Raw genomic sequence first — 64,237 nt, forward strand, 5'->3', positions numbered from 1 at the left:
AGCTTCCACTATTTTTAGACTCTTAAACTCCACTCCTTCTCGGACCCTAACTGAATGCTCCTCTCATCCCACTCAAAGGTTGACTGGTAGAGATCCCTTAAAGGGCTAAGTTCGCCTTTGTACATATATCTCAGTTTGTCGATTGTTTTTTTTGTACAATAAAGAGTTTACATACATACAATTGTCGGCGGTTTTTCAACATCCATACTGATATTATAAATGCGAAAGTGTGTGTATCTGTTTGTTTGTCTGTCTGTCTGACGTGATTTTTGGCATAGCGATAGTTTATGGGCCAGAGAGTGACATAGGCTACTTTTTATCCCGGAAAAATGCACATTTCCGAGGGAACAGCGCGCGATAACCAAAGCCGGATTAAGCCAGCGCGGGGCCTGTAGCAAATTTTATCATGGGGCCCTTGATTCGCTTCAACTTTATACCTAGTATTAAATAAAACACTATAGTCGCTCATTTTGATACCATCTGTTTCTTTGACGGCGGTTTCGTGTTGGTTTTGTGGTGACAGTATTGTACACATTGATTAAAAAAAAAACATATCGAAAATACAAACTGAAATATAGATGCACAGAAAAAACAGAAAAATAAGATTGCCAATCTTAATTTGATTGCTTAGAAACGATATCTCTTGTCCGGGTGAGCGGTTAGTTCCAAAGGAATGCCGAAAAAGTTTGAGGGCTTACGGCATAGATGTCGCTAGCGTCGCTGCTTAAGTGACTAAGTAAGAAACACAAGCTGAGATATGAGGTGCATAGGGAAATTCGTGTCGGTAACGTTGACCACATGTGGTGTAGCGGTATACCAACGCGGTACGGATTACCGAGGACCTGGGTTCGATTCCCAGTGATGGTCTTATTTTTCTGTTTTTTCTGTGCATCTATATTTCAGTTTGTATTTTCAATATTGAGATGATATTGAATCTTAGAGCACCTAAAGGGATTTATAAGCGGACTTGGCAACTAGCGCAGCAAACACTCAAATTGCAGCCCCACTTGCATTCCAACCAGTCAGTTTTCGGTTCATTGCGTATTACAAAACGCTATATATGCTTAGCTCTTTCGTAACGTCATACAGTGTGTACGAGTTTGTGCAGTGATATAGTGATAATGCGGGTAGGTGGAAATTTGCTAATATAGGGCAATTTCGGTGGAGTGATCAGGACCCTAAGTTATTTCAAAATACCTTAATGAGGGCTATCGTTTTTGTCTCACTAGATGGCGCACTGTTGCGTGAGGTTTTTAAGTATGGCTTTCAAAGTCTGTTATTACGGGCGAGAAAGCAAAGTTAGATTAAAAATCATATTAATTACACCTTAAGGCACCTGTCTCACCGCCAGCGAGGAAACGATTGGCTATCGACTATTTTTCTCGCTCAAGAAACGAACAAAAGATATAAGATCTTGTGTGAGTAAAAGAGACACATATATTAATAGTTGATCGCTGGCAGTTCACACTGTCGGCGAGAAACTCGCTCTTACATCTTTTGTCGCAGCGACAAGAGCTATAAACTCGCTGAGCTATAGATACTCGCTCAGCGATGTCAGCTTGGCGGCCGCCCCGCACGAGCGAGTCGAGTGGAGCGAGTAATCGCCCGTCGCACGCGAACACACAGCCGAGCGACAAAAACTACACTCGCTTCTCGCTGCTCGCCCACTCGTTTCTAGTTACTCGCTCTACTCGCTTCTCGTCATCGTCGGCGGTGGGACAAGTGCCTAAAACCGTACCATAAAAACATCGAGCATGCCAGTGTTGCATAGTCCCGTTTTGTTCGGAAAAAAGGGAGGACAAAGGTTTCCGAAAGACAAAACTGTCTCAAAACACAGACATTCATTTCCCCGGAACGCATATTTACCATAATTAATTTATATATATTTATGAGATTTGACATTTCGGAGACCTCACGCTACACTAGCGCCTCTAGCGGCGAATTCATACGCGATAGCTCTCATTCTGAAAGTAGGCCGCAAAGGGCTCTTTTACATGTTACTTTTTAGGGTTCCGTAGTCAACTAGGAACCCTTATAGTTTCGCGATGTCTGTCCGTCTGTCTGTCTGTCTGTCTGTCCGTCCGCGGCTAAGCTAGTGCTAGAAAGCTGTAATTTGTCATGAATATACATATCAGTCACTAAGACAAAGTGGTAAAATAAAAAAAGCACTTCTCATGCCTTTAAAATATGTATTTCCGGTTGTCCTTGAAACTTGAAATTTGGTATGAAGGTAGCTCAATTTTTACAATTCTGTCATTCTGTCAAATTGTGCTTGTTTCAAGATATTGTTGCTCGACAGTTAATATGCTTCTGGTGTCTGTGCGCGGCGATAGCGGCGCGCGCGCATGACGACGGGTTCTACGCGCCGCAGACCTTCAAACAGCACGTGAGTGATCCCCACAGACCTATTAATATTATAAACTAGCTGTTGTCCGCGGCTTCACTCCCGTTCCAGTCTTTTTTAGGGTTCCGGAGCCAAAATGGCAAAAACGGAACCCTTATAGTTTCGCCATGTCTGTCTGTCTGTCTGTCTGTCCGTCCGCGGCTTTGCTCAGGGACTATCAATGCTAGAAAGCTGGAATTTTGCACGATATATATGTAAACTATGCGACAGAACGGTACAATAAAAAACTAAAAAAAAAAAAAAAAAATAGTGTACCTCCCATAGACGTAAAGTGGGGGTGATTTTTTATCTCATCCAACTCTATAGTGTGGGGCATCGTTGGATAGGTCTTTTAAAACCATTTGCTATGGATAGCAACCATTTGGGTTGCTAAGACAATTTTTTCGATTCAGTGATTTGTTTGCGAAATATTCAACTTTAAAGTGCAAATTTTCATTAAAATCGAGCGTCCCCCCCTCTAAAATCTAAAGCGGTGGGTGGAAAAATTTGAAAAAATTCAGGATGGTAGTAAGTATATCAAACTTTCAAGGAAAACTATAACGGCTAAGTTTGCTTGAGAATTATTAGTAATTTATGAGTAACTAGCAGCCTAAGGTATAAAATATACCTAAACTTGGAAGATTCCGTATAAAATACGAAATCCTTAGAAAAATATTACTTAATTTTTTCGTAATGGCTACAGAACCCTATTTTGGGCGTGTCCGACACGCTCTTGACCGGTTTTTTTACGTATTCTCGCACAGCACCGCTCTAGTGGAAACAGCTGAGCGGAGCCAGGGTAGGTAAACGAAGCGTTCTATTGGTCCATGAAACACTCGTTCCTCGCAACACATTCAAGCACATCTCTGGTGAAAACGTAGCTTAAAAACTGACTTTAGTTGCTATAGTAAGTATGTATGTATGTGACAGGTGGGAGGTTCGTTGTTCCAACCCTTGGCCCGTCCCTGGAAGGCACCCCCTGAAATGGATAGGGTAAGAACAATCTAGAACTAGTACCTATTTGTGTGACCGTCTAGAATCTATCAGTCGTGGTACCCTTCTGAACCGACACGCTCCGGACTCGCTGCCGTCCTGCAGGGCTACTACGAAACCTGAAACTCGAAGTTCGTATCGTACCGTCCCTCTCGCTCTCGTATTAAATAGTATAAGTGTCAGAGGGACGGCACGACACGAACTTCGACTTTCGAGTTTCGTAGCAGCCCTGCTGTGTGTATTTTGCGATCAAGTGGGGGCGTTTTCACTTTGAATGATGGTTTTTTGCGATTTAGGTAAGTATAATTCTGGGTTCTTCTTACTCAGAATAGGAATAGCGAAGCGAGCACTATTAATGATGACGAAGAACAAAAATTCCATAAAAATTTAATATGCCCATTTCGTAACGAAAGAATATGAAGGGTCCACGGAAAGAACGTCATCTAAGCAACTTTTTGAGTTATAGCGGTTTGAACGTTAGTCATAACGAACAATTACTATGGTTACCATTTATTTAAAAGATAAAAAATAGATTTTATATTGTTTTCAGATTATTTAATTCAATCGTAAGTCATAGTGATACTTTGTGAGCTCTACATTTTGAGATTAAAATCTAAATTAAAAAAAAGGTGACTAGGCATGTTCTTTCCGTGGACCCTTCATATAAGGCCAATTGAATTTACCAGTACTTAATCAATCAATCAATCAAAAATATGTTTGGTATTTAATTTATTGAAAAGTGTGTTTTTAGACAAGGAATGTTATAACGAATTATATATTTATTAGTATTTTCGTTTCATCCATAAAATTCAGGTGGCCCTTATTTTCTTTTGAGCAGTATACTTAAACCATGAAAAAAAAACTATGTAAAAAAAGTTTATCTATATGTGTGAAAGTGAAAGTCCGATAAATTACTATGTGTGTTGTCTGTTTGTTCGTTGACAGGTGGAGTCTTACCAGAAGGGCATGTTCACCCCGGCGAGGAACGACGTGGACCCCCAGGCCAGCCAGGTGTGGCGCCCGGCGCCCGTGCATGAGAACTGGAGGGGTACGTACAGTTATGATTGGTTTTTTGGAGTCTTTTTGTATTTTTTATTTCAACTCCAAATTTATACTTTTACGGGTATCCCGTGAAACCATATCGAAAATACAAACTGAGACATGGATGCACAGAAAAACCAGAAAAAGAGACCAGCGCTGGGAATCGAACCCAGGTCCTCAGCAATCCGTGCTGCGTGCTATAACCCCTACACCACCGCTGGATAGGAATCTAGACACGATTTTTTTTTTTTTTAATTCTACTGGAAGGAAAACGAGCAAGTGGGTCTCCTGATGGTAAGAGATCACCACCGCCCATACACATCTGCAACACCAGGGGTATTGAAGACGCGTTGCCAACCTAGAGGCCTAAGATGGGATACCTCTCTTTTCTTATGCATACATATCTCAGGTTGCTTATTTCTACTACGCTACTTAAGCTGCATTGTCGCAGGCTCCCCCCTGGCCCCGTCGGCGCCGCTGCAGCCGATCCAAGAGCCGTGGCGCGCCCCCTATAGCATCAGCAAGGAACAGCAAGCTGCCATCCTGCACCACAAGCAAGCTCTCACCTCTAGTGAGTATACACTACTTAGCAGCGCTCGAGGCATCGAGCATTTACGGTCTCTTATAGGTAGTGCCACCAGAGATGAGGTCACGGATTTTGACATTCACTCATACATTTCATTCATTCTCCTTTTGTGCACTCGGTTCTTGATGTAGCTGTGTGTGTAATCATTCATTTCAACTCTCGTCGCACTACCTACACCTGGTATCCCTTGACTTGTCTAATTTTTTGCCTAATTTCACTTTGCCAAACAACTTTTACTATATGAATAGTTTGTCTAAATTCAATTAGGCGAAACAAAATTATGTAAAGTAAGTTGTATACAAAATGACTTTCACCAAAATGTAAATTAGGTAAAATGAAACATTAGGTTAAGTAATATTAGTTTATCTAACATTAGGCAAACTGAAAATATGGGAAAACATGTTAGGCAAAACAAGGTACAACCCGTACACACCTACGGTACGCTTACGGTTTATAAAAGTAAAATTACCGGTGACTCCTAAGTGGTGAACTAAAGTTATAGTTTCTAACGCAGCACTATTAGTTAAGTTTTAGTTGTAGTAGTTGTAGTGTTTCGGCATATATGTCTGTCTATCTGTCCGTCCATGGCTTTGCTCAGAAACTATCAGCGTAAGCTTTATAAGTAGCATTAAATTTAACACGGATCCGCCTCTCAACCATACCAGGGGTTAATAGCACCTTACTTAAACACTTCTCCCTACAGACGGTGCCTTCCGCTTTGAATACGCCTCCGACAACGGCCTGGCTGCGGGCGAGCAGATCGAGCCCGATGGCTCCAGGGTTGGCGCGTACCAGTACAAGGACCCGAGCGGGCAGCTGGTCAAGCTGAAGTACAGAGCTGGCAAGGACGGCTTCCAGGTGAGAACAAGTGACCACCAAATAATGAGGACTATCGTTTTTTGTCTCACTAGATGGCGCACTGTTGCGTGAGGTTTTTAAGTATGGCTTTCAAAGTCTGTTATTACGGGCGTGAAAACAAAGTTCAGATTAAAATCATATTTAATACACCTTAAAACCGTACCATAAAAATATCGAGCATGCCACAGTGTTGCATAGTCCCCGTTTTGTTCGGAAAAAAGCGAGGACAAAGGTTTCCGAAAGACAAAACTGTATCAAAGCACAGACATTCATTGCCCCGGAACGCATATTTGCCATAATTAATTTCAGATATTGCAAAATATTCACAAAATTATTCTAATTATAAATAAACCCGCGTAGCTCACCAAAAAACTATGAGATTTGACATTTCGGAGACCTCACGCTACACTAGCGCCTCTAGCGGCGAATTCATACGCGATAGCCCTCATTGACACGCTTCATTAAAGACCGAGCGGGCAGCTAGTCAAGCTTAAGTTCCTACAGAGCTGGCAAGGACGGCTTTCAAGTAAGAAGAAGTCGAAGTCAAAGTCAAAATATCTTTATCCAATTTCGGCAACAACCATGAATGTCAAAAAATCTACCACCGGTTCGGAAAAACGCCACAGGGATAATGTTCGTTTTAAAGTGACTTTGACATCTCCAATTCCTACCATGTACATTTGAGGGCATAAATACAGTTATAGCATCAAATATATGTAGACATCGACCTTATGGTTAGTAGCATAAAGGTGTATAGATATTTATGCCCTGTACAGTAAAAAAGTGGAATGAAAACGTGGGTAGTTGTGCGCCAATATTAGTTTCGTTGGGTGGTCGCGCGAGCAGAGCGGTGGCGCGCAGTGCGCGTGTTGCAGCAGCCGCCGAGTTGCGTTGCTCTTAGGGGCTCGGAAGGGCTAAGAATGAGCTCGAAGCATGTCGACCTAAACTCGATTTAAGACAAATTCAAATCATTTATTCAGTAAGTAGGCCACCATGGGCTCTTTTACACGTTATTTTTTTAAACTATCAGCGCTTTCGGAAATACCATCGTTGCCAAGAAGAATGCGCCGCAAGAAACTTGGCAGAAAGTAATTTTTTCAAAATAAAATTAAATCTTATAAACTACAGTATAAAATTAAAGAATAAATAACATGAAAAAAAGACTTGAGTAATCCAGGTTTATTTCATTAAACATGAGTGTCTCACTGTAGTTTTATGTTCAAAACGTATTAGTTTTTTACAAATACTTATTTGTTTTAGATCCTCGAAGGCAGTCACCTGCCCAAGAGTCCTGAGCCCGTAGCGCCGCCCACTCCTGGTACGTATTAAACGAAGTACATCCTAATATCACATAATTGCAGGTAGTAGGACCTTGTGCAAGGTCCGCCCGGATTGCTACCATCACCTTGCTCGCTAATCCTGCCGTGAAACAGCTGTGCTTGCACTATTGTGTTTCGGCGTGGAGAGTAAGACAGCCGGTGAAATTACTGGCACTTGAGGTATCCCATCTTAGGCCTCTTGGTTGGCAACGCATCTGCAATACCCCTGGTGTTGCAGATGTTTATGGGCGGTGGTGATCTCTTACCATCAGAGACCCACTTGCTCGTTTCATCCAGTCAAATAAAAAAAAATAATATTTTACTATTACATACTACCATAATACATAGCTTAGCTGGAATAACACATAACAATTATTATACAAGGTGTTAATTAAATAACTGGAAACCAGAAAGTAGTTTGCTCAGAATCGAGAGTAGAATCGATTACTTACCTACACTATGTTTTAAATTAGGTTGTATTTATGTTCTTAAATTCCTTTTTTATTGTGCCCAGTCTAAAAGTTACGACTGCTACAAACGCCAATTTAAATTTTAACGAGGTTGCATACTATTTCGGTAATATATTACTGGCTGTTTTGCCGTCAATGTGTGATTTGTGATTTTCCTCTTAAAACGTCAAAGCGCAACTGACGAATACAAATTATGAGTGTAGAGTTGGAAACGACGTAGAATTACTGACTTAGTAAAACACACGAATATCTTTCAAAATAATGACGGTATACAAAAATAAATACAATCAACTAACTTAAAATGAGATAATATTTTTGGGGTGTCTGAGGTTCTCGTTCTCAGTTATTTAATTAACACCTTGTATAATAGACGTTGACATCTTTTACAATTAATAATTTAAGTAGCAATAGCAACACGAAGATCAATAACACATAAGCTACTTTTCCCAATATTCCCACGGAATCGGGTTAAAATCACATTATTTTAACCGCTGTTAAGTTGCTGCTTCAGTTTTACTTTTTAATCTAAAGGCTAACCAGTAATATAAAAAACCTGACGCGAGGGCAGCACTTCTACGTTTTATATTGCAACATTCTTTACACTTACTGAGATATTATTTAAAGGAATATTTTCTTAACCTTCGGACTTTTTCTATGAAAAATACTTTTATACATTGTGAATTATTTTCCGTCCAAGGCTATGGATAATCTTCGGCATTTTAACGCATAAAAACACAAAATCAACACTGTAAAATACAGCTGTAAAATAAACTTTGACAGCAATAGACAGATGACATTTTAATAATATTAAAAGTCGCTCGGCAGGCAAAAGTACTAAAGCGACACTTCGTCAACTTTACAGGAGAGCGATTTAAAGTTTTTTTTTTTACGAAAAAAAATCATAACTTTTTGAACCAGACAACCAATTTTAAAATTTTCCGGAATATATGACACATAATTTAATAGACTATAATAAGGTCTTAATAATTCATAGCAAAATCCACTGGTTTAGGAGATAAATGTCGCTTTAGTAAGTTGTCCCCTAGTCATCGAGCAAATGCAATCAGGCAAAAAGACTAAACGTAAAAATTTACCTCAAACGTCATATTTCAAATTAACTAATGTGATTTTACGTCTCAATAAATTTAGTATGTTTTACTAACTACACACATTTTTTTTCTTATCAAACTGTTCGTAATGCTGATTTACCAAATCGCAAGGGAAAATATATTCCAAAGTACCTACTGAACAGAAATTATATAAATAATATTCATTAATTATAATAAATATTAGTCATCTATGCTAAAATTTCAAATAACTTAACAACTGTTACTAACACTAGACTTTTGTTAATGTTATAAGGTTATTAATCACAATCACAAAGGCACCATCTGATTTCTAACTAAATGCACAAAAGGTTTTTTTTCACTATTTTTTTGAGATATTTTATTATTATCATGTCTAGTATTTTTGGTGTATATACAAAGCATACGCTTGGTTTAAGGATGAAATAATACGTAAAATACCTTAATTTATTCTGTAGGTAATAACTTTAATTAGCATTTCAACAAAAATTTCAGAACAATTTTTTTCTATGTTATACAAATAAATCATTCATTCATTCATTCAACATTATAGTACTTATTAGTACCTAATAAGTAAGAAACCTGAGTAACAAACTGATGCGTCATGGTGCTATAGCAACTTTAGATATATTATTGGTCTATATAACGATTAAGAAATATAACGCACTATTGGTACAACAACATTTGTTATATTCTCATGATCTAACTATCCGGTATCATGGACTTGTAATATACCAAACTATTAATATACTAAGGGGCTGTTTCACCATCAATTGATTAGTGTTAACTGGCGGTTAGGTGTGATGCCGTCTCTATTTGTTTTGTTCGAATAGACAGAGACGGCATCACATTTAACCGGCGGTTAACGCTAATCAATGGATGGTGAAACAGCCACTAACATAATCAAGTTACTATGGTATAATCAAATGAAACGTCGTGAGACCTTTGCTGAGATTTAAGGACTGCGCTAAGTGAGACATGGCCGTCTTCAAAATTGACCACCTAGACTGAGAAAAGCTGGCGGAAAAATGCACTGATTGGCGCAGACGTGTGTTGGAGGGCCGCAAGTATTGCGATGAAGGCTTGCCTGGCTCAATACACTTGCTGACAAGAGACAGAAACGACACCAAGGCCGATCTGCACCAACATCCTCAGACTTCTCTTGTCAGAGATGTGGACGAACATGTCGCTCTCGCATCGGTCTAGTCAGCCACCAAACACGTTGTGCACAGGCAATACGCCAAAATTCGTCTGGAACAGACGCGTAGGCCTGATTGATGGTATAATGTATGTGATATAACCTATGCTCGATATCACGTTCAGTGGGTATAATGAATTACTGGTATTTATGCCAAATATCTTTTATATCTAGTGAAAGTATATCTAAAGTTGTTATACTGGTCATAACACACCCTGATGGCCATTCGGTTCCACCATGGAGCCGCAGCTGCATCTATGAGGCACACAAACAAAAACAGGCGGAGAGCTACTGCCACCCGCAATGAGTCGTTGTCCAAGGGTGTTCCCAAATAAGGAACAGGCAAAGCCTATAACGACGTTCCCGCTTTGACTTTTGATGCCGACTTCAGCCTGGCCAAACCCACCCCAGTGGATACACCCATAGGCCGTGCCAGAGCGTCCCTAGCCCCCCTCGTCATCCCAAACTCATTGTATCTGCGGAGCCCCGTGCAGTGACGCCAGTCTCATTCGCCAGTGCATCATCCACTCCACATACGAAATGGTAACCTTTATGAGATTTAAAAATTTAAGAGATAAGGCCACCAACTCCATTTGCCGATCCGAGGAACGCTGGTAAGCCCACATCCGCCGCACGCCGCAAAAATAGGTTATTTTTGGAACTGCGAAACACATTCGTAACAGAGTCAAGATGAGATGGGTATTAATACTCTTCAAACGTTCCTGGGCGAGCAAAATAGACGCTTCCTGGTCTCTAGTGCACTAGAAATGGCCTCTTGGAAAATAGAAGAACCCAAGAGGGTAAAGGTCTCGTGTAAAAGCCCTTTGAGACCAGGAAGAAAGACCTTAAAGAAGTTAAAGAAGGAGAACAGGCGGGTCAGCAGCAGTAAACCTGTCCCATATTCGCCTTTAGTCCTATACCTATCAGGGGGGGGGGGAATAAGGAAAGCCAAGTCCTGCTTTACGACCTTAGGCTCCTTAGGTGCCATCATCTAAACAAATATTAAGAGGTAATTTTCGAGACGACAGTGCTTCATGAATAGCAAGACTGAAGGTAAGCGGTCCAAGCTGATGTCCCTGCTGCGCACCCACCTGCGAAAGAATTTGAGAATCGCCGTAGACAAGGTTAGAAGGAGAATGATAGACCTGGTGTAAAAAAGGTACAGGGTGGGAATGTATTTTTTCACTTCGCCCAACAGAACATCCCTCTCGCCAGTATTGAACGCGTTCTTGCGATCCTACTTCAAGACGACACAGTCAGGATTTCCGGGTTCCGTGACGAAAGTGCGTGTTGTGGATCGCGACCTCACACCCCCTCAGTGTGCCAAAACCCAGCTGAAAATGAGCTGGTCGAATTCCGTCTAAGCTCACGGCTGACCCATTATGGCATGACCCTAGTGCTCGCACCACATCCTCCAAGTTTACCGGCAAGGCTTGAATGGACCGATCTGGCTCTCGAGGGAAAGTTAACGTGCGGGACGCTGGAGGATGCTTCGTACGCAAGAACACAAGCGTCTCAAGACCCGGAGGTCCTACCGAGTCATCTGACATTAACACGCGAACGGCCCCTCACACACCGGCCTCATATACTTTGGACTCGATAGTCTTAAGGACAGAATGCGACCTGGAGGAAGCCTGCCCGTCACTACTAAATTCAACCAAGTCCCATGTTCAAGTTTGGTCTCAGTTTGCGGCGTGTGGAGAATGTGGGTTTGCCAGTCTTCCTCACAACAGTACATGGAGTTATTATAGTGGCCTTGTCTCTTAAAATTAAAAATTCTCATGAAGATGGGTTTACCATTCCGTCTGTGCATGGTGCACTGGCGAGGTGGACGGCTCGACACCTAATAGCGTCGCTGCCTCGGGCTCCGCTGATATAACGAGTTTGGGATGACGTGGGGGCTAGAGACGCTCTGGCACTTGTGGGTGGGTGTGCCACTAGAGTGGATTTAGCCAGGCTGAAGTCGGTATCAAAAATCAAAGCGGAAGCGTGGTTATGGGCTTTGCTTGCTCCTCATTTGGGAATACTTCTGGACAACAACACATTGTGGGTGGCAGTAGCTCTCCGCCTGGGCTGCGATGTTTGTGTGCCTCATAAATGCATCTGCGGCTCCATGGTGGAAGCAAATGGCCATCAGGGCTTAAGATGATCGGTTATAACAAATAACACATAATTTCACAATATTATGCTATAAGTATTAAGTATTTAGTAGTATAATGTGTAGATATAATTTAGTTTTCTTTATGAAATCGTTGGAGTTGCAATTCTAACCTTACCTAGTTTTCAGGCAGTTTCTTTTCTTGATAGGGTCGCAGTTCTAACCTAACCTACTTTTTTGGCACAACACATTATTATTATAATAGTATTACGTATTCCAGATTGTACGATAATTCATTATACCCACTGAACGTTATATCGACCAATAATATACCTAGCCACCGGTACGCACCCTGGCCATTTCACGCGTTGAGTTCTTGTCGGTGTTCAGGAAAATTTCCGCGCCACTACGCTCTCTTTGACATACTGAAGAGGGCTTTAATATCCGCCTACATCCTCTGCGTTCTGGAGCCTCCGGTCCTCTGTCGAACCGACAGCAAAAGGCCAGATAGCTTAACTTTAGTGCCATGGCAGAACGGGAAGTGTTTGCTGTCGGAAGTTACGTGCGTCAGTACTTTCGCCGTCTTGCACCTCAGCTGAACACTCCGCGGCAATCCGCGGTGGATTTTGCGGTCAAAAAACGGGAGAATTATTCGGCTATTGTTTACATTCGGGAAGTGGGACGTCGAATTACGGGAAGGGGGTCTCACGCCCGCGCGGGTTCGTACCCTGGTGCAAAGATTGTCTATCGCCATTCAACGTGGTAAAGCGGCCAGTTTGATGGCTACCTTTGCGCCAGGGACAACTCGAGGGGGCCTACTGGACTAAACTTAAGCTATTTATGTACCTAACATTAAAACTTTTTACTTTAAATTTCAAATAGGGCCGAACATCATCTTTATTTGATGCAAACAGAACCGTAGCGATCAAATTATAATTACAAAATTTTGAAATAGATTTACTATTGAGGTTGACTGGTAGAGATCCCTTAAAGGGATAAGTCCGCCTTTTGTACAAGTATCTCAAAGTTTGTCAATTGTGTTGTGTTTCTTTTCTTTTGTACAATAAAGAGTTTACAGACATACATACTATTTTCTTTTATCCTTTGGCAACATAAAAAGAACTTTAAGTTTTAAGGAATAATACTCATTATAATTTATAAATAACCTTATAAATCTTAAGAAAATATGATGTTTCTTTATACCAAACATGGAGTTGCAATGATGTTTTACTACGTATATATACTAAACGCTTTTTACACGATAAAGGTCAAGGGTAATGACTAATTTTCCACCATCTATAATATTTCGTGAAGTTTTTTGCTAATCCTATTGAATTGTATGCTTTTGTATATGTTTAAATGGCTAAAATGCCAAACGTTGTTTTAGTTTTTAAGAACAAATAGCTAAATTCTTATAAATGAATTCTTATCAATACAACCAAACGACTAAAGGTGTATAAAACTTCAACTCGAGGAGGGCATAATTACTAGTGACAAAGGTATTTCTTTTTTTTTGCACAAAATACTAACGTCCAACATTTGTAAACTAGAAAAAATGGCAAAAGACTGAACGAAAGTAAAACTTAAAATGGCAAAAAGGTAACAGTACTAAAATGAAAAATGAAAGTGATGCTGCATTAAGTGATTTGCTTCCCAAATTTAAGCGTTTTTTGAAAGACTAAAGGGCCAAAAAAAGTTAAATTTTGCTCCAATCACTTTTGAAACCTAGACAGTTTGATGCAGAAAAATTCGCTGATTCTGGTGATATGCATAACTCATTTTAGCCCAAAGTGTCGCTTTAGTACTTTTGCCTGCGAGCGACGATAGTGTTACCAGTGCAAGAAATTAGTTCTATTAGTTTTCCGCAATATGGCGAGGTTTTTTATTACTCTGGTCAGCCTTTACGTAGTAACTACTACATTTGTGTAAAATCTATTGTTTTCAGACCAGCACTACCAACAGGCGTATCAGCAGCAACGGCAGCAGTACGAACTGCAGCAGCAGCACAACCAGCAGCGAACTGAGCAGCAGAACTGGCAGGGCCAAGATAAGGTGGGCTTACAATGGAACGATTTCCAGACAATTTTGCTACAGTAGGGTTCTCTGCCGTTTGGGCAAAACATTTTTCGCAAATGTTTCATTTGCCAAGTATCAAATTTCTCCGAAACCATATTACCAGATCTTTCATAAAACAAACCTTTTTTTTTTTTGTTGCCCGGGGGAAATCTGCCACCAGATACCCCATCATCACGGGGAGGCGATGAGGTTATGTGGGGTTTTACCCACTAAAACCCCCGGGGTGTTCCTTCCTCGCCGCCCTGCCAGCGACGCAGCGGTACAACGGAATAACCCGCTACATCGCCAGGAGGCGGTTATCCGTTTCCGGATTCATCTTCTAGGGGAGCCATTCTTGAACCCCCTTTCCCACCAATGGCATGCTAGGAACATTTGGCACGCCATTCTCCTCGAGGACCTTGCACTTGCAACAAACACAAAAAACAAACCTAACCTAACCTACCTACTGTGCTCTATAAAACCATAAGAAAATATGCTGAGAAAAATTTTTGGTTTCGGAGAAATTTGATACTTGGGAACTGAAACATTTATTTTGCCAAATGAAACATTTGGGTTTTTTTTTGTGCGTAACGTACAGTAGGTAGACTAGACATATACCCTTTAGTTGGCACCTGTCATCATTAAAAATCTTGTGTGGCGCGGCCATTTTTACTGAATTCTGGTTACAGGGTGCAGAGGGGGGGCAGCGGGCCGCGGCTGCGCAGTACTACCCGCAGAGCTGGCGCGCCGGCCAAGAAGACGATGGACAGGTGCGACAAGTTTAGGTTTAAGTTTATTCGAAAGATGGAAGATATTAAAAAAAAATTGACTACCGTACTACGGTATTTGACTATTTTGTATATGTTTTATTAATTAAAACTTCACAATGCCTGTTATCGAATAGAAAAACAATTTTTAAGCTACCTTTACAAATAACAAAGTTATAAAGGTTTGAAATTCAAGATTAGACAGAGAGAGACATACTGGCATGTGACGTCACACGCCAGTACCGCCATACTTGCTGCATAGAAAAAAGCGTTTGAGTAAGAGGCAGGTATATAGATTTTTCAAAAATCACTATAAATCCAATTATCAACCGAAATAAATTTTCTCTTCGCTAAACATTAGGTATCTTCTGTATATCTATATTTTCATAATAATTATTAAGATATGGCAAAATCAGGAGTTGTCAAATACCGTATTACTCAAAATGAACAAAACACGTTCCAACAGTTTTTAGATTTTTTTGTCTGTTTATCTGTTTAATTGACCGCGGATCACGTGAAAACTGCTGAACCGATTTAGATAAAATTCGGTATACAGATAGTTTGAGTCTCGGGGAAGAACATAGGGGCATGCAGGTGGTAGGACCTTGTGCAAGGTCCGCCCGGATTGCTACCACCATCTTGCTCGCTAATCCTGCCATGAAATAGCAGTGCTGCACTGTTGTGTTTCGGCGTGGAGAGTAGGACAGCCGGTGAAATTACTGGCACTTGAGGTATCCCATCTTAGGCCTCTAGGTTGGCAACGCATCTGCAATCCCCTGGTGTTACAGATGTTTATGGGCGGTGGTGATCTCTTACCATCAGGAGACCCACTTGCTCGTTTTCCAACCAGTCGAATAAAAAAAAATAGCTATTAACGAATTCGCGTCGCGTGTGATGGATTGTATGTACCTGCGCCGCGCCAGCTAGCGTAGGCCGTTAGTACTTTGGCCTTACCTATGAATGAGGTTAAATATAAATTTATATTTATATTCGAATTTATATTATTTAATTCTATTTTCAAATTTTGTGACATTTAATTGTTTTCTGATATTTTGTGTATTCTTGACAATTTCAGTATAAATTCTCGTAACTTTGACATGTACAAATTATGACGTAATTTTATACTGAATGAATAAATAATCTAATCTAATCTATTTCAGTACCGTCCAGCTGAAAATGAGGTGGTGAGTCAAAACCGAGGTCCCCACAGCTTCGGAGAGGGCTACGAGTTCTCTTTCCAAGGATAAAGAATTGAATGCTTTTAGGTAATAAAGTTAGTCCCAAATTATTGTAAATGATAATTAAATAAGATATCTGGATAGTTTTGTTTTTTAATTAAGCAGTATTTTGTGTGCAGCAGTGGACTCCTCCACGGTCCCTGGTTTTATACCATACCTACTACATACACCCACCCGACCCCCTCTCATTCACAAGTTTCAATTCTTCCCATAAAAAAAAGTTAGTAGGATAAATCGTCAATTACTAGCCACCGTTCACTAATGGCCACCTTAACACTAAAAATGATGATGATGATGGTGATCGCTTTATTTTGCTTCATAAGTTTCACAGCTGAACAAAATCAAGTGGTTTTTATTTGTTGCATGCTTACCCAAGCCGAATTTGGCGCACAGTGAATAACATGTAGGGTAGACCGCGGGACAACTGAAACGATTTGGCTTTAATCGCCTGTAACTTTTTTATTTTATGGTTATAAAGATGTAGACCTAATTGTTTTAAGCTTAGTTATCTGGTTCCTAAATAAGATGAACTTGAAAGGTCTATCACCCATAGTTATTTGACCATAACGTAATAAAGATATTGGGGCAGGGTGGTTCAATTGACCACACATGACTGACAATTGAAACACTATGTGGGGTCAATTGAAACACCCTAATATCTTCGGCACAATGAAAGTAATTTTATTTGTTACAATCTTTTTCATCGCTACCATTATGTACCATCTTGTATGTAACCCATTTGCTGCAATAAACTTTATCTTATCTTAATGAATTCTAACCTATTAACAGAGTTCATTTTTAACCCCCGACACAAAAACAGGGGTGTTATAAGTTTGACCGCTATGTGTGTCTTTGTTTCTGTCTGTGGCACTGTAATGCTTGAACGGGTGGACTGATTTGAATGGTATTTTTTTATTTGAAAGCAGGGTTTCTAACGATGGTTCTTAGACATGTTTTATTGAAATCGGTTCAGCCGTTTTTGAGATATTGAACGGGGAGTTTGCCAACTTTTTGTTGGTTTAGGTTAAGTTTAGTATATCGTTGCGTTATTTGATGGTAACAACAATACGGTATTTGGCTATTTTGTATATGTTTTTATTAATTAAAAGTACACAATGCCTGTTATCGAATAGAAAAACAATTTTTAAGCTACCTTTACATATACAAAGTTATAAAGGTTTGAAATTCAAGATTAGACAGAGAAAGACATACTGGCATGTGACGTCACACGCCAGTACCGCCATACTTGCTGCATAGAGAAAAGCGTTTGAGAAAGACACAGGTATATAGATTTTTCAAAAAATCACTATAAATCCAATTTTCAACCGATTTAAATTTTCTCTTCGCTAAACATTATCTGTATATCTATATTTTCATAATAATATTAAGATATGGCAAAATCAGGAGTTGTCAAATACCGTATTACTCAAAATGAACAAAACACGTTCCAACAGTTTTTAGATTTTTTTGTCTGTTTATCTGTTTAATTGACCGCGGATCACGTGAAAACTGCTGAACCGATTTAGATAAAATTCAGTATACAGATCGTTTGAGTCTCGGGGAAGAACATAGGGCATGCAGGTGGTAGGACCTTGTGCAAGGTCCGCCCGGATTGCTACCACCATCTTGCTCGCTAATCCTGCCATGAAATAGCAGTGCTTGCACTGTTGTGTTTCGGCGTGGAGAGTAAGACAGCCGGTGAAATTACTGGCACTTGAGGTATCCCATCTTAGGCCTCTAGTTGGCAACGCATCTGCAATCCCCTGGTGTTGCAGATGTTTATGGGCGGTGGTGATCTCTTACCATCAGGAGACCCACTTGCTCGTTTTCCAACCAGTCGAATAAAAAAAAATAGCTATTAACGAATTTGCGTCGCGTGTGATGGATTGTATGTACCTGCGCCCGCGCCAGCTAGCGTAGGCCGTTAGTACTTTGGGCCTTACCTATGAGGTTAAATATAAATTTATATTTATATTCGAATTTATATTATTTAATTGAATTTTAATTTTTTGTGACATTTAATTGTTTTCTGATATTTTGTGTATTCTTGACAATTTCAGTATAAATTCTAGTAACTTTGACATGTACAAATTATGATGTAATTTTATACTGAATGAATAAAATATAATCTAATCTAATCTATTTCAGTACCGTCCAGCTGAAAATGAGGTGGTGAGTCAAAACCGAGGTCCCCACAGCTTCGGAGAGGGTTACGAGTTCTCTTTCCAAGGATAAAGAATTGAGTGCTTTTAGGTAATAAAGTTAGTCCCAAATTATTGTAAATGATAATTAAATAAGATATCTGGATATTTTTGTTTTTTAATTAAGCAGTTTTTTTGTGTCCAGCAGTGGACACCTGACGGTCCCTGGTTTTATACCATACCTACTACATACACCCACCCGACCCCCTCTCATTCACAAGTTTCAATTCCTTCCCATAAAAAAAGTTAGTAGGATAAATCATCAATTACTAGCCACCGTTCACTAATGGCCACCTTAACACTAAAAATGATGATGATGATGGTGATCGCTTTATTTTGCTTCATAAGTTTCACAGCTGAACAAAATCAAGTGGTTTTTATTGTTTGCATGCTTACCCAAGCCGTATTTGGCGCACAGTGAATAACATGTAGGGTAGACCGGGGACAACTGAAACGATTTGGCTTTAATCGCCTGTAACTTTTTTATTTTTATGGTTATAAAGATGTAGACCTAAATTGTTTTAAGCTTAGTTATCTGGTTCCTAAATAAGATGAACTTGAAAGGTCTATCACCCAGTTATTTGACCATAACGTAATAAAGATATTGGGGCAGAGTGGTTCAATTGACCACACATGACTGACAATTGAAACACTATGTGGGGTCAATTGAAACACCCTAATATCTTCGGCACAATTAAAGTAATTTTATTTGTTACAATCTTTTTCATCGCTACCATTATGTACCATCTTGTATGTACCCATTTTCTGCAATAAACTTTATCTTATCTTAATGAATTCTAACCTATTAACAGAGTTCATTTTAAACCCCGACGCAAAAAGAGGGGTGTTATAAGTTTGACCGCTATGTGTGTCTCTGTTTCTGTCTGTGGCACTGTAATGCTTAAACGGGTGGACTGATTTGAATGCATTTTTTTTATTTGAAAGCAGGGTTTCTAACGATGGTTCTTAGACATGTTTTATTGAAATCGGTTCAGCCGTTTTTGAGATATTGAACGGGGAGTTTTCCAACTTTTTGTTGGTTAGGTTAAGTTATTAGTATATCGTTGCGTTAATTTGATGGTAACACAATACGGTATTTGACTATTTTGTATATGTTTTATAAATTAAAACTACACAATGCCTGTCATCGAATAGAAAAACAATTTTTAAGCTACCTTTACAAATAACAAAGTTATAAAGGTTTGTAATTCAAGATTAGTCAGAGAAAGACATACTGGCATGTGACGTCACACGCCAGTACCGCCATACTTGCTGCATAGAGAAAAGCGTTTGAGAAAGAGACAGGTATAAAGATTTTTCAAAAAATCACTATAAATCCAATTTTCAACCGATTTAAATTTTCTCTTCGCTAAACACTATCTGTTTATCTATATTTTCATAATAATATTAAGATATGGCTAAATCAGGAGTTGTCAAATACCGTATTCAAAATAAAGGGAGCGTTAAAATTCAACTTAAAGTACTGCCCTAGAATTTTGAGTTGTGTCACTATCAAATTAAAGCAGCGATATGGTGTATTTACACCATAATTTTTACTAAACTTCAACCTCCGTTCAATAACTGGCCACCTTATATTAAAATCAATTCTAGTCACTTATAAATATAATCACAGATATAGATTACACTAGATTACGCAAATGCATCTACTTCGCGTGTCCGAACCCCAACCAAAAGTCGGGGTTGGTCCCGTACAAAGACTGACCGCTAACTAATCATGATTAGGTAGTGATCGATTTTGCGCGGACATCGGGGTTTCACATCGCTAATTCGCTCTTGAGACGTCACAGTAGATATAAAAAACACACGTGACACGGTTGGTTTTCATACAGATTGAGGTGTTTGCGTTATCTAGTGTAATCTATATCTGTGAATATAATTCAATTTAGTATAAGGTGGCCAGTAATTGACCCTATGATAAATATAATAATAATTACGATATCTTCTTTAAATTTCGGTCATTCGGAGGTTCACGTAGCACTCAAGCAGATTGACCGATTTCGATGCGTTTTTTTTCGCGAAAGCGAGTTTCCTTGCGATTGTTCTTAGTTATGTTTCATTAACTTGTTCAGCTATTAAAGTAGCGTACTAACGCTTATATGGACTCTTGTCTGCAATAAGCTGTTTTTTTATTAATTGGTGCAGCCGTTTTTGAGGTATTGAACATTGAAATGACAATGTTGGGGATTTTTAACTTTTCCAAGTTGGTTGATAAAAAAAAAACATTACTTTAGTTCATATACCCACATTTTATTAAAACAACACCCCAATTCAATACATCCAATATACTTTACTACAAAACTTGTACATATATATTAATATCTTTGTATTTCTAAGCGACGTTTAGTTCAAACTTTAGACGATATTGGGCAGGACTAGATATTCCTCATTATTACTAAATATCTAACAAAAATATAAATATATAACACATAATAACAAAAATCATAAAATGTAAATATCTAAAATTATTAAATATAATGATAATAGTATTGAAAAGTACAAATATATAATAATACTATTAAATAATCACTATAACTATCACATATATATTTTATTATTACTTTTATATTATGACGGGAAAACTCCACTACCTAGTAAAATATATTATAATATGTTTGTAGTACGATAATATGTAGAATAGCAATATATTACAGAGGTTTTCATTTATTACTAACATACACTTTTTCAGCTCATCGCTCTTGTACTAATAATAATCATTATCATTATTACTTATTTCATAATTACGCTAAATGTTTTCATTGAGACAATTTTTTTAATTTAAAATATACAAATTTAAGGGACCCAAACCCAGCTATTGCGTTGTAATATTAGAATACATTTCAAAAGTATATTTTATATTAACGTAATATAACATTTAAATATTATCATCAAATATGAACGATTTTACGAAACTAACAATAAATATAAAAAACCTTATTAATTAAAAATATAAATCAGGTCATGAAAACATGCAAAATATTACATGACTTAAAGAAGGCTACAATGTAAATATTAAACGTATTTTTTTAGATAAAAAAATAATGAAACGTCCGATGCCTTTTATGTAATATTATAAAAATATGAAGGTATACAAAGAAAAAGACCACCGCGCAAAATGAAATATTACAAAACTTCTATTTATATACTTTTTCATAACAAGTACTGATTATTAGAATTGATGATGACATAATTCAAGACAATTCAAATTTTATCCTATTTATGTACAGTACATGCAAACTACATTTACTAAGTTATGGCTAAAACTGGAAGATTATGTGATTAAATATTTTTCTGTATTATACTTTCCAGCTAATATCCTAAATTATCACTAATATTTTAGATATTTTGTAAATACCAACACAGTATAAAAAAAGTTTAAATACTTATCTTTTAAAAACGGAAACTGGCAGAGCCACTATTGATATTAAAGATTAAAACAATCAACCAAAGAAATTGCAAAAAAAAAAACAGAATTATCACACAAGTGCATGGCGTTACCAGTAAAAAAAGGTTAATTCTAAAGGGAAATAATAGTAAAACTTATTTATAAAATGGACAATATTTCAGTTATTTTCCTTCAAACAATCTGTGCAGCCATACACAGATAGTTTTGTTAAAGAACTAATAATTTGTTGAAATTTTGCTTCATTTGATCAAATTAAATGCTCATGGTCAGAACCCGGAATTTTCACGCATTTTTGATCTGTCATAGTGACATCTCACTTATCGACTCTACCTAAACGATATCGATAATAATATTATCGTGAAATAATAATCGCAATATCTTTTATAAAGACACTAATGGAACACTTATTAGGACTATACAGAATTTGAACATGAAATTGAATTATTAAATTAGAAATTGTTAACTATTCATTGATTTCATTGCACGATCCTTTTATGTCTATTTCACAATTTCGACTGCTCAAAAGTTTATTGTAAGAGATCGCTCTTTAACGATCTCTTCCAATAAACTTTTGATGACTTTTAACCTTTTGGAACTTTTTTTTATATAAATGGCTTCTGTCCAATGGGACAATTTTGCCAGCGCCAAGGTTGAGAGCTACAAATGATTCTGAGCCGTTTTTTTTAACATTTGTATCGATATATCGATATTGAATGTCGGAAGTCGATAACTGAGAAGTCACTATGACAGTGACAGTTTGTGTAGGTAAATGAATACGCATCGTACTGATTTGTGGTGTACAATAAAGAATTTTAGCATTGTGTTGTAAAATATGAATTAAGAAATAGAGTCCATTTTATATTGGTACTTTTATTATTAAATGTGCAAGCTATATCACTGACAACATCTAAACTAGGTACCTACGTATTTCATCCATATTAAAATATTAATATATATATATATATGTGATTAATAATTTGGTTGTGAAGCACAGAGATATAAAATGTTTATTATTTCTATTGCTTCATGTAAGTGATATCTGTTAAATTATTATTTGAAAGATTTAAATAAAGATTGTTTTAAATAGTTTTTTTTAAAGTTAAATTCATAAATAGTTGAAATTTTATAAAATTTCAATATCTACTAATTACCTACTGCTACAGAATCACTACAACCTATTTTTAACCTTATCAATATTAATATGATACGTACTTATTGAGATATATATTATTTAAAACTATAAAAATAGTTAAAATATAGGTAAATAAATGATGAGCAATAAAATATTCATATCTGATGATTATATTTTAACCAAAAATATAAAAAACAAGACTTAAAATCTAAGATCTTCCGTTTATTATTTATAGTAAATATATGTGATATATTTTCAAAAGGTTAATTATATAGTTTTTGAATGAAAGCCTAGTATTGCCATTTTATTTACAAATACATTATGTAAGCTCAAAAAATATCACTTAAAATTAAATTCTACTCGTTTTTGGTCCGTCACCCGAATATATTTCAAAATATTTGCAAAATACATAAAGTGCGCTATTTAACGTGTGATTGTAAACGAAATATATTATTGTCAATTATTATTATAATAAAATAAAATAAGAGTACATCATATATTATTGTCTTATAATATTATTGTTGGTATTTATACATACATATATTGTCAATTTTATTTCAATGTTGTTATTAATTTTATTTTTTAATATAAAAGATATATTGAACTGTAAAAGTACTTTTCCCAAACGGTTTTTGATTCGAAAAGGCAGTAAACCTATGATGTATTAACAAAATCAAGTTTATAATATATATATATCAATTTTTTACAAAATGGTATATGATATAAATAATTCAATTATATAAATGGCACTTTATATATAATTCTATAGCCAATATATATATACCACAGGCTTTCCAAATATAGAGTAGATAATATTAACCCAAATTACAAGGCATGTTCATGACTACAATGCATACATAATATATATATTTACCAAAATGTAACATATTACACATATTCTCAATAATAAATAATATTGTCAAAGTCACATATGCAAAATTATACATTATAATTATGTGACAAATAACCATAACTGGATTAATACATATTTAATTTATAAATTCCATAAATATAATAAATAAATGAACACCCAAGTATGCAGTAAATTAATATTTCTTAAATACATACATATATTTTTAATATATATACATTTTTAATGAAGATATAGTTTGTTTTATACAGATATGTTTTGCGTATATGTAGTTCCTAATACAGACACCCTGACTAAGCGGCTAATTGTGTAGATATATAGAAATATATACCAAAAGGTATTTACAAAAGAATATTGGAATTCGAAAATTGGTCAATACTACTTTATATGAAGATAGGATCGAAGAAATATTTTCCACTACATTTTGGGCAATAGGCAATGCTTTGGTCACACACATCCTAAAATATAACTATATTTTTTTGGCATTTCGATTCATATTTTGGCATTTACATAGCACTCCTTAGACGTCTTTAAAACATTTAAAACACAAAAAGCAAACCCGTTAGAATTGTTTAAGTTAGATGTCACAAGATGGCGTCAGTGGGCTTTTAAAATGGCATCGACAATATGGCGGCTTATTCTTCTTCCTCGTTCTGGTAGCTGACGTAGCGGACTGATGATTTGTCGCTTATTATTAGGCTCTGAAAAAAGAAAAATATATGTAATACCAAAAGACAAGGAAGACATTTCTTCACGCTAGGTAAAAACGACTGACGAATGGCGATCAGACAGAAGGCAGGCAGCTATTTACGACAACGTTTGAGTCTGGCCATTCGACGCGGGAATGATGCCTGACTCCTGGGCCATCAGCTGACATGATGGCCTTCTCTAGCTGACGCGGTTTGCACGGAGCACCTGCGCTGCGCCAGCTATCGTAGGCCCTGTCTATATTTTTTGATTTTAACGTTGATTAGTTGTTATTACTTAGTCTTCTTAAGGTATGTTATTTAATTTAATAAGAGCTTAAGTAATAATAATTGTTTTGATCAGGCGCTACTTTGCAATCAGAGGTCACATCAGTGATCTATAAACCTTTACCTTGCCACTCCGCTACTAAAACAGTTCATAAGTTCGCCTTTGTACTTTTATATATATAGAATTTATATATAATACACATTTAATATATAAAAATAAAATAATGGTGGTGCTCAACATACCTACACACAGATCTACACAACATATCTACACAGAGATGAAATAAGCATCGGTGTGGCAGAGCTAGATTACCTGACGTCATCAATAATTTATATAAAAATAGTGAATTATAAAAAAAACGAAATTAATTAATAATAATTGACCTCTATGTACTCAAAGAAAGCATCCCAATTCTATGAGTCACTACGCGTGGTAGAATGATGAAATTGTGGGTGGATTTTTTTTTTTAATTATGAGAGGGAGGAAAATGATCAAGCGGGTTATCTGACGGGAAATGATCACGGCTGCCCATGAGTGCCAACTCAAGGGCAGTCAATGGTCCGTTGCCGGCCTTTAAAGAAAGCCCTTTTCTTGAAAGCCCTGATGGCATAGTTGTTCGGAAATAGTGCTGACAGAAAATGTGGAAGCTATCTAGCTGATAGAGGGTTACCTGTTTCTCGTCCCTTGCGGGCGGCGACCGCAGCAGCAGCAGGAATGGAGCGTACGCGAAGTTGAGGACGGCGATGATGACTAGCATCCACTCGAAGCCGATGCTGTTAACCAGCGTGCCGGAGAACGCCGGGCCTGGGGACAGAGAAGGCGTATATCACCCAGCCTACATACCCCACTGCTGGGCACAGGCTCAGAATGAGAGGAAAAAGGCTTATTAAGGTAGTATTCCGATGATAGTGACGGCGATCGGCGATTGTGACCGAAACGCGTACAGTTTTGTATGGATTTGAACAATCATTGTTGATTACACAAAATCCTATAGCCTAATGTCTACCTGATTTTTTATTTTTTTATTTTTGTAATGTCTCTTCTCTGTACTGCTTTTGGTGATCAATAAAGAATATTTGTATTGTATTGTATTGTACAATGCAATACAAAAACTAATCATGTGCACAAAGAAGTAAAATAAAATTTAGCAAGAAATGTTTTTGTTGGTTAGGTTATGACAAGATAAAGAAGGAATGTTTCTTTTTCTTACATATGTATTTATTTATCTTGTCTTGTGTATTTTCGATTTATTTTTCAGAGTCAAGTTATTATAATAGATCCCCTTATTTCGTAATATTCTAATATACCTATCCAATGTATCGTTGCAATCAAACGCGTTGCGAAAGTGACAGAATATAAGGGTGGTTTTTCATGCTATAGTTATACTCACCAACAGCGTACCCCAGACAGAACGCCGTATCCCCAATAGCGTATACGGAGCCGTACACGGCGGAATGTCGAATGTCCACGAGGAATCCCAGCTCCGGCATCATACTGGAATCAACCATACCAATGGCGAAGCCCAGCCCAGCGTTGGGAATGATCAGGTGCTCAAGCTTCCGGGCCATGGGGATCTGAAGGTATGTTAAGGCACTAGTATTTATGCAGCTGTAACTTGCGATTTCACCTACTCATATCTGCTCTCTTAAGCCAAAAAGCGGTATCTAAAAAAAAGCAATTGAGTTATTGATACCTACTATGTATAGCTTAACCTCCTAAGGCCCACCGCCCTAAATCTAGGACATACGTCAAAGCAAATGTCAACTTTTACTAATTGACATTAAGTTTCAAATACGGATAATCAAAAATTGACATGGGCCACCGGAAGAATTACATTCTGTATCACATGGTATAAATAACTCAAGTTTTTTTTGATATACCGCTTTTAGCCTTAGGAGTGCAAACATATAAATAAATAAATTATAATTGGTCAGTTAAATTATCAGAAAATACTGGAATTGTGCTTTACCAGCACGGCGAGATTTTACGGCCTCCCACTCCCGAAATTCGATGCGCTTCGTCTTTTTTATTTTTAAATGACAAAAGAAAAACTACGTGTCAAATATTTTCTGATAATTTAACCGGCAATATGAATGGAATAATTCTTTTACCCAAGAAATAACCCAATTACATTGTTCGATTGTATCTTTCTACCATGTTAATTCAATAGTTTGATTGTACCCCTCTACCGTGTTAGCTTACAGCAAATAAACTGGCATGCTTTGATCAAATAGTGTATTGTCATTGTCTCATTGGATTTATTTTTCCTCCTGACGTGGACAAATTTCGATTATTAGAATTTGTAACTTATTGTCAATTAGTAAAAGTTTCCATTTGCTTTGATGTATATCCTAAATTTAGGACGTTGGGCTTTAAGAGGATAAACTAGACAGAATTCATTTATTGCTATCCCGCGGGAACTATGCAACTTTCAGGGATAAATACTATCCTATGTCTTTCCTCAGGACTAAAACTATCTGTATACCGAATTTCATTGAATGTCACTTCTGCGGTTTGGAGATGTAAAAGTAACAAACAAACTGACTCAAAAAATCGCATTTATAGTATTAGATGATGAAAAGAAGCGTACCAAGATAAGACACAGTCCGATAATGACCAGTCCGGAGCAGGCGGCCAACCAGCGGCCCATCTTGTGACCGAGCGGCCCGAATAAGTTAGTCCCTGGAACACACAAAAATCATTAATGGGCGGCTCGTGGATGCAGATGCGTTAACACAATTTTGTTAATTTTATTTTATTTTCATCCACTAAAGTAATTTGATTGATTTTTAACTCAGAAATAGGCTTGCGTTTGACCACAATCACGCCTGATGGTAAGCGAAGGTGTACTAAGATGGAGCACGCTTGCCTAATAAATGCCCATCACCCTAGATTTGATGAAACCCTAGAATTGTGTGAATAAGTTAAGATGTGGCAATAAAGATATTTTTTTTATTATGAAATGAGATTTTGATGGAATGGTGGAGTGTAGTCACGCACGTGATTTACTTTTCTTTTTTTTCTTTTTTTGGTTCCTGCCCTAAAGGGTAAAGGAAATTGATTTATGCTTAGAAAAAGTGTTTGTTTGTAGGTATTTTACAAGTATTGTATTATCAGTTTCACTGTTTGTTATTTTTTTTGTTAAATATTATATGTGCAGTCCTGATGTTCCCAAAGGAAGACCAACGTCGTTCGCAAGGGCGGCATTATGCTGACTTGGGACCATTTCGTGACCATGATACGTATTTTTATCTTTTTTAATGTCACAAATAAATGTTTTCTTTTTCTTTCTTTCTTTCAAATAATTTCAAAATTGAACCCCAAGCTTTGCAATCAGGTTCTAACCACTAAGTTATCTGGTCATCAGGTCGTGTGGAGTATGGATGTAATATTGGTTGTCTCCCTCGTCGTCTTCCTTACCGATGAGATAGCAGATACTGGCTGGCAGGAAGGCGACGCCCTGCTGCCAACGACTGGCTTGCATGGTGTCCACCATCCAGATTGGTAGACTCGGTTCCAGCATGGCGATGCCAACGTTTGCGAAAGTTATGGCTCCTGTACAAAAAACTCAATTATAGATTTTCAAAGGAAGATGAAAAGGTGGTAGATATAGCTTAACATCAAGTGACCCACATACTCGTTTATCTATTTATTGGATTTGGTACAATAACATTATTGCAAACAATACAATGTAAAAAATATACAGGGAATAAAAACAATACAATTACAATTGAAAGAGAGAAAGAAAAAAAAAAGGTTTATTTGGTTCCATCAGTACCACCACCTTACAGTAATAAGACCAAAACACCAAAACTAACAATAAAAACTAAGTTACGTGGTGACACGACAGGACAACAAAAGGGACCTCCACTCAGCATGTGTTGCGAAACGTTATGTACAGCAACGCTGGTTTTCTGTGGAGCCCAAACGTTAAATATGTATGCATGGGCCAGTTCCTTTGCCCCAGTCGAAAGACGGAGAAAAGAAAAAAAATACATAATTGCACTCAAGTACTCAGCATTCATGCACACACATTTTTAAACTATTTATTTTTAATATTAACTAAGTATATTTATCTTATTTTAATTATATTTTTCTCCTAAATGTAATGATGATGTATTTTACTATATAGTTAAAGAATGAATCATTTGCATCATTTGCAGTACTAATGGAACAACAAGCGCCCTAACACGTTACCCGCGGCGATGATGATGTAAGGGTCCGTGACGAGCTCCTTCAGCGACGGAGGATCGCTCTCCTGCCTCACCACGCCAGGTTGCAGGATCATAAGCTGCAGCACTGCACAGAGAATAAGACAAAATTGATTATAATATCATGGTTATTTTAAGCCTACTGTGTCGAATGCTTTTAAGAAATCCAAATCATAGCATACCAGATACTCTCAGAAAGAGAGGGCTTTGGCAGAGGGCCCGACGCACCAGTAGAAGCTTTACACAAACCTTTAAAACTGCTTTGAAAACCTCATAAATTTTCAAATATAATTTTGTTGATAAATTGCGAGGAAACTTCTTGTGATACATAGATCAACCCACTAGGCTGCCATAAGTTTTCACTTTAAAGTAGTCTTGTCACCCGACGACGTTCACAAAACCGCGCTGTGAACTAATTTTGTGCGCCGTTTTGATGTCAGAAACATGCAGTCTGGACAAGTCTATAGTCTATAGATGTCGATGCGTTCAACCCATTCGTGCAAGATCTTGTGATTCACTCGTACATGGTGCCTCGGTTTTACATCTTCGTTTTGATTTAACGCGCGGAGGGTTAGTTCTTACATCCGTCTCCAAGCGCCAGCGCCGACAGCATGAGGAAGGGCGCGGTCTTGCCCACGAACTCGTACATCAGCCCACCGAAGGGCGGACCGATGAGCACGCCCAGCGCGAGCCCGCCCAGAGCTATGCCCATCGCGTTGCCTCGTTCCTGCGATGAAAAGTTATGAAAAAAAAATAGTTTATTTTTATTTTTTTATTCGACTGTATGGCAAACGAGCAAGTGGTTCTCCTGATGGTAAGAGATCACCACCGCCCATAAACATCTGCTACACCAGGGGTATTGCAGATGCGTTGACAACCTAGAGGCCTAAGATAGGATACCTCAAGTGCCAGTAATTTCACCGGCTATCTTACTCTCCACACCGAAACACAACAGTGCAAGCACTGCTGTTTCACGATATTGATTAAAGTTAAGTTAGACAAGGCGTCGCCAGCCGATGATCAAGGGAGGGGGGCGGGGCTATTAGAAGATTAGAGGATGGGAAAAGTATGTACAGTCGAGAGCTTATTGAAGTAATTTCCCAACTGTTTACATATTAGGGGAGGCTGGGGTCAATTGGAACGTTTTTGATAAAATTGAGTATTCTACCCTCATTTCCTACCAAACTGGTTTCTTGAATGGTGTTAGTTATAGTCAAGTTATCTAGCTATATGGTGAAAAATTTGATTTGACTTCATGAGCTACTAATAAATAGTTATAAGAATTTTAGAAAATCACGGTAAACTTTTCAAATGACCCAGGGTTGGTCAAATGAAACAAAGGTGGGGGGTAGTTGAAACAAAAAGAACAAAATATGTATTTACTACAATAATTATCATTAAGAACTTCATAACTTTAGAATCATATCAACCAAGCCAATCTTTGAATTTAAGATAATTATAATACACCTACCCCAGCCTAACTATCATTTAGGACTGTATTATTTCAGTATTGAGATCGACTTAGTACAATACAATACAATACAAATATCCTTTATTGCACACCACAATCAGTACAAAAAACTACATATTACTAATTTAATCAAAAATTTATAAGAGTTTCTCATACAAAATATAACACTTTTTTAGTAGGTATCTAACAATAGTAATCTTACATAAGATAAATTTGGCAAATGACAAGATAGGTATAAATAATGGACAAAATATTGCTAACATAAGGAAAAAACGTATAGGAACATATCAAGATCAACAACCATATTATTCCGCCGCTTGCCTACGCGTTTTTACGCTTGTTTAAAGGAATATCTTCTTTTGTATTGTACAAATTCAGGTAGCATTCACCACGATTAGTAGTTTTTTTTGCGGTTTCGAGCATCTGAAAAATAAAATATATACAATAAACATCGCATACCTACTCAAAAAAGGTACAGGAGTCATTGAAACATGTTTCAATTGCCACCAAATTTTTTGTTTCAATCGCCCCATCAACCTCTCTGCAAATATTAAATTACGTAAAAAAAAAACGGAACACCGTAGGCTTACACAAATCGCTTTATTTAGACTACAATACTATAGATTATTGAAGTTTAGGAAATTGACCATACTACTCATGGTTATTAATCAAGAAAGAATAAACTAACATGAAAAATACTTACTTTTTGGGTCAAAAAAGTAATACGGTCACTTAAAACTGTCCAACGAGCTTGGAGCCGCGACGCGCTCTGCCGACAGGTTTGTACAGGTTTGCCGATCTCCTCGCCCCTTGGACCCCCACCGCTAAGACTATCCGTCTCGGAGTTATTTGACTTGTTTCAAATGACCCGCGTTTCAATTGACCCCAGCCTCCCCTATGGACGAACGATGTTTTTTGAAACTGTAAGTAAGTACTTCAAGATTGTTATAAAACGAATCTAACTTAACTTATAGGGTTCTGCAGGATACTCCTGAAGGATATCCTGAATAGTTTATAGTTTCAGAAAAAAATCGTTATTGGGAAATGAAAATACCATATAAAAAAAACTTTCAGCCTTTATACTTAACGAAGGTCTGGCTGCCGCGGGCTCTGGCTGTATAGGAACCTTGTACAGACAGACGAGTATGTAAAAGAGACGATAGGCAAGAAACATCGCACCTTGTCATCTGGATACCGTTCAGCTAGCATTCCCATGCCGGAGACGCTGGAGCAGGATGATCCGATGCCCTGCAGCGCGCGCGCAATGAACAGCACGCTGTAAGAGCGGCCGAAAGCGAAGACTGGAACAGAGGAGGCGAGTTAGTACCTGAGGTCTAGTAGGTATTACTCAAAAGAAAAAAAAAGTTTTTTTGCTGACTGTACTTGTGTTGAATGTACTTGCATTGTCGTCCAAACTACATTTCCGTACCAAAATTTCAACTTGATGGTATTAATACAGTGCTGGTCTTATTTTTCTGGTTTTTCTGTGCATCTATATATTTCAGTTTCTATTTTCAATTTAGGTTTTACGGGATGACCGTAAAAGTAAAAATTTGGAATTGAAATAAAAAATACAAAAAGATTCCAAAAAACCAATCTTGAAGAGAAATTGCTTTTGTATTTTTGTTTTGTGCTTTAGTCATTGTAATAATATAAACTTACTTAGTGTAGACAGGAACATCAGGATGAAGCCGGTGAACATGGGGACGCTGTAGCCGATCCTGTCAACAGAAATGAAGTGGTACAATAGGCTAGTGTCGTAAAAAATCTAATTAGAAAATATTGGTTACGTATTTTTAGGGTTCCGGAGCCGAAATGGCAAAAACGGAACCCTTATAGTTTCGCCATGTCTGTGTCTGTCTGTCTGTCCGTCCGCGGCTTTGCTCAGGGACTATCAATGCTAGAAAGCTGTAATTTTGCACGGATATATATGTAAACTATGCAGACAAAATGGTACAATAAAAAAGTAAAAAAAAAAATTTAGGGTACCTCCCATAGACGTAAAGTGGGGGTGATTTTTTTTCTCATCCAACCCTGTAATGTGGGTATCGTTGGATAGGTCTTTTAAAACTATTAGGGGTTTGCTAAGACGATTTTTCGATTCAGCGATTCGTTTGCGAAATATTCAACATTAAAGTGCAAATTTTCATTTAAATCGAGCGTCCGCCCCCCTCTAAAATCTAAACTGGTGGATGGAAAAATTTGAAAAAATTCAGTATGGTAGTAAGTATATCTAACATTTAAGGAAAACTATAACGGTTAAGTTTGTTTGAGAATTATTAGTAATTTAAGAGTAAATAGCAGCCTAAAGTATAAAATATACCTAAACTTGGAAGATTCCGTATAAAATACGAAATCCTTAGAAAAATATTGCTTAATTTTTTCGTAATGGCTGCGGAACCCTATTTCGGGCGTGTCCGACACGTATCCACAGAGGCGAAATACTTATCACTAGATGGAAGTTGAAGTGGCAGTGTGGTCATATCTGTCGAGGAACCGACAACCGTTGAAGTAAACGAGTTCTTGAGTGGAGACCTCGTCTAGGCAAACGTAGTGTGGGGCGCTCTCCGACCAGCAGGGCTACTACGAAACTCGAAGTTCGTATCGTACCGTTCCTCTCGCTCTCGTATTATACAGCATAAGTGTCAGAGGGACCGCACGACACGAACTTCGAATTTCAAGTGTCATAGTAGCCCTGCTGGAGTGACGATCTGCGAAAGGCTGGTAGAAGCTGCATGCGTCTAGCCGAGGACAGAGCGCAGAGCTCATTGGGGGAGGATTATAAAAAAAAAAAAATTCGGGCAACTTGGCCCATACAATAAATACCTTACAGACTAACATACATATTTATAATCAATATTGTGACCCCGTTGAGTCACCCTCCCCGACGTCGCTATCATCTGCGGCATGGTGCCCCGGAACCGCCGGAACACGACTTATGCCGCAGTGCTATAGGCTGATGAGACAGCTGTATAGTTGACTCACTTGTGCGTCAGCGGCCCCACGAACGGGTTGGTCAGCAGCTGCACGATGGCCTTACTAGCGAACATGACTCCCACCTCGACGGTTTCCTGCACCAGTTCCTTGTGCCGCTCCTCTTTCTGGGCTGTTACGTTTACTGGAAACATAGGATCTGGTAAGAACCGGTCTGGTACACGAAGGTTGAGTATGAGGATGAGGATGGAGATGAGTATGAGTGCAAGTATGCAGATGGGTGTTTTTCTTTTGGGTTAAGTTGACTTAGGCTGCGTGTCCACCAGAGATGTGCGAGGATAAAGTTGCGAAAAATGTGTTTTTCATGAACCAATAAAAACGCTATTGACCTATCCTGGCTCCGCTCAGCTGTTTCCACTAGAGTGGTTCCACAGGGCGGCCACGCCGTACAAAATACGCGTTCTTGAATCTACACAGGCACGACGACGTCTGTACAAGCGTCAATGTGTGCGTAAGGTACACAGGGCTGACTATCGCAAAACCGTAATAAGTGCTACCAATGACATTTAAAGGTACTAAATGTAGGTATGGCTTAGATAGTGCAAATAAATGTAATCGTTAAAGTTACCTATTTATTTAAACCTACTTAAAATGTGTCTGTCTGTGCATTTAAGCATTATTATTTTAAATTACAATAGGTAGATATTTCATGTATTAATCGCGATAATTTCAGAAATCATTATTTATTTAGAAAAAGGAAGTAGCTAGGGTACCGCGCCGTGCGGCCAACATACATCGCGTTGCGCACCCGACTGCTTTCCTGCGGTTTTCCTGCAATCTGCGCTTGAGTAGGGTAACTCGTAAAAAGTATCCCGAAACAGGGTCGTTTTGCGGTTTTACGGTTATATCTCGTAAAGGACCTTCAATATCGAAATCTGTTCTTCATAAAAGCTGGAGGGCATTTCATTCCGCATAGAAAGAGGCCAGGTTCATATTTTTCGGACTATCCGTTCTCATGTTAAGGCTTAACAAAGTTATTTTACATGTTATGAAAAATTATTCGCTTTCTCCCATGGGAATTTTGGGAACAGTTTTTACCTGTTAGTGTTACCATGTCCATTGAAGTCTCTAATATTTATAATTATGGAGTTAGAGCCACTTTGAAGCAATAATATAAAACCCATTATAGGGAATACCTACCTTATCCCGTGGGAATTTTGGAAAAACATTTCTTAGTGCGCGTCTACCCCTATTAAGGAACAAGTATTTCAAGTTTCTAGGCTCATCGGTTTGGGCTGTGCGTTGCTCTACCTCGTTGATGTATCTAGATACAAAAATATCAGCCCAGACTTAAAAGTAGCTAAACATTTCATATTGTTTGTGTGGGCTGCAGTAGTCCAAATATGGGTATGAGTGTGAATATGAGTATGAATATGAATATGAGTATGAATATGAATATGAATATGAATATGAATATGAATTGAACATGAGTATGAATATGAGTATGAATATGAGTATGAATATGAGTATGAATATGAGTATGAATATGAGTATGGTATGAGTATGAGTATAATTACCTTGCGTGGCGTTGTCAATGGCGAGGGCGGTCATGTTCTTCTCCAGACAGGGGCAGTAGGGCGCAGGCGTCGTGGTGATGTCTAAGGACATGGAGAGCGGCGCGTCGGGGTGCCGGATGTCGTACAGGAACTCCGGGATTATGGGGACTGTGGGGAAATAATTAACACCATTATTCGTAACAAATAAAAATGATAAAAGATATCTAGCTATGTATTGTATACGAGTACGTACCATCAGCCAAATATTTTATGGTACACCACTCTAAAGTTGTTGTTGTTGTTGTTGTTTCTTTAAAAAAATATGGCTCTGTCCATCAGAGGACAAATTTGCCAGTGTCTAGTAGTTTTTGCCGTTGTACGGTAAAAAAATTCTAGAAAACGAAATATGAGAGGTAATGGTGGATGAACGATGACCCACTCTAAAGTTGATAATCGTTTGCATGTCATAAAACAATAATGCCAATAATAGACGCGTCTGTCAACTTGAAAGTTCGACTTTAACGACATATTAATTTGGTAGGAACTTGTTGAAAAATGTATAGACTACTTATTTGACTGATGGTACATACACGGTGATTTTTTGATCGGGGATCAGAAGTTGATAAATATTAATAAGTAACAAGCTAAAATAGAGTTTCGTAGGTGAGTTTCTCACGCAATGAGGGCTATCGCGAATGAATTCGCCGCTAGAGGCGCTAGTGTAGCGTGAGGTCTCCGAAATGTCAAATCTCATAGTTTTTGGGTGAGCTACGCGGGTTTATTTATAATTACAATACTTTTGTGAATATTTTGCATTACCTGAAATTAATTATGGCAAATATGCGTTACAGGGCAATCAATGTCTGTGTTTTGAGACAGTTTTTGTCTTTCGGAAACTTGTCCTCCCATTTTTTCCGAAAAAAACGGACTACGCAACACTGTGGTTGTTAAATTTGTTTGAGAATTATTAGTACTTTTACTCTTAAATAGCAGCCTAAGGTAGGTATAAAATACGAAATCCTTAGAAAAATATTACTTAAGTTTTTCGTAATGTCTACGAAACCCTATTTTGGGCGTGTCCGACACGCACTTGGCCGGTTTTTTTTAAACAATAAGTTTCATGTTGCAAGAATGTTTCTAGAAACATCTCGAGTATGTTTCCACGTTTTGGGAATGTTCTCCAACTTGTACATTGCTGTGCCAAACCAGATGCAATGCTGTGCCTGTTTTTCTTGTGGTTGAAATTGACGCTTAGGTAAAGATAGATAACAGACGTTTCTGAGTGCAGTTAAGTTAATTAGTTGTTTAACTGCAACGTGCAGCGCCGGCCCGGGGAGAGATTAATGACGCCATCAAACTTGTCCTCACGGAATTATACTCTCGATAGAACAAGAATACCTAGATCGTTATATATTGCGAAATTATTATTCGTAGGTTATATGTACTATTAGTTATTCTGTGGTTATATACTTTTTAGGGTTCCGTAGCCAAAATGGCAAAACCGGAGCGCTTATAGTTTCGCCATGTCTGTCTGTCTGTCCGTTCGCGGCTTCGCTCAGGGACTATCAATGCTAGAAAGCTGTAATTTTGCACGAATATATATTTGTGTAAGCTATGCCGACAAAATGGTACAATAAGAAATTAATAAAAAAAGTTGTTTTAGCGTACCTCCCATAGACGTAGTGGGTGTTTTTTCTCATTCAATTCAACCTTGTAGTGTGGAACATCGTTGGATAGGTCTTTTAAAACCATTAGGAGGTTGCTAAAACGATTTTTCGATTCAATGATTGTATGCAAAATATTCAACTTCTAAGTGCAAATTTCATTAAAATCGAGCGTCCTCCCCCCCTCTAAAATCTAAACCGGTGGGTGGAAAAATTTGAAAAAATTCAGGACGGTAATAAGTATATGAAACTTACAAGAAAAACTATAACGGTTAAGTTTTATTGAGAATTATTATTAGTTTAAGCTAAATAGCAGCCTACCTAAACTTGGAATATTCCGTACAAAATACGAAATCCTTAGAAAAATATTACTTATTTTTTACGTAGTGGTTACGGAACCCTATTTCAGGCGTGTCCGACACGCTCTTGGCCGGTTTTTAAGTAACAAGGAATAGATAGCTTCATCATCACTCATCCCAGCTAGGATTCCCGTGTTATCAAGACGTACGGGTACAAAATTCTACAATCTCAATCCTAAATTCAGGAGGGCTATGTCCATGCCCAACAATGGACGTCCTACAGCTGCTATGATAATGATGATGAACCGTAAATGTATTGATATGAATTTGCCTATACACCATACACCCTTTAAGCGGAACATTTTAACCAAACAACCCTATTTATCGGCATGAATAGAAGATAAACAGTACAGATTTCTTTCCCCTCCCTAAGGGGCCCAAGATGGCCGCCAATCGGTAAAGTGGCTCATCTCTAATTCATTAGGGAAGGTGTTGAGTTCGATTGTACTTGTGACTGTGGCCAGCCTAAGGATTGTGTTGCTAGGAAGAGTTTTTCTTTTTTTTTTAGTTTTAGCCTGCGTTTCCACCGGAGATGTTCGAGGATGTGTTGCGAATAATGTGTTTTTCATGCGAAGTACTAGGTGGGGGTAATGAAATCTATCGCAATAATCTAGGCTCTGTCATCTGTCATACTCATATGAATCTGTCATTAACAAAGCAATTTGTATAGACTTTAACTACCTAATTTTACTAATAGATGTTTGTGTTATGATGCGAGCTTGAATTATTGAACACTGTCCCTGTTTTGTTCTTAATTCCTCTACATCTCGGACATGTCCAGCAACAATTTTCCTTATGAAACGGTTTGTGGTTGAAATTTCACATTGAGTGATACTCACAAAACCGGTCTTTAAAATGATACTCATTTTGATCTGAAAACTATATTTAATTTATTAATAGCGATAAAGGACAATTATATAATTTTACTATTATTCAAAGAAACCAATAAGATAGCTTTATCTTTTCGTTTTACAGTAAAAGTACAACTAAACATGAAGTAAAGAAACCCTGACATAACGAAAATAAAAATGTTCATTCCCCTATAATTATTCAAGCTCCTATTACACACTTAAATAGAAAAATTGGCCAATTAAAAATATCTTAAAGTGCAGATTACTCCACCATTCAACTAAGAAAATTCATTTCTATGTGAAAATTTTCCTTCAGAATTGACCAAGAGCTGTAGATAAATGGCAGGCATTTATCAGTGAAAAAGATTTTCTTGGATTAAATATGTATATGTAAGGAAATTTCATAACAGGGTTTCTAAGGCACTTGTCCCACCGCCGACGATGAGCGAGAAGCGAGTAGAGCGAGTAACTAGAAACGAGTGGGCGAGCAGCGAGAAGCGAGTGTAGTTTTGTCGCTCGGCTGTAAGCGAGTGTTCGCGTGCGACGGGCGATTACTCGCTCCACTCGACTAGCTCGTGCGGGCGGCCCGCCAAGCTGACATCGCTGAGCGAGTATCTATAGCTCAGCGAGTTTTATAGCTCTTGTCGCTGCGACAAAAGATGTAAGAGCGAGTTCTCGCCGACAGTGTGAACTGCCAGCGATCAACTATTAATATATGTGTCTCTTTTACTCACACAGGATCTTATATCTTTTGTCCGTTTCTTGAGCGAGAAAATAGTCGATAGCCAATCGTTTCCTCGCTGGCGGTGAGACAAGTGCCTATGAAATTTAACATTTTTTGACACTTACGGTCCCGGCCACAATTTAGATTTGGCCAAAAACTTAGTTACCGGGTTATTTGTACCAATAAAATGAGCCGTCGGTCGAACTTAACGGAAATCAAGAGAAACAGGGTATATAGTACCTAACCTACCTACTAGGTACTACCGTTTTGTTTTTTAATTTTCAAGCCAACGGTATCGCTTGCAGAGGCTTAATATTTTGTAAATGGATCCCTAAATCGAAAAAAAGGTAGTAACAGCATGTTTTTAAAAGGTCTATCCAATAATTTCTACACTATGGATTTAGATGAGAATAAAAAACATTTCCAAATTTCACATTTTAATTTATAATTGGTTTATATAAATTGTATCCATCCAATTTATAACTTTCTATCTAGCACTAACAGTAGTGTTTAGGCTAAACCGGTACGATATTTCGTAATGATCGTTTGGTGATACATTGCGTGCTATTAATTTTATTTTGTAAAGAAAAAAGTCGTAAGTTTTTAATAAAGTATAATTTAAGTTTGTTTGTGGTTATATACATATAATAAATAAAATATGTCATCTGATACCTTTAAACGAGCAATTCTTGTATATATAAATATATTTCGGGGATCTCGAAAACGGCTCCAACGATTTCAATGAAATTTGGTAGGTATGTGTTTTCGGGGAAGAAATTCCAAATTCCAGGTGCTAAAAAAATATATATATATCCTCGTTGAGTTTCTTGCGGATTCTTTCAGCAGAGGTTTTTTGAACCGGTGGTAGATTTTTTTTTGACATTCATAAGTGCTTGTTATGGCCTAATTGAATAAAGATATTTGACTTTGACTTTGACTTTGATTTATAATGTCCCTACACAAACAGCTTTCTGACAGAAACTAGTAGTTCTAAAAAGTTTTCGGTAAAAACCGATAGCCCCCCACTATTCGTTTGAGTAGCGCGCCACGCTTCGCGATAAACTAATTTAAATAGAGTTTGCGCTTCTAATTTGTTTGCGAACTGGATTTGCTAAATTATTCGTAGCCGTAGCTTCAGCTAAAAAGACAGCGTTTGCTGCTATAATTAAATAACAGCCGGAGTTTTTGTGAAATGTCAGTAGGTAAGTGGTAGTGCCGTTTTTAATCTTGTTAAAAGCGTTAACATACATAGTGTAGTAACAGCGCCATCTGTGCTTTACATAAAGTACTATTTTATACTGTTCGATTCAAGTAGTCTTTCTTTCAACTTAATTAGCAAGCATGTAGGGTTACCTAATGATTCGCCGACTATTTTTAGGCAGATTATTGATTGGCAGACAACGTTTCGCCGAGTAACGGTACGCCGATGAATTTGTACGCAGATGTATTGTTTCGCAGACTAACGTTTCGTAACTCAACCTTTAGCAGACTATTTACTTGGCATATGAGTCATTAAGCCGAACACTTATTTACAGAAATTCGTTTAGCCTATTAATCACTACACATTTTGCACATTTGGTCGAACAACATTTCGCTTTTGTAACGGTTGAACTATTATTCAGTGCGCATATCAACTTTTCGCATTTTCGTTTCGCATGGGGAATGGCATTCAATACCGCGAATATGTGTGGATTACACTATGGCGTTATTGGCATTTTTACATACCGTGCTGACCGCGCATTCTTTATGATTTTCTTATGTACCCTCACAAGTTTTAAACATATAACCCAAGTAATAACGTATTTTTGACCATCTTTTGTATTTATTCGTATTGGAGTCTAAACAAACAATGTCGCGATGCTAGCAGTTCGGTTCTGGCACGCTCGCTTCGCTTGCTCGGCTCGTGCGTTGTTGGTTGCAATTCTACCTAACACTCCTCCTCGCTGACGCTCGTCGTCGCACCTAAATTCATTTTGATAAAAAGCTAGTATATTTATATAGTCAACTGAGTAAAATCCTACCTGTCATTTGGCCGATTTTATCTACGCAGATTACTAAAACAAAAATCGACTGAACATTAAATCTACTTAACAATATGAATGCCACATGATAACTCTGCTTATTGTGTCTCGACGAACAGTTGCTTGGTTTACTGAAACAATTATGAAACAAACAATCTACTAAACGTAAATCTGCTTATCGCTATTCTTCCTGCCGACTACTACGAAACGAATAATAGGCGTAACGAAATTATACCAAACGTTGCTCAGCCAAAAGAAAAATCTGCCAATAGTTGTCTGCGAAACGAAAATCTGCGTAATGAAACTCGGCGAAACGACAGTTCACCAGCGTGTAGATATGTAGATTATACAAGAATTCCGAAAGATGGCGCTATATTAGGTTATGAAAAGGAAAGCACCTTAGTTGTAACTGGTGTAAGCCGCTTGGACTTCCCTCTGTACACGAAGTAACATTATATCCAAAAAAAGTTATTTTATTCTTTCATTTGGCCGCCATTTTCATCCTCACTTCAACAAATCTGTATAGTATAAACTTCTTATTCATCAACGTTTAGATAATGACGCTAATCAATAAGATTATCTGACAATTTTGTATACGTATTTATTCTTTTTACAAGCTTTTACTTAGTTTCACCTGTCCCGTTGTCTGTCTGTCTGTCTGTAATGAAATCTTGCAAGTTAAATTTGACCAACTTCCAGTAGTCAGATTGACTTGAAATTTGGAATGCTTATGTAAATTGCGTAACAATGCAGTAATCTACTAGTGACATCCTGGTAGTCCGGTCAGCATCATCTCCGCAGGACGGAACTCTTCAACGGTTAATAGCATCATGAAATTTGGTAGGCAAATGTAGTTTGAATGACAATGCAAGGAAAATCAACAAAAAGTACAGTCAGCGAAAAAGCTTGTATTAAAAATGTTTTTTTATGGTTAGGTTTTTTCAATTAAACATGAAATAATGAAGATAGCCAAGTAAAGGTACGCGTGACGTCACGGCGTGCGACACTTAATAACGACGTGACGCCACAGACCTCCACTCCTGAAACTTTGACGTGCTTCATGCATTGTCATTTTTTGTTTGATTGACAAATCGAATATAATTTTTTTTTACCCAACAAACTTATCAATTTTAATCATCGTTTAAATTTATTCCTGTACGGGTGTGGCCTGTAATATGAGCAAATAATTAAAACATTGATCATACTCGTCAAACTGAACAACATTAGTTCAGCGACTTTTAAAAATAAAAATAAAATCAATTTTTATTACACTTAAGTTTATTCGAAGAAGCAATGTAAAGCAAAAATGTAGGTGTTTGTAGCGTGACAGGCGACGTCGGTTGTGTTCTAGGTCGGGTTACATTGATAGCAGTATTTAATTTGTATGAAAAAAGGAAAATTCAAAGACGCCATATTTAAAAAGTCGCTAATGTTGTTCAGTTTGACGAGGACGATCTACGTTTTAATTTTTTGCTCGTATTACAGGCAACACCCGTTATAAGTGGTTAGGTATATGATTTCGTTATATTTTTAAAAGAGAAGACATATATATTTATTTAAAACTGATCTAATTCCTGCCACGAATCGTATTAATTTTAGACCACGGACGCTTATTTATAGAAATCAATTTCCGATAAAAACCTTTTTTATTGGCGCAAGTACAGCACTATTGGCAAATGAGCTGTCACTCGCACGCGCCGCGCGCAATTTGTTCGCTTTTCAAACATCGAGTGTCATTCTCGATTGTGATTGGCTGAATTTGAAGAGTCGCTTCGTTCCATTTAGTTTTTAAGACTTTTGAATCTGGAACGTTTTGAATTTTACATTCCGTTTGGGCCAGTACAGAAGGACTGCATTACAACTGTAACGTAACTGCCAACTGCCGACTGCCCATACATTTCAATGAGGGCTATCGTTTTTTGTCTCACTAGATGGCGCACTGTTGCGTGAGGTTTTTAAGTATGGCTTTCAAAGTCTGTTATTACGGGTGTGAATACAAAGTTTAGATTAAAATCATATTTAATACCTTAAAACCGTACCATAAAAATATCGAGCATGCCACAGTGTTGCATAGTCCCCGTTTTGTTCGGAAAAAAGGGAGGACAAAGGTTCCGAAAAGAACAAAACTGTCTCAAAACACAGACATTCATTGCCCCGTAACGCATAATTGCCATAATTAATTTCAGGTAATGCGAAATATTCACAAAATTAGTCTAATTATAAATAAACCCGCGTAGCTCACCCACAAACTAGGAGATTTGACATTTCGGAGACCTCACGCTACACTAGCGCCTCTAGTGGCGAATTCATACGCGATAGCCCTCATTGCAGTCACAGTGCAGCAGGGCTACTACGAAACTCGAAACTCGAAGTTCGTGTCGTGCGGTCCATCTGACACTTATATTATTTAATACGAGAGCGAGAGGGACGGTACGACACGAACTTCGAGTTTCTGGCCCTTTGATTTTCACGTTGAACTAATGGAAACGCGAACGTGGCTCAAAAGCCACATGTTACATTTTCCCAGTTCAGTCTGTAATGTAATGATATTAACTAGGTATTCGAAAATAGAGTTATTGAAGAGTAATAAAAGTTCTAAGTTCTGTCAAAAAGGGGAAGAAGGCGAATGGCGAGATCTCTTTCTAGGCAGATCTTATGTCACTTAAAAAATAACTAAGTGTTCAACAACCCCTCGTATGTGGAAACTAAAAAAAATCTGCTATTCTAGCTTCATTTGTTTTAATAATCACAAATTCTGCTGTTTTAAATAAAATAAAAAACACGGATTAAAGGCACGGATCCGCGTCTTAAGTATACGGGTTAAGTTTACCTACTTAACAGATTCTAGATCACTGATTTTTTAATTTATATATCTTTTTCACTATTATAAAGATTGGGTAAGCCTGCCTTAGTCAGCTGTGGGCTTTAGGAGCTGTTGGCGACGGGTTGAAGCTCTAATCGTTATCTGTCGACACGATGCGGGCTATGGTTACCTTGTCTTTGTCCAGCGACCAGTACTGACTTAATATCCATTTTATGTATGAAGATGGCTGCACTTTTTGTCACGATATTCCCACGGGATAAGGATAAAATCTAGAAATCTCTACTGCTGGGTCTAGAGACGAAATTTTGCACAGTTGTTCGCAGTATGATTGGATTTTTGGAGTCTTTTTAGGGTTCCGGAGCCAAAATGGCAAAAACGGAACCCTTATAGTTTCGCCATGTCTGTCTGTCTGTCTGTCCGTCCGCGTCTTGCTCAGGGACTATCAATGCTAGAAAGCTGTAATTTTGCACGGATATAGGTAAACTATGCCGAAAAAAAGTACAATTAAAAAAAAAAAATTTTTTTTTTGGTATGTACCTCCCATAGACGTAAAGTGGGGGTGTTTTTTTTTCTCATCCAACCCTATAATGTGGGGTATTGTTGGATAGGTCTTGGAAAACCATTAGGGATTTGCTAAGATAATTTTTCGATTCAGTGCTCTGTTTGTGAAATATTCAACTTTAAAGTGCAACTTAAAAAGTGCCCTATTTTGGGCGTGTCGGACACGCTCTTGGCCGGTTTTTTTGTATTTTTTCCTTCAACTCTAAATTTGTTACTTTTACGGGTATCCCGTGAAACCATATCGAAAACACAGCGGTGGTTTAGGTTTAGGGGTTATAGCACGCACTGCACGCAGCACGGATTGCTGAGGACCTGGGTTCGATTCTCAGAGCTGGTCTATTTTTCTGGTTTTTCTGTGCATCCATGTCTCAGTTTGTGTTTTCGAGTTGTTCGTAGTCGTAGTGCAATCTCAATAAAGACCACGATATAAATTTTGAGAATTCCCATCGGAATTTTGTGAAATCCCGGATTTCAATTCAGACTTAGGTACTGGATGAAATGGTTTACGCGTACAAAACCACGGGTGAACTCTAGTATTTTTTAATATGAGAGGGGGCAAACGACCATAGGAAGCAATCACCGCCGCCCATGGACACCTCCCAACACGTGGGATATCACAGCTGCGGCCCTTGGGAAACTTAGGCTCTTTTGTTAAAGATCCCTAAGTGTACCGCTCCGGTACTGTCCCAGGAAGCTGAGGCTACTACGAAACTCGAAACTCGAAGTTGGTATCGTACCGTCCCTCTCGCCCTCGGATTAAATAGTATAAGTGTCAGAGGGACCGCACGACACGGACTTCGAGTTTCGAGTTTCTTAGTAGCTCAACTGGCTCCATATTTTAGTCGTGCGTGGAAGAAAGTGTCGCTTAAAGCGGACGGTGCTAGATGGCCAATCATCAAGGTGGTGAGGATCAAATGACTGACGCCTGCGCGAAGGACAGTAGTGAAACCTAGCTGCAGGCACAATCCGAATAATTCATCTAGGATGGCTCATTTGGATCGGTCAGTATGGGAAAGTCTGAAACTCTAAGACATACTAAGATCTGTTCTTAGGAACCATGTAATTGTTTTAGTAACAAGAAAAAGTGCATTAATACATTAAAAAAAACATGTACTTAGTTTGGGAATCGAACCAGATCATTTTGAAAAATAAAACTTAAATTATTTCTATTTGGATATCGCTACGTCATATAAATGTTACTATGAAATATCTAGAAATTATCTAGAATAAATAAAATGTATTGTATTACATATTTTCAATACGAGAAGCTTTATTTTTCGGTTTGATTCCCGAACTGAGTAAGTACATGTTTTTCTTTTTAATGTATGAATGCAGTTTTTAGGGTTCCGTAGCCAAAATGGCAAAAACGGAACCCTTATAGTTTCGCCATGTCTGTCTGTCTGTCTGTCCGTCCGCGTCTTTGCTCAGGGACTATCAATGCTAGAAAGCTGTAATTTTGCACGGATATATGAAAACTATGCCGAACAAATGGTAAATTAAAAAAAAAATAAAAATTTTTTTAGGGTAGGTACCTCCCATAGACGTAAAGTGGGGGTGATTTTTTTTTCTCATCCAACCCTATAATGTGGGGTATCGTTGGATAGGTCTTTTAAAACCATAAGGGGGTTGCGATTTTTTGATTCAGTGATTTGTTTGCGAAATATTCAACTTTAGAGTGCAAATTTTCATTAAAATCGAGCGTCCCCCCCTCCTCTAAAATCTAAACTGGTGGGTGGAAAAATTTGAAAAAATTCAGGATGATAGTAAGTATATTAAACTTACAAGATAAACTATAACGGTTAAGTTTGCTTGAAAATTATTAGTAGTTTAAAAGTAAATAGCAGCCTAAGGTATAAAATTTACCTAAACTTGGAAGATAACGTATAAAATACGAAATCATTAGAAAAATATTACTTAATTTTTTTGTAATGGCTACGGAACCCTATTTCGGGCGTGTCCGACACGCTCTTGGTCGGTTTTTCTTTTTAATGTATCAATGCAGTTTTTCTTGTTACTAAAATCGATCACATGGTTCCTAAGAACAGATCTTCGTACCTATGTCTTATAGTATAGTTTCAGATTTTCCCATACTGACCGATCTAAATGAGCCACTCTGTGTATATTGTATCGGTATAAAATTACGAATGTAAATTTCTTGGGAATCCCATGGATTTAGTATGTGCTGGATACCGAAGTAGGATTAGTACGGTACTTTGTTTCACTATACATTGATTAATTTTATGTGACAGATATTTGTGATGCCGTCTCCGTTTGCTTAGTCTGAAAAACAGAGACGGCATGACATTATCTGTCAAATAAAAATAATCAATGGGTGGTGAAACAGCCCCTATCTTTCGAAGTATAAAATATAATGGTTATAAAATTAAACGATAAATTTGTAAAGGATTTGTGTTACGAACTTTGAAGTTCAACAATTTCAAACTGAAGTACTTTTTGTAAGGCATTCTTCGTGTAACGTTTTAGCGGAACAATGTTTTGTTTTCTTACTTTTCTTCGGGATCTTACTAAGTATATGGTTGTGTTTGATGGACGATTTAATTTTTATAGCGTGATTGACGCAAACGTCAAGCTAAACCCACCGGGGTTCAGCTGAAAACCAGCGCTGCATCTCTGGTTACAGGGCTACGGCACATGCTGAGCTGAGTCCTTTTGGCATCACACTACAGCACAATATCTCTTATTTTTCTCTCTTCTCCTATTTATGTTTTTACTGTGTTTTTCTTGTCAATAAATGTTGTGAGTTTGAGTTTGTTTAAACCTCTTTGTTTGTTGTCGCTTTGGCAAAGTAACCGACCACGTAGCCGACGAAACTGTAAGATGAAATAAAGTACAGAAGGGCTACTAAGAAATTCGAAAATCGAAGTCCGTATCGTACCGTCCCTCTCACTCTAGTATTACAAGGTGTTAATTAAATAAATGAGAACCAGAAAGTAGTTTGCTCAGAATCGACAGTAGAATCGATTACACTATGTTTTAAATCAGGTTGTGTTTGTGTTTTTAATCCCTTTTTTATTGTGTCCAGTCTAATATTTTAGCGGGATTGCATACTTAGTATTTCGATAATTTAATACTGGCCGTTTTGCTGTCAATGTATGATTTTCTTCTAAAAACGTCAAAGCGCAACTGATAAAAACAAATCATGAATGTAGAGTTAGATTAGGTAGAATTACATACTGTATCACAAAGTATTCCATTACCAACATCCGTTCCCTGCTTACTTTCATCTAATAACCCATGTATCTATGCCTCCATTGCTTCCTACATTGTTTCTAATGATATTAAAATATAAATATACTGCCTCTCATTATAATTTGTATTCACGTATAACTATTTCGACCAAACCCGATCCTGATCCTAAACTTTCCTATCAAAATTCAAAATTCCATAATATTTCTTAGTTAAATTCCGCTAAGTTTCCTCACTTTGACATTGGCACAATCGTCGTTCTATCCGAACTTGTATATTGCCATTAAAAAAAAAAAAAATTACATACTGACTTAGCAAAACACACCAATATAAGGATATTCAAAAATAAATTCAATCAAGTTATTTAAAATGAAAAAAATATTTTTGGGGTGTCTGAGATTTTCAGTTATTTAATTAACACCTTGTATAGGTAATATAGCGTCAACAGGACGGCAATTACGAAGTTCGAAATTAGCACTTCGTAATATAGGGCCAGGGGCTAACTGAAGTAGCATTGACAAATACGAACGTTTCCGAAGTTCAATATCTCAAAAACGGCTGAATCGATTTTGATGAAACATGTCTAGAAACCTGATTTCAAATAAAAAAAACATGCATTCAAATCGATCCACCGTTTAAGAGCTATGGTGCCACAGACAGACAGACATGCTATACAATAGCGGTCAAACTTATAACACCCCTCTTTTTGCGTCGGGGGTTAAAAATTCCCATAGGGGAAAGAATTCACTAATTTATAATATTAGTTCTTATGGTGCTTGCACACTGGTGTTCTATAGTGTTGTATAACGTTATAAAACATTTGTATGCTTTGTTGGTGTTGCAGGTGTCTATGGGCGGTGGTGATCTTACCATCAGGAGACCCACTTGCTCGTTTACCATCAAGTGGAATAAAAAAAATGTATAACAAATTGTTACAAATGTTAGTATGTTATATAACACTTTAATTGTTATACAAAAAAATCTTGATCATCATCATGTCAGCCGAAATATGTCCACCGCTGGACATAGGCCTCCCCCAAGGCTCTCCACTCAGACCAGTCTTGTGCTTTCCGCATCCACCGCGATCCCGCGATCTTAACCAGGTCGTCGCTCCATCTTGTTGGAGGCCTACCGACAGCTCGTCTCCCGGTCCGCGGACGCCATACAAGAAATTAAAACCTCTAATTTGTTCTATGGTGTTATATAAAGGTTGATCAGAATTATAAAAAACGTCACCATATTGCGGAAAACCATTAGAACTAATTTCTTGCACTGCCTATTGCTGTCAAAGTATAACGTTGTTTACGCGTGGTATTTAAAAGTGTTATTTTGTGTTTTTGTGCGTTAAAATGCCGAAAAATAATTCACAATGTATAAAAAGTCTGAGGGATTTGAAAATATTCCTTTAAATAACATCACCGACACCATTGTCGATACGACTGATAGGTATCGTATAGTAAGTGTAAAGAATGTTGCAATATAAAACGTAGAAGTGCTGCCCTCGCGTCAGGTTTTCTATATTCCTGGTCAGGCTTTAACATTTTTATACCAATGTGGGAGCGTTTAAAACATCTAACAGGTTTACTAACGTTTCAGCGAATAACGTTTGGCAACCTGTTTCATTTCGCAACTTTTAATTTCCCAACAGTTTAATATTTCTGAAACTGTAAATATTTCAGGATTTTTATAAAACTAACCTAACCTAACCCAAAGGGTTCTACACGATGGCCCTGAAATAAATCCTGAAATATTTACAGTTTTAGAGTTTGCGAAATGAAAAGTTGCGAAATGAAACAGGTTGCCAATCGTTACGTTGCGAAAAGGCAGTACTCGCATCTAACAAGTTGTAGCAAAAGTTATATAATGTTAGATAATGTTATCGTGTTTATAACGTTATATAACATTTATAACAGCCAATGTGGGAGTACCATTAAGGATACCTTTACATCATGGATCTTTTTGAAGAAATCTCAGCATATCAAAAAACCTCCATCATATTACGAACCAGTATTTAATAACCAGAAGCGACTTCAAAGGTCAAAGTTAAATGTCTAACCCAATTTATTTCGGCCTTGTACAGTCAGCAGCATAAGTTAGGGAACCGATGTAGATTGTTATAGTGTACGAGTTTGGTTTTGATTTGACTAGTTACGGCTGAAACCGAAATGTTAATAGATGTTAAAATCGTTGATTGAAATATCGGTGGGCTGTTTCTTAACATATATGTATGAACCTATATAGTTTTTTTACCGCGCATTGGTTTTTTAACTGTAATGTTGTAATTTTTAGTGACAATTAAAAAATAAACAAATCTTATTCTTATTCTTATTTTTTTGGGTTATTCTATTCCAGACGTCCAACTACTACACACACAATCTCATCTAAATCCATCCAGCCCTTTTAGCGTGAAGAAATATTAAAAATACACACACAAACTCCCACATACGTATATATACTCCATTTGTTTTAACATTTCAAACTTAACGGTAAAATTTGCACACTTTTTTTTTTTAACTATTTAAAATTGCGTGAACTATAATAAAAACATAATAAACAACGCTAATAAATGTACATGTAGGTATTTTTAGTCAATTTGTGTTCGAAATACTTACTTAACGAGAAATGTGTATAACGATTTGACCGTTAATTCAAACCTTAAATTAAACGGAGTATAGTACCTAAGATGTATGTGTCAAAATTTTATGTCTCTAAGATCACCTATTGCCGCTAAGATAAGGCCGCCTATTGCTTACCTTAGAAAATCTCTATGTATATACTTGTGTTCTCTGTACTGTTTACTGTATTGATGTGCAATAAAGAGTTATTGTATTGTATTGTATTGTCTCTATAATATTAGTAGGATTTAGAAAACTAAATCACTATGTTCACTAATAGGTGGGTTAGAAAGCTAAAAAGTCAAGCTTTTGCTGCTGCCTGTACTCTGTACAGTTGGCGCGCAATTTCCGTGCATCAAAGCGCACTTAGCCGTCAAAGGCAGCTAGGGAGGGGACGCACTTATATTAAAACCGGTTTTACGGTAAAATTAAAGTTGAACGCGCGTCGGATTATGAATATTTAGGGCCAAATAAGAAAATTTTAACATATTTATTTATGTCCAAATAAATAATATAATATGATAATATCCATACTAATATTATAAATGCGAAAGTGTGTGTGTCTGTGTGTTTGTATGTTTGTATAATTGTCAGTCTTTCACGTCGAAATGGAGCGACGCATCGACGTGCATTTTGGCATAGAGATAGTTTATGGGCCAGAGAGTGATATAGGCTACTTTTTTCCCTGGAAAAATGCACAGTTCCCGAGAGAACAGCGCACGATAACCGAATTCCACGCGGGCGAAGCCATAGGCAAAAGCTAGTAATATAATATGTTGCTTATTTAAGCAAGTGGGAGTGTGTGAAGTTCCCGATCCGCACTGGGCCAGCTTTGCCGCTTCTGAGAGGAGGCCTGTGCCCAGGCACAGGCAGGGGTGATGATGATGATGATGAGATGAAAAATTTACAAAGAGGAAAAAGACGACAATTTGAGTTTAACATGAGCGAAGCCGCGGGCAAAAGTAAAATGACCAACTACAGCATTAGGATTACCTTTTTTTTATATATCTCTTCTGAAGGAAATACCCTGTTTAGTAAGTAGGGTGTGTTAGTATAGTCACCAGCACCAATAATTGACACAACAAGCGTGCATAAATATCTGATATGACTCTATTTCTAGGGCCGGAAGGACGTGTCAGATATTTTTGCACGCTCCGCTGTGGCAGATATTAATGCTGGTGACTGTAAAAAATAAATAAAATTTAAAAATAATAATTGTTGAAATACTTAAAACAATCTTTTGGTATAACGAAAATTTCTCAGAAATTTTAATTTTTCCTACAAGATTGTTACTCGTATAGAGTAAACCTAACGTAACCTAAAAATAATATAGATTACATTAAGTTTGAATGTAGCTACATCACTACCCGTGTAGCAGCCATCTCATCACGCTTCTATCACGGCCACTAATTCCATTAGCTGGCGGTTAAGTTTCAAATTTGTAGTTTATATAACCCTAAGCAAAGCTTAGCCGCTTCTGGATCAAAGTTAACTATAGTTTGTCCGCTTGCAGGCGGACGCAGCTTAACCACAAACATAGAGTTTTTACCGCAATTCTTTCGCGATTTATATGTATAAGTTGATAAATTTATATTTTTATAGTTTATTTTATAAGTTAGGCTGCTATTTACTCTAAACTACTAATAATTATAAAAGCAAATTTAATATATTAATAAAAAATATATAACAAAAAATTTAACCGACTACAAATAACCATGAAAATATTTTTCTACCAGTCTGAAGTCGGTCGGTGCCTCAGCACGAGCCAGCAGGAGTGGGCCTATAGTCATCTACCTCACCTACGCACATTATATTGGGTTTCAATCACTCCTGCTGGCTCGTGCTGAGGCACCGACCGACTTCAGATAGAAAATTATTTTCATGGTTTTTTGTAGTCGGTTCAATTTTTTGTTATAATTTAATTTCACGCTATTTAGTGTAACTAATCTAAGATACAATAGTTTAATATCAACTGCTCGTCACCTTTTACGAAAGATTGCTTTTTCCGATGCAGAGACGTTAATTATTAAGGAGTCCTGGTGATTCACCATCCGTTTTACCATATGCATTACGAGGAGCATAAACTGTTTAGAAACTGTGTTAAAGTAATTAAAACTCTACCCGTGAAATACTTGTTATTGAGTAGTAACTCCGATGGTTAACTGTGGTCCTCATCATCAGTTCCACTTCACCAAATGATAACTTTCCAGAGTTTTCGAGTTACTACTAAATATATCCAATTCACTATCAGGTCTCCTTAAAACATTTGAAGAGATCCCTCGATTTACTTAAGATCCAATCATCAGATCCTGATTTGGTTCTTATGGGACCTAATTGAAGATATTATAACCCCCGCCTTATTCAGCAACAGCGCGATCGCCACTATGACCAGCACGAGCTTCCGTGGCTTCGGCGTGGAGCCAGCCGGCACTGAAGCCCTCGGACGGCATGTGCTCAGCAGTGGGAGGAATGCTGTCTACTAGAATGGTACTCACCAACAGTAGTAAGCAGCATGTTATCGAGCAGCAGCGCGATGGCCACTATGACCAGCACGAGCTTCCGTGGCTTCGGCGTGGAGCCAGCCGGCACTGAAGCCCTCGGACGGCCTGTGCTCAGCAGCGGAGGAATGCTGTCTACTAGAATGGTACTCACCAACAGTAGTAAGCAGCATGCTATCCAGCAACAGCGCGATCGCCACTATGACCAGCACGAGCTTCCGTGGCTTCGGCGTGGAGCCAGCCGGCACTGAAGCCCTCGGACGGCCTGTGCTCAGCAGCGGGAGGAATGCTGTCTACTAGAATGGTACTCACCAACAGTAGTAAGCAGCATGTTATCGAGCAGCAGCGCGATGGCCACTATGACCAGCACGAGCTTGCGCGACTCCCGGCAGGCCGCGACCTTCGCGCGGAGCCAGCCGGTGTTGAAGCCGTCGGACGCCGCCCCCATGATGGACGGTTGGTGGAACGGCTGGAGGACAAAGACAAGATTATTGATGACAATAATAAAAATCTTCAGTTGCTCTCACGCAGGCTTATAATCTACTAGCATTTACCCGCATTTAAATTCTCGTGGGAATTCCCTGAAATTACATCGTGGTTTTAATTGACGTTAAATTAAAACACCCATGGCAAATTTCATGACTCTAAGCCCAGCGGTTGTTATTTCGAGATTTTATCCCTATCCCGTAGGAAAATCGGGATAAAAAGTAGCCTATGTGTTATTCCAGATGTCCAGCTATCTACATACCAAATTTCATGACTCAACACCCAGCGGTTATTAGTTCGAGATTTTATCCCTATCACGTGGGAATATCGGGATGAAAAGTATCTTATGTTTTAATTCAGGTTATAAACTAACTTATTGCCACATTTCATAGAAATCCGTTCAGCCGTTTCAGCGTGAAGAAGCAACAAACATACTCACTCACTCACAAACTCACTCACTCACTCACTCACAAACTTTCACATTTATAATATTAGTAGGATATTAGTAGGATTAGTAGGAGTAGGATTACAATATTTGACAGTTTATGTGGGATTGAATTGAACCGGCCGGTGTGGGAGCTTGGGTGTCCGTACTAGGAAGATCTGTATGACAGATCACCAAGCCCCCGCCCCGGTAGGGCAACAAAGAGCAAACTCATTAAATAAATGTAAATTTTTCGAGTCCAAAGTGTGTGTGTTTGTAAGTCTTTCACGTCGAAACGGAGAGACAGATCGACGTGCTTTTTGGCATAGAGATAGTTTATGGGCCAGAGAGTGACATAGACTACTTTTTATTCCGGAAAATGCACAGTTCCCGAGGGAACAGCGCGCGATAACCGAATTCCACGCGGGCGAAGCCGAGGGCAAAAGCTAGAACATAATAAATGTAATTATTTCGAGTAAAATCTTGCAAGTTGTGTTAAGCTTATTTCAAGTGTAGATTGGATGATAGTGAAAGTTATACAATGTAGCTACGTATCATAAGGTTGAGGGTGAGCAAAGTATTGTTTTAGTTCAATGTTAGTACAGTCAAAAAACGATAACATATTGAAAAATATTTTTTTAACTAAGTATAAGTTATAACACTAAATGAACTAAAAGAATTTCCTTGCTCACCCGCGACCTTACGATAGCCAAGCTTATGCAAAATATGCGTGTTCAAGCAGTTCCTCCACCTCCACACTGTAAGAACACACACAAATCACACAAACCCATCTATCACCACCACCACCACACTGCACTGACGCGTTTCGAACTCAACCAGAGCTCATCTTCAGAGTGACACAACCGTACACCATGCTACCAGTTGTTAGACTCAACAACTAACAACCAACAACACAACAAGGTGGAGGAACTGCATGAACACGCATATTTTGCATAAGCTTAGCTATCGTAAGGTCGCGGGTGAGCAAGGAAATTCTTTTAGTTCATTGATATGGACCTCCGCAAAGTAACGCCTGATTCAATAAATTATAACACTAAACTTTTTATAAATTATAACACTTTATATACTCGTAACATCTCTGCAGTTCTACTGGTATGATCGTTTCAGTAAAATCAAACGCCAGCTTTGAGCCGGTATTAAGCTTGGCTCTTAATTAAATAGGTACTTAATTAGCAGCCTCATTAACATGAGTTACGAAGGTACTAAAGATAAGCGTTCTGGTTTAACTGTAACGTCTGGATTGACCGATGTAACGTGTCTCTACAAATAATTAGGCCAGGTAGATATTACTAAGATCTTTTCACTTCTCATGCTCGTAAACTTCGTGTTTAGGATCTAGGAGACAAGGGAGATAGGGATAAAGTAATATTCGTCTAAGACCAAGGTGTTAACAGACACGAGAAAGTTTCTATATATTTTTTTAATAATTTTTAATTTAGGTATATATAACTCAAAATCAATCAAATAAAATAAATCAATAAAACTAAATATTTAACATTATATTAGCAATGCATCAATCATGGAAGTGAACAATGTTGCCACTATTTAATTCCCTCGCCATCGAAGTGAAAAGCAGAGTGTAAAACTCGAGCATTAAACCCATTTACTGCACACTTGTGTGCGTGATGCGGCAGCCGCCGAGTCGCGTGCTCCTGAGAAGAAGGGCTACGAAATAGCCCGAAACATGTCGAGCTAAACTCGGTTTCAGACGTGAGTTATCCGTTACAACATCATTTAATACGTCCTATCCGCCCTAGAAATAGAGCCGTATCAGATATTTGTGCTGGTAACTGTACAATTTATGCTTTTGTCTTTAGGCACTTGTCTCACCGCCAGCGAGGAAACGATTGGCTATCGACTATTTTCTCGCTCAAGAAACGAACAAAAGATATAAGATCCTGTGTGAGTAAAAGAGACACATATATTAATAGTTGATCGCTGGCTGTTCACACCGTCGGCGAGTACTCGCTCTTACATTTTTTGTCGCAGCGACAAGAGCTATAAAACTCGCTGAGCTATAGATACTCGCTCAGCGATGTCAGCTTGGCGGCCGCCCCGCACGAGTGAGTCGAGTGGAGCGAGTAATCGCCCGTCGCACGCGAACACTCGCTTACAGCCGAGCGACAAAACTACACTCGCTTCTCGCTGCTCGCCCACTCGTTTCTAGTTACTCGCTCTACTCGCTTCTCGCTCATCGTCGGCGGTGGGACAAGTGCCTTAATCTGTGTATTGCAGGATGTTTCCAAGAGCAGTTCATGATGATGGCGTGTGAACACACTATTATCTAATTTCGCAAACCGTCGGCGGCAGCGTCGCTTCGGGCATTTCCGGATATTCGCTAAGTTGGTAGCTCAGCCTCGAAATTAGTTGGAGAAGGACAAAATACCTGTTAGAGTAGGACCAACGAATTATGGCAGCATGAAAAAGTAAATTAAACATATTGGACAGGTGTTTGTTTGTTTGTTTATTGTACAAAAGGAAACACAAAAAGGTTACACAAAAAAATGGTTAGTACCAAAGTGGAATTATCCCTGCTAGTCCTTTGAGTGGTAGAGAAAAGCAATTAAATAGGGATCGATAAATCGAGATAAACATTTGAATAAATAATATAGATATAACCCATATACCTAAATATATTGTATAATATTGTTAAATAATATGCAATGGATTACCGTGGATTTATATTTATTACTCTTATACACAACACAAATCATTCAAGAGACAAATTCAAATGTAACAGCGTCAAATCTTCTTCCTTTAACCATAGATATTTAAACTATTACTACAGAGGTTACAAATCATTGCTTTAACACACCTCCTTGATTTGTGACCTTTACAACCCATTAAATACATTCAAACTAATAATTAAGTACACATTTATCAAATCATCATCGTCATCGTCATTTATCATCTCTAATGCCTAATAATTCTCTAAATTTCTGAAACTTAATTCTTCCTAAAGCTTTTGTTAACATATCAGCTATCTGATTATCAGTCGATATTTTCAGAACATTAATTAACCCCTTCTTTTCGTAATCATTCACAAAATGGTAACTTATGTCAATGTGTTTCGAATTCTTGGAAAACTTCCCATTTCTAGCCAAACCAATTGCCCCAGTATTGTCCTCATATATATTTATACCGTTTTTAATTTCAACATCTAAATCCCCTAATACACCTTTAATTGGCAATACCTCTTCAACACAATCTGGTACAGTCGCATCACAAGTATTTACATAAACTACGAAATCTTTATATTTTTCTGGCACTTTTTTTGTTCTCTGTGGTCTTCCATATTCAATCACTTCTCTAGCTTCTTGTGGTGCCAATTGATCTCCTGTATCCTCAACCGCGTCTTCAAATACTTCATTATTTTCGTCTTCACTTCCATCTTCATTATTTTCAATCACTCTAGCAGTCTCATCTATAAATGTTACATGTCTTGTTTCAGTCATTTTATTGTCTACTAATATTTTATATCCCGTATTTGTGTATCCTACTAAAATACCTTTAACTCCTTTTGGATTCAGTTTCGACGTTCTTTTTGCTTCAGGAATTCTCACAAAAACCTTACTTCCAATTATTCTCATTTTTGACACATCGGGCTTTCTTCCAGTAAATATTTCATAAGGCGTTCTTTTTATTACTGTATTCGTTAACAGTCTATTTCCTATGTACACTGCAGTCTCCACAAAAATTGGCCAGTATTTTTTATCTACATTCGCTTCTGAAATTAAGCATCTCGCTCTATCCATGACACTTCTGTTAAATCTTTCTGCAACTCCGTTCAACTCATGCGTGTATGGAGGGCATGGATTTATGAATATCCCTTTATCTTTTGCCAACCTGTAAAAATCTTTATTTATATATTCTCTTCCATTATCACAACGCAGTTCCTTTATTCTCTTCCCAGTCATATTTTCAACTAAATTCATATAAGCCTCAAAACATTCAAACACTTCACTTTTATATTTAATGCAATACACTTTTGCTATTCTACTAAAATCATCAATAAAAGATACAAAGTAACGTTCACCTGCAACACCTGTAGGGTTCAATGGACCGTTTACGTCTGTATGCACTATCTCTAAAATATCTTTTGCACGCTGTCTATTATTTTCAAAAGGTAAATTATGCATTTTATTCATTAAACAAATCTCACACTGCACATAATCATTTTCAATTCTTTCTGGTAAACCTTCTAATAACTTTTGTTGGCACATTTTATTCAAATTAATAAAATTAGTATGTCCAAGAATTCGATGCCATTTTTCTTTTTCAGTCATGTTACTATTTGTTGTGTATGATTTTACAATTGTTTTACCTACTTTCCCATTCAATATAAACAACTTATTTTTCCTCTCAGCAATAGCTAATACATTATTACTAGACCCATTAAAAATCTTAGCTCCATCATTATCAAAAACTACATAACTATTATAACTCGTAATTGAAGATACACTCAATAAGTTTCGTTTCATGCTGGTACATAATATACATTCCTAATCGTTGTTCTAAGCCATTTTCCGTTCACATAGAAAAACATTAACACATTTCCTACCTTATTCGCTTTTAAGAAAAACCATCTCCTACTTTAATATCAATCGGGTTATCTAAAGTTTTATATTCTACAAAATATTCGTCACTATTTATAATGTGGTCAGAACATCCACTATCTAATAACCATGTTAAATTGTCTTTATTGGAATAATCTTCACTCACCGGATCTCTCGCTGAAGTCATCACTTCGACATTAAAAGAATTATCTCCACTCGTATCATCCTGGCTGGATTATAATAACATTCTCGTGTCATACTCTTGTTGTACCTGAAAAATTACCTCTACCTCTTGACATCATTCTCGAATTTCCTCTTGTGCCTCTATAATTTTTTCCTCTCCAGTTGTATATTCCTCTAATGTTGCTATTTCCCCTAATATTATAGTTTCCTCGCCATCTTGGTACATTTTGCTCCCTTACCATATTTTTTGACAATCTCTTTGGTAATGACCGGGCTCGTTACAGCCATAACAATTTCTTATTCTTACTTGAGACATTCTCTTCTGAATATTAAATGTTTCTAGTCCTTTAGACTCATTCTCTTCTTTTTTCTTGTAATTTAATATTAGTTTCGACTTCACATACTCAACTGACTTGTCTTTCGCTGGCAATGCATCAACAATATCCACTATATGTGTGTAACTTTCTGGTAAACACAACAATAAATGATTCAATTTATCATCTTCAGTCATTTCTTCACCGGCATTCTTCAATTCGTTAATATTCTTTTCAAATAAATTCAAAAAATCTACGGGGTTGTCATCTTCCGCCATTTTTAATTTCAATAACTTACGTTTGCACAGTAACTTATTTGCAGTTGACTTTACTCGATATATTGCATCAAATTTTGTAATCATGCTCCACGCAGTCGATTCCGATATAATTATTTCAAGCTGACTGTCCGTAACACTCGTGACAATTAAATTTTTTGCTTTCAAATCCATTTTTATCCAATCATTTTCCTTTATATTTTCCGGTCTCATTTCATTTACCATTGCCTCATAACATCCCTTCATTTTCCATGAGTAGTTTCAGTCTAAATCTCCATTTATCGTAATTATTTCCATCGAAAATTTGTATAGGACAATCTTCTCTCACGTTCGCCATTCTTCAAAACAATCTAATCTCACCTTATTTCTTCAAACTATTTCAGCGTTTACAATCTTTAATTCATTTTATTTACTTTATTTACCGCTCTGCTACCATGTTAAATAATATGCAATGGATTACCGTGGATTTATATTTATTACTCTTATACACAACACAAATCATTCAAGTGACAAATTCAAATGTAACAGCGTCAAGTCTTCTTCCTTTAACCATAGATATTTAAACTATTACTACAGAGGTTACAAATCATTGCTTTAACAAATATGGTTCTCTATCGTTTGCCGAATTTCATTGCTATAGTGTGTCGTTTTCCATAATTTTCATTTGCCATAAAGTAATTTATTTCTGAAATAGTATTTTTTCAGATTTGATATTAAACTAACCTAACTAATCCACTGCATTCTATAAGATGAAAATTTTAAAAATCCTGAAAACAGCACGGTTCTATTATATTTTATGGCAAACTTTGGTATGACAAGTGAAATTCGGCCAAGTAAAGGTATACGATATAATATATATATATACAGGTAGGTAGGTAGGATGGTCGTTGGGGCCAAAAGGTTTTCGAGTGACCGCGGATCGGCAAGCGCAGCGTAGGACGTCCACCAACGAGATGGACGGATGACCTGGTTAAAGTTGCAAGCCGCTTCCAACCGAGGCAACTGGAGGTCTATGGGTGAGGCCTATGTCCAACAGTGGACGTCCTATGGCTATGGTATCCTATATGTGATGATGATGATGATGACAAGTGGGTAAAACAAACAAAAATCGTCACTACTTACTGTAAAAAAACTAGTTACCTCAAAATCGAAAAAAAACTGAATGAACTCTATATACCTACAAGCTATACAGGGTGGCTCATTTAGATCGGTCAGTATGGGAAAGTCTGAAACTATAAGACATACGAAGATCTGTTCTTAGGAACCATGTCATCCATTTTAATAACAAGAAATACTGCATTCATACATTTAAAAAAAACCTGTACCTACTCAGCACGGGAATCGAACCCGAAAGTTTTGAAAAATAAACTTTCATTATTAAAGAATATGATAACAATGCATTTTATTCATTCCAGATATCGTGTTTTATAATAAAATTTATTGCTTATGACCTGCACTAATCTATATCCAAATAGAAATAATGTAAGTTTTTTTTTCCAAAACGACCTGGTTCGATTCGCTTACTCTGAGAACAAGTTTTTTTTTAAATGTTTGAATGCAGTTTTTGTTGTTTCTAAAATTGATGACATGGTTCCTAAGAACAGATCTTCTTATGTCTTATAGTTTCAGACTTTCCCATACTGACCGATCTAAATGGGCTACCCTAATGTATATACATTATTTTAAGCTTAAAGCGCTCGTTGGTTTTACGCGATAAACACTGCGTTAATGTACACTGTGTTAGTATTTCCTTTTTTTCTTAACTTATGTTTGCCTCACTGCACCTTTAATTAACTTCAAAACTACTTATTTGTTTTAAAATTATAAAAAATACATATTTCGCTATATTTCGTCACAAAAAGTCCCTTCGTGTTGGCTGACTGGCAGCCAATAAGATAGAAAATTAGTTTTCACCTCAGCGCACCTCAAACGGCAGGTTTTGCTATGAGAAATCAGTGAGCAAAATCGCATTTTGCTCACTCCGTGAGACAAAGTAACTTTTTAATTTTTTTTATAAATGCTGGTACAGTGTTGGGTCTACTCACTGAATTCCAAATATTTGAACTTTACTTTGATCTCTCATTTCACTTCAACTCGAAAAAAGCAAGACATAGGATCAAATTTGTCGGACTACCAAACTTAAATTAAATGTTTGGTATTAAAAATATATCGAAATATTTCCAAAATGTAAATTTTCCCGATCTTTAATAAAGTATGCAAACTCGTTGCACGAAAGCCGCTTCTCTTGTTTTTTTTTTATAAAAGAACTCCGTATACTGCCTCTACAGTATAATTATTATTTGTAAAATTGAATGATTTTTTAACAAATCTATTTTATGTTTATGTAATAGAAATCTTAATAAAAATCATATTTAAAGGTTTAATTGTTCAACCTTTTCAATAGATGAGGCTTTTTGCAGTATTAAAAAAATAAGTGTGACATTAGTACAAGAAGTTAAATTGCATGTTATGAGTATGCGATTTGTATTGTAGTAGCTACTGGACTCTTTTTTATGGTTTTAAATGTAATTATTATATTGATAATAATCGGATTCTATTTAAAAAAATGTGTTGTTTTGTAAGGTAGTATATGTGGTTTTTTCTTATGTTACATTTAAATTATGTTCTCGCTGCTGAGTGAAAAATTGTATGTGTCACACGAGACCAAGTTTTTTTGACTCGTGTATTTCAATCCTTGCTGATTCTCAGGATTCTAACCTAGAATCACTCGCTACGCTCGTGATTAAATTAAAATCCTTCGCTTACTCGGGATTCAAAATCAACACTCGCAACAAAAAACAACTTTGCTCTTCTTGTTGCACAAATAACTATTAATGTATTGTCTGTGAAAAAAATATAATTTTGATTTAGAGCACGTCAATATTGGAAAGAAAGCCAAATTGTAAACAAAAAGAATAGGTGCAAAATAAATTTATAATCCGAGAAGTTGCGCTGTTTCCTTCATCAACACTTCGCTTAATGTATCACACAAGGTTTGCAATTCTTATGTCCGGCAGTGGACGTCCGTGGATGATGATAAAAAATATCATTGCTAATTCATTGGTAGTTTTAAGTAGCCCATTGTGGTAGTCAACAGCAAAAATATCTGAAACAGCAAAGCGGCCGGTACGTGTCAGATTCAGATATTTTTGCACGCTCCACTTTGGCAGATGCAGGTGGCTGTACTAAATCAATGTGAATTATGCGGAAACATATCGTTTACATTTGAATTTACTCATTGAGAACTTTGGAGTCTATTACATCGTGGGTTGTCTGAGGATTAATATTAGCAATGTCTGCCCTCAGCATGTGTACTAGTGCAGCGGTACCGTAATGAGCTGAAGTACAAAGGTATCGCAGGGCTGAGTATTTCTTATACTATCATCATCCCAGCCTATATACGTCCCACTGCAGGGCACAGGCCTCCCCTCAGAATGAGAGGGCTTGGGCAGTAGTTCCCACGCGGGCCCAGTGCGGATTGGGAACTTCACACACACCATTGAATTGCTTCGCAGGTTTGTGCAGGTTTCCTCACGATGTTTTCCTTCACCGTAAAGCTCGTGGTAAATTTCAAATGTAATTCCGCACATGAAATCCGAAAAACTCAGAGGTGCGAGCCGGGGTTTGAACCCACGACCTTGAGAGGCCATATGTCAAACCACTCGGCCACCACGGCTTCCTATACTATGTTTTTTTTTTTTATTCAACTGGATGGCAAACGAGCAAGTGTGTCTCCTGATGATAAGAGATCACCACCGCCCATAGACACCTGCAACACCAGGGGGATTGCAGATGCGTTGCCAGCCTAGAGGCCTAAGATGGGATACCTCAGTGCAAGCATTGCTGCTTCACGGCAGGATTAGCGAGCAAGATGGTGGTAGCAATCCGGGCGGACCTTGCACAAGGTCCTACCACCTGCAACCCGCGGTACGGGTAAACCAATATAAGGATGAAAATGTTCTGAAAAACAATATTATGAGTTCAAGTGTCCAAGTAAATGCAAGTCATAAGTATGAATAACGAAAATATGATAACGGGTAATGAGTTACGTCGGTAGTCATTTATTTATAAAATTATTAAATTTGAAAAAAAAATGGAGATTGTTAATTAAGTATTAAATTACTACCTAAGCTGTCATCTTGCGTATGAATGTTATAGTTAGTTTATGTTATGGTATCTATCTACCTATCTATCTGTTTAGATTTGTTGTGTATGTGTATTGTATGTGTTAGTTTTATGTATTCTTGATACAGCTCTAATCTACTGTAAATTGCACCACTTGCTGAAATGTATTCCTTATTTCTGTCCATTGTAAAGGTTGCCTGGAAGAGATCGCTCTGAAGCGATAAGGCCGCCTATTGCTTACCTTAGAAAAATCTCTATGTATATACCTGTGTTCTCTGTACTGTTTACTGTATTGGTGTGCAATAAAGAGTTATTGTATTGTATTGTATTGTATTGAAAAAATCGCTAGTAGAACACGCACAGAAAATAGGACAAAGTAAAAACTCTATGATTCAATATGGACCACTTTTTTAACAAACGCGCACTCGGAATTATTGTTTTGCTTCAACTGTTCATTACATATTTATTAATATACAATAACAATTTTTTTTTTAAGTTTCGTATTTTACTAACCATACGATAAGATCATTTTTATAAGGTTTGAAATAAATGTATTTTAATTCATTTATTTATTACTTAGATGAAAATATGAAAAAAAACTACAGCATAATGCGCGCCATATTAATTTTATTCTGGCTAAATCGGGTAAGCGGCAGCCATCTTGCGGAAGTGAGTCGTTAGCGCGCGCTCATTTCCGCCATTTTGGATTCCACTCAACTGTCATTTTATAATTTTAATTGGACGTTTTGGTTTTTTAAGTGTTTTTAGGGTTCCGTAGCCAATTGGCAAAAAACGGAACCCATATGGATTCGTCATGTCTCTCCTTCCATATTTCACAGCCACTTTTTTCGAAACTATAAGAAATATACTGTTGAAACTTGTTAAGTAGATGTATTCTGTGAACCGCATTGAGATTTTCACACAAAAATAGAAAAAAAAACAATAAATTCTGGGGGTTCCCCATACTTAGAACTGAAACTCAAAAATATTTTTTCATCAAACCCATACGTGTGGGGTACCTATCTATGATAGTCTTCAAAATGACATTGAGGTTCTAAACTGAATAGTTTGCGCGAGAGATACTTCCAAAGTGTTAAAATGTGTGCCCCCCCCTGTAACTTCTAAAATAAGAGAATTATAAAACTAAAAAATATATATGATGTACTTTACCATGCAAACTTCCACCGAAAATTGGTTTGAACGAGATCTAGTAAGCAGTTTTTTTTAATACGTCATAAGTCGTAAACCGCAATTTACCTTTCATTCAATAAACTCAAATATAAAAATAAATAAAAAAATGTGTACGGAACCCTCGGTACGGTTTTTTTCTCTTTGTCAAAGGCTCTTGTTACTTTGTACGTCCATCATCATGTCAGCCGAAAGACGTCCACTGCTGGACATAGGCCTCCCCAAGGCTCTCCACTCAGACCGGTCTTGTGCTTTCCGCATCCACCGCGATCCCGCGATCTTAACCAAGTCTGGGCTGATGTCGTGGGTTCATTAGGGTTCCGGAGCCAAAATGGCAAAAACGGAACCCTTATAGTTTCGCCATGTCTGTCTGTCTGTCTGTCCGTCCGCGGCTTTGCTCAGGGACTATCAATGCTAGAAAGCTGTAATTTTGCAAGGATATATAAATAAACAATGCCGACAAAATGGTACAATT

At 37.4% G+C, this 64,237-nt stretch overlaps 2 protein-coding genes across 3 annotated transcripts; one reads left to right on the forward strand and one right to left on the reverse strand.

Moving 5' to 3' along the window:
• Positions 1 to 2,299: 2,299 nt before the first annotated feature.
• LOC141442785 (uncharacterized) lies at positions 2,300 to 16,154 on the forward strand (the record flags this gene model as incomplete). Of its 2 annotated transcripts, XM_074107902.1 has the most annotated exon segments (9): positions 2,300 to 2,386; positions 3,314 to 3,376; positions 4,322 to 4,424; positions 4,869 to 4,988; positions 5,707 to 5,861; positions 7,122 to 7,179; positions 13,977 to 14,083; positions 14,776 to 14,856; positions 16,014 to 16,154. In XM_074107902.1, coding segments are annotated over 9 exon segments (861 nt in total), but the record flags the coding sequence as incomplete, so codon positions are not given.
• Positions 16,155 to 20,539: 4,385 nt separating this feature from the next.
• On the reverse strand, positions 20,540 to 52,253 carry Vmat (Vesicular monoamine transporter). Its single transcript, XM_074107861.1, has 12 exons — positions 52,188 to 52,253; positions 34,888 to 35,034; positions 33,362 to 33,494; positions 32,039 to 32,097; positions 31,556 to 31,677; positions 29,488 to 29,632; positions 28,892 to 28,993; positions 28,115 to 28,249; positions 27,285 to 27,376; positions 26,085 to 26,268; positions 25,365 to 25,498; positions 20,540 to 24,420 (listed from the first exon to the last, which is right to left on the reverse strand). Exons 1-12 carry the CDS (start codon positions 52,204 to 52,206, stop codon positions 24,355 to 24,357), a joined length of 1,338 nt encoding a protein of 445 aa, XP_073963962.1. The 5' UTR covers positions 52,207 to 52,253; the 3' UTR covers positions 20,540 to 24,354.
• Between the last annotated feature and the right edge of the window lie 11,984 nt (positions 52,254 to 64,237).

This window comes from Choristoneura fumiferana, chromosome 26 (assembly GCF_025370935.1).
Source record: "Choristoneura fumiferana chromosome 26, NRCan_CFum_1, whole genome shotgun sequence".
In the NCBI taxonomy this organism is placed as follows: domain Eukaryota; kingdom Metazoa; phylum Arthropoda; class Insecta; order Lepidoptera; family Tortricidae; genus Choristoneura; species Choristoneura fumiferana.

What these genes read in the sequence shown, in the direction of transcription:
- Vmat (XM_074107861.1), bottom strand. An exon ending in AACGGTATCCAGATGACAAG is followed by an intron (nt 29,633 to 31,555) that starts GTGCGATGTTTC and finishes TTTTCATCGCAG; the next exon opens with GAACGAGGCAACGCGATGGG. An exon ending in CTGTCTGGGGTACGCTGTTG is followed by an intron (nt 25,499 to 26,084) that starts GTGAGTATAACT and finishes CTCTGTCCCCAG; the next exon opens with GCCCGGCGTTCTCCGGCACG.